Consider the following 71,912-nt stretch of genomic DNA (forward strand, 5'->3'; position numbering starts at 1 on the left):
GTTGCTTTGAAACCATGGACAGACAAACATTTCGGTTGTAGACCATGGACGTTTCAATAGGACTCGGCACCATCTCACAAAGCTCGAGTGAACCAAGAATGGTTAAAAAACAACGATCCAAACTTCACAATGTCCACACAATGGCTCTCAAATTCACCAGACGTGAGTCCGATGGATTATTCTCTTTATGCCATTTTGGAGAGCAAGGTCCGAACTAAACGATTCACCTGTCTCGAGACACTGAAAAAGCCATTGCCCGGGAGTGGGCTAAAATACCTGCAGGTCACATTCGGGCAGCTTGCGAATCATTTCTGGACCGTCTCAAGGCCATAGTCCAGGCAAGAGGTGGTCATATCGAGCAAAAGTAAATTGATTCTGAATTTTGTATTATTTTCACACATTTTTTACTTTGAATTGAATAAAGGTAATTTTCCAAACAAAATTAATGGCCTTTTTAATTGGTTAAACTTCGAGTGTCGAACCCTGTACATTTGCTGAAAAAACACTTAACGAGCTAGCAGACGTGGCTAGGAGTAAGCTTTCCGCAAGTCTATCAGACCGGAGGTTTTTGAAAAGTAATTGTAAAAACAGTCACACTCTGCATGTAATCAAAAAATGATTTGCAAGTTGCAACTGTCGGCTGTTTTTTATGTGATTGAGCACGTAAAATGATAATACAAAACAGAAATATTGTTCGAATACATTTTTTTTACTTTAGTGTGGCAGATAATTTCTTGGCATTTATTTCTTTATATTTTGAATCTGATATCCGTCATATGTCCGCCACTGCTACGAGTTACATGACGCATTCGATCAGTCCAATTTTTTACTATTTTTTTCAATAAATCTGGGCGTAGGTCGTCAATGGTTGCTTGGAATCAAATCAAATGTCATCGATGTTTAACTGACTAATTTGTGGAAACAAAAATTTAGTCTGCATGGCTCTTCACTCACTCTGCTTCCTCATTTCGAAAGAAATAAGGATCCATGATATCGCCAGTGCTCTATGAACTTCGCATAAAGATTTATTTATTGTTTTTTCAAAGTAAATTTCCACAATTCGGAAGCGTTACTCTGGCTTTAAGCGACTAACGATGACTTGGAAAACCTTACTAAACAGAAATATCAACACAGTTTGCCATTCTCAGCTGTCAAACAAAAGTTATCGCCATCGATCACAGCATTTCAACTTTGAACTTTTCAGGCCGACTGAGATTTTGAGCAAACATTTTGCATATATGCAAATGACTTATTACTTGAGCGAAAACCACTGTTGCATTACGGGTGCCATGAGTACAACCTCGGGCGATGCCCTAAATGCTATGCTTGATTTGCTCCTCTTGGGTCTTAAGATGCCACAGGAAGCAATATAAGCAATGTTTAGGCTCCATAAACCCGGTCTCTGCCACGAAGACGGAACTTCGGAACACTGGGAAGTCTTTAAGGTGCTATCTGAGGGGTATCCACTGGTTTTGGCACCTAAGGACGACTTTATACCCATAGGTTCATTTGGAAGGAAATTTGATGATAAATTTCCATTTCGTGAGCAATGGAGTAATCCAGAGCGCATTCAAAACGGTTTCACGGATATTTTCTTTACCGATGAGTCCAAGAACGAAAAATCTTCTGGAGTCGGGTGGTATTTAAACGAGAGTAATAGATATTATTACGCTATTGGAGGAATTGCAACTATTTTCCAAACGGAAATTTTTGCCATGAAATTAGCGGAATGGACAATTGAGAGGGGATGGAGCGGGAAACAGATTGGAGTCGTTAGTGACAGAACGTAAAGCAAACCTCAAACATTGTTTAAGTACGTAAGAAGCAGCGCAATTCTGTTGCAAGACAGAATAAGATTGTACTTATTTGGATTACAGGATATTGCGGTGTTCAATGGAATGAAATTGTCGATGAATTGACCAATTGTGGATCAGCGGCTTCCCACAGGGACCAGAGCCAATCATGAAGTGGAATCATGAAGTGGATCAGCGATTATGTATGCAATTTCAATAAAGAGCGATGGTTCGGTCTAGAACGTTGCAAAAACTGCAAAATGTTTTGTGATAAACCCGTATAGAAAACAGTCGAAGTTTTTTTCTAAGACTTGGAAGAAAAAACGTTCGGTTGATGGTCGGTATTATTAAATAACACAATCCATGGGGTCAACATATGACCACCATTGGAATCATTGAGGACCCGATTTGCCTGCCTAGCTTAGAGGAGGCGGATAGCACTGCGCATTTTCTCTGTGAGTCTCAGCACTTGCTAGAGCAACGAGTAAAATTCATGAGAACGAGTAAAATTCGTTCTCTTAAACTGGAGGATATTCTCAGGTTTACCAAAGAATCTGGAAAATTCCCACAGGTGTAACTACCTCTATTTCTCTATTCTATTCTATATTTTTCCTTCTGTTACTTCCCTCAATTCATCCTTGACTATCTACCATTGCACTTTCCAGAGCTTTTAATACATTGGGCTTTTTATGCTGAGTATTTTAGGAGTTCCCAAATCTCTCGGTGTTTCGACTTTTTTTCTCTGCTCGATTTTTCTAATTTCATTTAATTTTACTAACTGCCTCATTATCGCTTCTGAGCGTCTGCTTTTGAGCAGTTTATGAACGTTGGAGTTTACCGTGCATTTTCGTGATGTTAACAAATGGAATTGACACATCTGAGGATCAGCGAACGGACAATAGTCGAGAGCCTAATCGAGCATTTTTTAGAATTTTTGGAAATGTCATTTCGGTGAACGGTAAGCGCTATGGTTCTTTTGTGCGCTTCAATTGAAGAATTGAGCTTGGCTGAGAGATGAAGGTGTTTGAAATAATTTTCTGAATAAAATTAAAATTCATAATATTACAATTAAGTAAAAAACAGTGAGAGTAGCGTAATTATTTATTTTTTGGTTTTGTTTTTTACTTCAATCATATTAAGTTCGGATATTTCTATAATTACTTTTCTATTTGAGTGAATTTAAATACAATTCCGCACATAATTTCGCCAAAAGCTCTACTTAGGCGGCGGCTATTTATTCCGCTCATGCAGGGCCTTATGTTTCGTTTTTCTAAAATACGAAAGCGCATGTGGAAATTTTCCATATTTTTTCGTTATACTAAAAACAAATTTGCATAATTCACATTCAGTATTCGCCAGCGAGTGTAGGTGAGTGTAAAGCCGTGTGGTAGAGTTAAACAGGTTGGCGCAAAAAAATTCTTGGAGATTTACGTGTTCATGTTAAAAAGCGGCTAGGCAACTCTCCTGCATACATACAACCAAAAAGAGGAAGGCAACTACGAAGTGTCATTCGTAGTGTTTTAAATAATCTATCTGAATGCAAGGCAGTTTCTCTCCGATACTTTCTATACGATCTGCATAAGCATGTATGCGAAAGTAAGCACATAAGTATGCAAATGGAGGTGTGCATAAGTGTATGCCTTTGACGTGATGATTGCACACGTGCAAAGAGCAGCGTCGCGGCGTGTCAATAGCCGTCAGCCAATGCAAACTGAGCACATCCTCCAAAGACTAGTCCTTTAGCTGTCTTAGCGCACATGCTCTTATCTGCTTATCTACTTATGTACGTACATGTGTACATACATACATACGAGTGCATGCAACCCATACGCTTGCAAGTGAATGCCTTGAACTACTCATGTGTGTTAGCGCTTCGTCTGTTAGCGCTGGCGACTATCAGGTTAACTGTTAACTTTTTTAAGACTTGATGCCTTTGCAAATTTTCATAATCCTGCCAGACTTTTTATCATCTAACTTTCCTAAAGCAATTCCATTTACCTCAATTTCCATGTAAATAGGGAACACTGTTGTTGTAAAACTTTTACCTCAAAAATTCCGTAATTGAGTAGACTTTCCAAGTCTGATAAAGAAATAAAATAAAAAAATACATACGTAAAAGACATTGATATTGATGGCAGAGTGGAAAGCGCAATATATCGTAAATCCCATCAAATGACTTTGCGCACTCTCCACATGGTGTTGAACGACATTCTTATAAAGGGAGATCAGATTGGAGGTACTTTTTCCAATAGAGTTTTCTAGATATATCACGCGTGACTACTAACAAACTAAATATAATACATAACTATTTCAGTATTCATTGGCATTTTATCATGGAAAGACTTACACGCCTCAACAAGATTTATGTTGAATTTCGGCGATATGTGAAAAGTGTTTATCGCGCGTTCAAGCATCGATTCGGTGCCGATCTCAACAACTTGGCCTATCTTATGGCACTACTTGGACGATTTGATACAAATATCTTAGTTTGAAAGTGTATAAAATACAGTTAGTCCAAGATTTGAAGCCGGCCGATCTTCCGAAGCGTCATAATTTCAGTAGTTGGGCTCTTGAAAAACGCCTCCATGATCCGTGTTTTTGACCCGAATTTTGTTCAGCGATGAGGCTCATTTTTGACTTAGAGGCTACGTCAATAAACAAAATTGCCATATTTGAGTTGACTGCAGGTAAGCCACTCAAGAACAGCCATTATATTCATTGGAAACAACTGTTTGGTGCGACCTATGGATTGGAGGAATCATCAGCCCATATTTCTTCAAAGACGAGGCTAGCGCCAACGTAACAGCAATGAACGCTATCGCGCCATGATATACGACTTATAGATACCGGAAATTGAAGCCCATAATCTCAACAACATTTGGTTCCAACAAGACGGGACTATTTGCAATACAGCACGAGAAACTATGGATTTACTGAGTCATCGTTTCGGTGAGCAATTAGTCTCTCGTCTCGGGCCAGTGAATTGGCCACCAAGATCGTGTGATATTACACCTTTGGACTTTTATTTGTGGTGGTATGTTAAGTCTAAATAATTTGTAGATAAACCAGCTTCGTTCGATTGAGGTATTTTAAGCCAACATTAGTAAAGTTGTTCACGAGATATCGACCGAAGTCCTCCAGTGAATCATTCAAACTCGGTGTGGATGGCCGAATTATGGCGCAGTTGCGGCAAACATTTGAAAGAGATTGGCTACACAAAAATAATAAAGATTACCCAATCAATTTGAATATCCTTGTTTTATTTCAATTTAAAATCCGATATCTCTAAATTAATCACCCTTTACTAGACTCCGTAATGGATTGTGAAGTCCAGCGGGAAGATGGCAGGCGCTGTCTCACCATCCGTGACTTGATTTGTCTTAGTGTTTGCTTTTCTAAATCTTTCCTAAACGTGGTGTAAAAAAGGGCAAGATCGTTTCTTCACCAGAACTTCGTTTCGCTTCGTCTATTCAGAACCTTGGCTGGGGGTATACAATCACGGGATTTCTGCATTCCGGTGCTTTTTAACATTGCTGGCAAATAATACTCTGGAATGAAATGGAGACGGAAAAGTTCCACCTGTGATTCAAATATAAGTTTGAGAAAAAAGCAATCCTTTTTTTGCATAAAAATTCAAAGCTTTATGTAAAATGTTTCGGACTGTCCAATTGGGGTTAAATTTGTACTGTTTTACTGTATAATTTGTGGCCATTTCAAAAGATAGTTTCACAATACCTCTCTCATAGAAGTCTTGGCCCTTATTGGTGAAAAAGTCTAGTAATCGATTTTTACAATCTTTTCTTGATACCAATTTCATATCACTCAGAAGGTTTTGCAATGTGATATGGTGGATACATTAAAACTTTCCAATCTGGCGCCCGGAGTTTTTGGCGAGTCACTACAGACGTGTGTGGCCCTGCGTTGATGGAGCGCAACACGTCTTCTGTTGGCCAATTCTGACGTTTCTGCTCACTCGCTAGCTTCAAACGGTTCAGTTGTTGACAAGTCCCACCAATTATGGAGTAAAACCTTTCTGGCCGTTACTCCTGGTTTGGCCACCAATTGAGCTGCTTCATCACGCTTTGACCACGTTCGTTTTCACACAATATAGTCGTATGTGACACATTTCTCCTATAAATCATCATACGTTTAATAAGTGCGTCGATTGCATTGCGTTTGGCTAAGCTTAGCAGATGGAGTTCGATCCATCATGTTTTTTGGTGTTAATTGGTGTGGCACCCATTCATCGAGATTTATGAATAGCAACCCTCCCAGCAAAATATGCTAAATTCACAATAAGTTCGTGGTCGTTATGCTGCCCAACTATTTAAAAAATTTCATTAATCAGCACAAATTAACACATTAATTGATACAAATAAGGATTTTGACTTGATAACGTCTTATAATTCGATTTAACAGGCTGCACGCACGAAAAAATGTGTCGTTACCTTGCTCATTAGTGTTACCTTGCTCATTGCCGTTACCTTGAATGAACTGCAAGCGAAAGCGCGGAACGAACGACAAAGCAAACAAAGCAAACGAACGCAACGTTCGACATCTTGCTCTCTCATGTACATACATAAATTCACGTATTTGTATTTGCATATGCCTTCTTATTGATTTTTATTAATTTGATTTACTTGAAGAATTTAAAATAAAACCAAGTTTGTTAATAATACCTGTTGTTTTAATGTTATTATTATTTTTTAACGTGATAACGTCTTATAATTCTATGTAGCCGGCTGCACGCACCAAAAAATGCGTCGTTATCTTGCTCATGCGTCGTTACCTTGCTTGAACAGCATGTTATGTTATGTTATGTTATGTTATGTTATGTTATGTTATGTTACGTTATGTTATGTTATGTTATGTTATGTTCTGTTATGTTATGTTATGTTATGTTATGTTATGTTATGTTATGTTATGTTATGTTATGTTATGTTATGTTATGTTATGTTATGTTATGTTATGTTATGTTATGTTATGTTATGTTATGTTATGTTATGTTATGTTATGTTATGTTATGTTATGTTATGTTATGTTATGTTATGTTATGTTATGTTATGTTATGTTATGTTATGTTAAGTTATGCTATGTTATGTTATGTTATGTTATGTTATGTTATGTTATGTTATGTTATGTTATGTTATGTTATGTTATGTTATGCTATGTTATGTTATGCTATGTTATGTTATGTTATGTTATGTTATGTTATGTTATGTTATGTTATGCTATGTTATGTTATGTTATGTTATATTATGTTATGTTATGTTATGTTATGTTATGTTATGTTATGTTATGTTATGTTATGTTATATTATGTTATGTTATGTTATGTTATGTTATGTTATGTTATGCTATGTTGTTATGTTATGTTATGTTATGTTATGTTATGCTATGTTATGTTATGTTATGTTATGTTATGTTATGTTATGTTGTGTTATGTTATGTTATGTTATGTTATGTTATGTTATGTTATGTTATGTTATGTTATGTTATGTTATGTTATGTTATGTTATGTTATGTTATGTTATGTTATGTTATGTTATGTTATGTTATGTTATGTTATGTTATGTTATGTTATGTTATGTTATGTTATATTATGTTATGTCATGTTATGTTATGTTATGTTATGTTATGTTATGTTATGTTATGTTATGTTATGTTATGTTATATTATGTTATATTATGTTATGTTAATGTTAACTCATTCTCTATATCCATACAAAATATCTATCAAACAAATAAAATTAAAATTTTCTTTTGAAAAATGCAACCATTCAATCAGTATTTTCTTATGACGTTATCACGTTAAACTATCGTCAGTAAACCGACTTTACAGACAACCTCTTCTTTCCATGGAGTGGCTCGAGTGCCTTAAGATTAAAAGGTATATCTGAACTTAAAAGTGGGGATATCAAAGGACATTTAAAGATCTTGGAAGACTTCCTACATAGTCCCATTCTTCATAGGGATGATATACTATCACCCAAACCAATACTCTTCAGGAACTTCCAAGTTATAATTAATGAACGAGCAGACTGGAGAACTAACCCTATCACTTTCAAACCTGGCTCCCAGCTATGGTTTACTGATGGGTCCAAATTGGAAAATGGTAGAACAGGGGCAGGAATCAATGGGCTTAAATTCAAAAAATCGATTCCGATGGGATCCTACCCACCAATATTCCAGGCAGAAATACATGCCATTGAAATATGTGTGAGAGAATGCCTTAGCAGGGAAATGAGAGGTACTCACATCTACATACTTTCAGATAGCCAAGCGGCTCTTAAAGCCCTTCTATCAACAACTATCACCTCTAAATTGGTAAATGATTGCCTAAACCTTCTCAACACGTTAGGGAACCTCAACCTAGTAACACTTGGCTGGATTCCGGGACATGAAGGACGTGAGGGAAATGAAATGACTGATAACCTTGCAAAACAAGGAGCAAATATGCAACTTACCGATCCTGAGCCTTTCTGTGGACTCACAAAAGGCCACATTAATGAATTCCTTAAGAAATGGGAAGAAAGAAAATTTGCTGCGCACTGGCTAAACTGTGCCGGTCAGCGTCAAGCCAAAACTATTCCTAAGTCCCAACAAAGAAATATCTGACAAGCTTCTCTCACTAAGCAGAGTAGATCTGCGTCTTTTAACAGGATATCTTACAGGTCACTGCAGCCTGAGGTATCATCTAAATAATATTGGTCTATCTGAGACCAATGTCTGCCGCTTTTGCGAAATGGACATAGAAAGCACAGAACATGTGCTTTGTGAATGTCCTGCGTTGGGCAGACAGAGACTTCACCACCTTGGTGGTATCGTAGTATCTCCATGCAATATTTAGAACAGCAAACCCAAAATTGTAAAATTTTTAAAAAGCTTACACCTGTAGGGTTACAAAATAGGCCTTTCACAATAGATCAGCTCTGGTCGCAGTGCGTAATGGCCTTCTAATAATAATAATCCATGGACTGTCTTGGTTGTTGTAGTTTTGGTATTTGACTTAGGTTGCACACAGAGTGGAAGCGAAGCCGAAGTCGAAGATGAAAGCGAAGTCGAAAACGAGAAGACACACGAAGACACACACTTTTGTCACACACACTTTCTCATTCTCTCCTATATTCTCTTATATTCTCACATCTCTTCTTTACGTTTCTCAATTTGTTCCCTGACTGACTGATCTTTTCTTTAATGACATTCTAAATCGATCTATTTCTCTTTGTTATACAACAACAACAATTTACATTTTCACTTTCACTCTTAGTTTTCTTTTTGTTAACTTGGTTGTAAGAATTATGTAACCTTGGAATAATTAATGAAGCTGCTCTCGAAAATGAAAACGCTGCGCAAGCGGCCAGCTTGAAGCTGTGTGGTAGTGTTTTCAAAGACGAATCGCTTGCTGTTGTGAATTTTTTGCATTTCATTTAATTGTTTTCAACTGGCAACAACAACATGACTGTATTAACTGTACAAATGACAATTTAATTAATTATGATGAACTCCTTCTTCTTGATTGACGCGATACTCACTTACGCGATTTTGGCAAATTTGAATTAAAATGAACTATCTTGGTTTAAAAAATACTGTGAATGGGTTTCTGTCCCACATTCAAATAGATCCACAGGAGTCGCATAGGGGAAGGGTTGTTTTTCTTAAAGTTTGGATTGCGCTTTTATGTGCTTGAAGGTGCTACGTCTCTTCCCGCTCCACCAACTACCCAAAAGTAATTGACAAATATTATATATTAACAATTCCCATTTGGATATTTACCCTAAAGTTTTATCGAAATTTTTCCATTGTTTTCATCAAATGGCTTAGTTTTTGACAAAATGTAGTCAAACGTCCCATTAAGTGACATTCTTGAAAACTCGAATAATTTTTGTTCATCTCGCCGTAACTCTTAATGCAACTGGTGATATTTTCTAGACACATTTTTTTCGTGAATTCATCTTTTTTGTTTAGTTTTACCTTTAAAAGAAGCTTTTAGAAACAATTGCTCATCTGAAGACAACTCCATTTGTTTTTGTAGTTCGTTCGTCTTCCACTATGAGCACTCACCAGGTTGCCCGCAACGCAAGAAACTCGGCTTCGACTTCGTTTTTATATTCATCTTCGGCTTCGCTTCCACTCTGTCTGCAACCCTAAACCTGTTGGCCATAATTTGTTGAGCTGTTTAGACGAGTGGAACCAGAGATGGAGGGGTGTTAAACGAATGGGTTTAAGTAGGCATGTGAGAAGATCGTCATCATGAAGAGAAGTTCTTTGAAAAACCACATAAATGTTAAGTATAACAGAATTTACTCTGCGCAAGTTACATTTTTATAAAAAAAAAACAGAATTAAAAGTAAATGTATCGAAGTCGGTATAGCAACAGCAGAAGAGAACGATGACTTCTTACAAATGGCAGACATTTTTTCACCTGTAACATTGATCCAATTTCAGCAGTGGGAGAGATGCTGCTATTTAACAGAGCTGAGGGTAGTCAAATATGAGACATTGTGCATAAGAGAGACGTCAGTAATGGAAGATGCTGAGCAGCAAGCGAACGGCCTTCATTGTATTAGCTGAGCTAAAAACAACAACGCTTTTAAGAACACTAACTCCTTGAGCTAACACTTCTACATAATTTGCATTACATAATAAACACTTTTTATTTAAATTGACGCAATTTTGAAATAAGTATCTTAAGCGCATAATTTCACATTATGTTTTTTAATATTACCTTCACAATATTTGCGGAGATAACTACTTATGGCAGTATGAGAATACGGACACTATTGATATCTCGAACTGACACTAAAGACGCTTCTGATGTAACTTGACTAAATGAGGAGGTCTTGAAAAGTTCCTTGAGGTCTTGAGAGTTTGAAGTTGGCAATGAACTCTCAATGAATGTAGTTTGAGATCTATCTGTATTCTATCGGGTCTAGTGATTGTTTTATACCTGGTAATAACCTCAACTCCCTTGATGAATAAAACTAACACTTTTTAAGGTTCATATCATGCCCGTCCTAATGTAGGGCGCAAAAGCTTGGACGATAAAAACATCAGATGAGGCGGCCCTTGGAGTATTTGAGAGAAAGATTGTGTGGAAGATTTTTGGACTTTTGTACGTTGGCGAAGGTGAGTATCGAAGCGATGAGTCCTATGAGCTTTACGACGACATAGACACAGCGTAGCCATTAAAGATCCAGCGATTACGTTAGCTTGGTCATGTCGTCTGGATGAATTCAAAAATTGCGGCTCTGAAAGTATTCGATGTAGTATCAGCTGGTGGTAGTAGAGGAAGAAGAAGGTCTCCTCTGCGCTGGAACGATCAAGTGCAGAAGGACTTGGTTTCTTGACAAACTGTATTACTTCAAAATAATCAAATATGAATGTTATGTTAAATCGCCTAGCGATAAATATTGGGTAGTCGAAAAAGTCTTTTCGTATTTCTAATCAAACTTCAACTCATTTTTTTTATATTTAGAATGAACTATTGAACCAAATATGCACCATTTTGGTCGACCACCTTTTGCCATTTTTCTTCTAGAGACATTTTTCCATCAGTGTAAAAGTGTTTCTCGGCGAAAAACTGCGACGAGTAATTTTCACAGGCTTCTCTTGAAGCCAACTTTACTCCATTAAGGGAGTTCTGCATTGACCGAAACAAATGGTAGTCCGATGGTGCAAGGTCAGAGCTATATAGTGGATGCATCAAAACTTCCCAGCCAAGCTCTCCCAGTGACGCCCTTTCTGCTGATCAGTTCTGACCGTTTTTTTTCGATTGCTTGCTTCAATCTCATCAGTTGTTGACAGTAAAGTGTACAATCAATCGTTCGAGTAGGTTGGAGCAGCTCATAGTGGATGATTCCTTTCCAATCCCACCAAACACACAGCATAACCTTTCGAGGTGTCAATCCTGGCTTTGCGAACATTTGTTGAGCTTAACCACCCTTGCACCAATGTGCGAAAAACATTATTGTCGTATTTGATCCACTTTTCGTCTCCTGTCACCATTCGCTTCAGAAATGGTTCGATTTCATTTCGTTTCAGCAAAGAATCGCAGATGTTAATTCGGTCCATTAAGTTATTCACAGACAATTCATGTGGTACCCAAACATCGAGCTTCTTTTTGTAACCAGCCTTTTTTAAATGGTTCAAAACCGTTTGATGATGAATGTTTAGTGCCTTGGCGATGTCATGGCAGCTTATGTGACGGTCCTGGCTAATCTTTTCCATAATTTCATCGACTTTTTCAACGATAGGTCGACCGGAGCGAGGTGCATCTTTCACATCGAAATTTCCAGAACGGAAGCGTGCGAACCATTGTTGGGCTACACGAACTGATACAGCATCGTCACCGTAAACTTCACAAATTTCATTGGTGGCTTGCGTGGCATTCTTCCCTTTTTTATACAAATATTTCAAAATATAGCGAATTTCTTCATTATTTCCACTCATTTTTGAACAGCTATAACTTTTTTTCAACTTCTCCGAATTTAATTTTGTTTTTTTGGTTAAATGAAGCTTAAAATGTCACCTTTCTAACACCATACGATAAGACACAATGTGATTGGTAGCACTGGAGATAGATGACTCCAACGACATCTATAGACAAAATACGAAAAGTCTTTTTCGACTACCCAATATTTCGTTCCTCATAAAAATTGCTTTGCAGCTCTCCTTGCACCTCGTATGAATTAATCCCTTTCAAAATCCCCTTACATAAATATTCGCACACAACGGAATGGAGCATCTGCTTGTGACTCTTGGACGGCATATTCGACATTTCATGTTTAATTAGCCAAGTCGATGAGTGGCAATGAGTTAACAAATAATTGCAATTGCGGAAAGGAAGAGAAGTTGAAGGAAGATGGAGCTAACCAACATTGCCAGCTTACCAGTTTATTTCCATACGCCGGGCCAAGCATTAATCATTTAGATGAAACTGCGAACAGGCAAAACCAGACTAGTAAATCCTTGCCACTCCATTGCTATGTCATTACTAGCAGGGGAAATTACAACAAATTGTAATAGCAAAAAGAAAAAATCTGCATGGGTTATAAAAACAGCCCGCAGCTGCTTCGTATTAAAGTCCTTAAGATAGACAAATTGCCAGCGCCGCAAAGAGATGAGGCAAGAAGTACTGAAATGCGAAGAAGAAATGAAAACTTCTTGCCAAATAAACTCTCATACACACACACACGCGCGCATGCTTAGCATAGTGCAGATGACGATTGGCTTAGTGAAACGAAGGAAAAATAGATAACAACATTTTCTCTAAAACGATAAGAAGCATGAAAAAGAAGAAGGAATGCAAAAGAAGCTGAGTAATAAAAGCACCAAAAGCGCCAAAACCGCCAAAAAAGACTTTACAGCCTTGTTAAATTTAATCTGTTGCTGTTGCCACTGTTGCCGGTTCTAGGCAGCACCTCATCCGCTTTATTCCTTTGCCCAACAATGCGCGTAGGACATTCGCAACACGGGGTGGAATGCGGTATGTAAATGTATAGACGTGCATACATATGTACAGTTCTTACGAGAGCAACTACTAAAGCCAAGAAATGGCTGCAGATGAACTTCAAATATGAATGCAAAGCAGCAGCAGCAGAAGCAGCGGGAATAACTACGCCATAAGGGTTAGTTTGAATATGGCGCAGTGGTCGAAGGCGAAGGCAAGTGCTGTGATGGTGAAGCTGACGACGTTGATGATGATGATAGTGTTGACAAGAACAACACCGACAACAACAGCAACAGTAAGCCGCAAAGAACGCCGGCAACGACAGCTACACGTAAATATCCAACAGCATGGACTGAAAGCTCAAGCATGGCTAATTGACTTTCTGCTGGTGCACTCGGCCGTTGGCAGTAATGGCGGCAGTAGACGCGCTACATAGACTTGTATTTAGGATATACGTACGCATACATATACAGTATGTATGTACTCGAATAAACCGGATGACTTGAATGGCTTAGCTGAGTATAAAAAAAGCCTGAAACTTGGGGGAATTTGCAAACAGCAATACTAAAAGGTCGCAGACGAACGCAAGCTTAGCTGAAAAAATGCTTGGCATATCATTCACATTTTTTTGCATTTGAGCGAAGTCGCTGTACGAAGAGCTGCTGCTGAGACTACAGAAATAAAGCGACTGTATTGCACATAAACCGGAAGTGGCAGCATTAAAAAGGCATTAAACGTGCGCTGCTTGCGCTCCCAATATTGGAAGGCAGACAACGCAACCACGGCGGTTTTGCAAAAGACGATGATAAGCAAAAAATCAACGTTCGCATAGAATTTTCAAGTTTATTCAGCAAATAGGTAATACAAATATATATTTCGTGTATATGTGGGTGTATGTGTATGTACATATATACATACACACCTACATACAGGTAAAAAAAATTGTCATTATTCGGCGCGTAGCGATGATTCGATTCATCAACTTGTCGAAAGAAAAATCATGAAGTGAGTTTAATGCATTGCCGCTGAGTTGCCGCCTGGGTTTTATGTTTTCGTTGCACTGTGCAGCCGTAGTGGTAGAGAAAGCGCCAAAATTCGGTTTTTGTTTATGAGCAAACTGTAACTAAATTATTTACTTCTGCGGTGGTAAGTTTTGGTTTAACGTCAACAGCGATAACTTCAGTTGAAATATTCCAAATATTAAACAGGTGTCTAGAAATGTTGTTGTTGGAATAAATGGTCCACCTCTTCGCCGGTTTCGTGTGATGCCACTTGATTCTCTTTGGTGGTAAGTTTTGGTTTAACATCAACATCGATAACTTCAGTTGAAATATCCTAAATAATATTCCGTTATCTAGAAATGTTGTTGTTGGAATAAATGGTCTACCTCTTTGCCAGTTTCGTGTGATGCCACTTGATGCTCTTTTAAGAATTTGCCCCAGCCAGCTCCATTGCCGTTTCAGGGCTTCCGTTTGTATTGAAGTTTGGTTGGTGCTACTCCACAGGTTGCTGTTTGGTACGGAGTTGGGCTGGAAAATGCGAGGCATTATCCACAGGTAGCGATTTACAAAGACTTGCAGGCATTGCATTTTTCTCACTGCAAAGTTCCAAGTTTCGCAGCCATACAGCTGAACTGACGTGACGTTCGATTTTAATATTTTTATCTTGGTGCTTCGTGTGGTTAGACGTCTTTAAGGGAGCCGATAGTCTGCTTGGCCTTTTTTGTGCGGCTCGCTCGCAATATCCTCGTTTGAGCCACCATTTAGTTAACTTCTTCAAGCTCAGTGCCGTCAATTGCGAACATTCGTGTGAAGTTGGAATTTGTGCGTCTTACTTTGGTTTCACCGATGTTTATATGCCGGCCTACTTTCGCCGCTGTTTTTGGCAGAAGCACTAATTTTTTTAAATAAATAACTCTATTGTCACGAGGGGGCGAGCGGGTAGATATATCAGGATGTCCGATTACTACGTTTGTCCACAAAAACACATATAAATTCATATGAATATTTTTATTATTAAATTCAATGTATCATTTTACAAAAACGTTAAATTCGGCTATAGGTTAGCCTTTTTAAAAGATAATGAATATTTTTGCGACTTCACTACTGCTACTCTGCACTCGAACTCCTTCACTGCTAGTCGGCGTCGGTCTTACTTCGCCGTTTTTCGCAGCGACATAAAAGCAGGCAAATTCAAAAAGCGGCCCACTGACAGCGTATATGGCGAATAAGAAATGCAATTAAAAGGTGGTGACTTCGAAATTAACTCTGTGGTTAGAATGATTTAATCTCGGCATGTTTTCTTAAGTGTTGGTTTAAAGGTTACGTGACACTATAAAATTAAACATTTTACCTGCTACTAGAGCGACTCACTTTATAGAAAAGCAACAAAAACAAAAAAAAAATAAGAATTGGCAAGTTAAATAATTATTTTCTCCCATATTTAACTGTATGCGAAAAGGCCTCAATTACATTGGCCTACTAATCCTCAGATTAATGAAAATGTCACGTGTGCTCACTCCATAAATTCTCCTCAGAAAAATAACATTTCACGCCAGTTAAACTGTCTTATTCTTTCCTTGCCACACATTCGATGATTTGTGTGTTTACAATTACTGATGAGAAATAATGACTATGCAAAAATTGCCCCAACTCTAATAAAATCGCACACGCGCTAAACACGTCCCTTTTCAGGTGAAAGTGTGAGGGTGAAGGCGATAAAAGGATTTAGAAAATATAAAAGGTCAGCCTAAGTTAAGGGTTTAAATGTTGGCATGTGTGCTGATATTCTTTTCAACCATTCGTAAATATTTGTCTTATATTTCTAGTGACTCTTATCAGAAAATTAAAATTTTAGTTTTCATACGAGAGTTAGAAGGTAAGTTTATCAAAGCGAATCAGACGCATTATCAAAGTGGTTATAACCAAAAAATTAAATCCATTGCACGTTTCATCAAATTGCAATTACCGCAATCAATTATTTCTTACAAAACAAAAAAAAAGAAAATAACAAAAACAATTTTACTTTGCTCATCAACTTCTTTGGCATTTTCATCAGCAATGCCTCAGTGATTTGCGAATATCCTTGAGTGCAAAATGGCTGCTAGCAACTCAATAACACTTCAAAGGCATTTACTTGTTACTTTTTCCGAACTCGAAAGTTCACTTACTCAATTTTAGCAATTCTCATCCGTTCTGCGGCAATCCGTTGTTGTATGTGTATTTAATATACTCGTGCATATTTGAGCGAGCGCGTCTGCTGGGAATACAAGCACAAGTGCGCGTATTACGAGCAGATAGAAGAATTTTTTATGTTGCAATTGATGATTCGAACCGAATCGAATGAGTTGTGGTGTAGAATTTTAAATCAACCGCTGCTTCGCCGATACGTTTACGCAGTGCTGCAGAGTTTAAGACGCTCAATGCTGGGCGCTGGACGCTGGACGCTCAGCAGTAGACACTAAATGTGATAACTGGGCGCTTGACGCATAGCGACTCATGTTTTGTGTTTTGTGTTTTGAGTATTGGGAGTAAAGCAAGACCGAAGAAGAGCCGTAATGATGCGCTGAGTCAATGTAGCTAATCAATTCAGCAGAACGGAATGGTTTGAGAAGGAGAGGAAATAATATGAAATGATGAAAATAAGAGTAATTGACGATTATTAATCATGTCTGCGGCGATTTTATGATTACGGTAAAGTTTTCTTATTTAGAAATTTTAGACACTAAAAATTTAAAGCAAAAATTGCAGCACGATTGAAGTATAAAATATTGAGAAATGTGCTACCAGAAGCAAAAGATTTTAGTTTTGGAAAAAATAATTCATCTACGAGCGTATAAACTTGAAAGGTTAAATCGAAAGGTTCTCGAAAATTTTCGCATTTCAATAAATCTCCTGCCTGCAGACGTGCTCGACGTGGACATTTATTTGATGCCATTTTTCACATACGAGTATAGTTGATAAGAGACGTAGTTGGACTAAAAATAGAGAAACTTGAAAAGACTAAAAATGCAAAAAACAAATAGGCTCGGCTTTTGAAAGATCCTTTATAACATGCAAAGAAACGAGAAAAGTATTCTGTAAATGTGCTCATGCTGCTTATACAAGGTGGCGCAAAAGTAACCTTGCGATGTTTTTGGCTGTAATTTAAAAAAAAAAATAAAAAACTTTGATTCTTCTTGTGGATTATTTTTATTTGGTCTTTTAATTTTTTTTACATCAAGTCGAGAATATGATGTCATGTAAATGGCCGCCGCCACAGTTGATTGCCATTTGAGCCCTTTTTATGGCATTTGGCATTTTCCATCGCTTTGGCCAAAACTTCCGGCGATAGGTCCTCACATTCTTGACGGATATTGTCTTTAAGAGCTGCAAGAGTCTGAGGCTTGTTGACATATACCCGCAACTTCAAAAAGCCCTGCAAAAAGAAGTCTGGAGCGGTCAAATCAGGCGATCTTGCTGGCCAGTGCAAATCGCCAAAACGGGAGATTAGGCGCCCGGGAAATGCATCCTTCAGCATATCGGTTGTGGCACGTGCAGTGTGTGCCTTTGCATCGTCCTGTTGGTACCACATGTTTTCCAATCCCAATTCATCAAGGTGCGGCAAAAAGAACTCGTTGATCATTGCTCTGTAGCGCTCACCATTCACAGTAACCGTTTGGCCCGCGACGTCTTCGAAGAAAAAAGGTCCGATGACTCCTCCAGCGAAAACAGCACACCATACAGTGACTTTGAGCGGGTGTAATGGCTCTTCGTTGGTTACACGCGGATTTTCAGTACCCCAGAAGCGTAAATTTTGCTTATTTACGTACCCGCTAAGATGGAAATGGGCCTCATCACTCATGATTATTTTTGATGAAAAATCATCTTCCTCTTGGTGGTGATTAAGGATGGCTTGAGCGTATGTTAGACGCGATTGATGGTCAGCAGCTAACAGCTGATGCACCGTCTGGACTTTGTACGGAAACATCTTCAAATCTTGTACCAAAATTCGCTGTAAAGACCTTCGACTGATACCCATTTGCGTGGCACGTCGTCTGGTCGATGTCGACGGCGCTTCCATGACATCCTCGGCTACAGCAGCAATTTTCTCTGCAGAACGGCTACTCCGGGGTCTGCCACGCCTGGCAGCATCTCGTGTTGTGCCAGTCTATTCGAGGCGAACGGCTAAACGTCGCAGTGTTTCACCAGTAGGCGTTGGACGGCGAGGAAATCTACGACGAAATTCACGTTGTGCCAAAGTCACCGACCGATTATTGGTCAAATAAATAGTCAGCAATATTCCGCGTTCTTGAGCAGTGTAGCGTAACATTGTTTATTAACGTGTATTTCGCATGTGTTTACTACAAAAATGTCAAAACAGAACTGACATTAGGGGCCAATCGCAAAATTTATAGCATTTTCTGATAGGAGGATTACTTTAGCGCCACCTGTTAGATATTCAATATTGGGGAAAAGAATTGCAAGGTCAAATCGTCAAGACGTATCTTGCCTTGATTCCGAACGCATAATGAGTAGAGCTGCAGATATGCGGGTATTGAGCAGTGCAAGTAACTGGTCCATTGCTCGACTGCTCAAATGTGTTTTTGAAATTTTCCAGTTTTTGAACAATTTGAGCAGCTAGACAAAAGTTGTAAATTTTATTTCTTAGGTTATCTGTAGTTTACAAAAGTTATGAATAAATAATTTATAAATCACCTCAATAAATCTTTTCAAATGCGTTTACCAACAGCTGGCTCAATGCTTAGGCAAAGACAAGCGACGCGGCACTTGCTTCGTTTCGATTTCTTTTTGTGCATACGCGCATAAAGGCTGATCAAGTGGAGATACCCCGAAATGGGTTTTTTAACAGATCACGCGTGACTACTCTCTAATTAAATACATTTTTTTTTTCAAAATTCATTGGCATTTTATCATGGAAAGACTTACGTCTCAACAACTTTTATTTTTTTTTATTTATTTATTTAAAAGAAAAACAATTATAAATAATTATTCCACTTAAATACTAAAGCACTGTGTGCCAGGACCTTCGGCTTAAGTAAAAATTAATTTATATTTATTATAATTATATAGAGATCGTTTAATATGAGTTAAGATAATTTATAACTAAAGAAGAAAGTATTAACATTTCAGGCAAATAAAAATATTTAGAAACGGACATTATAACTGCTGGGCATATTAAGTCCAGGCTCTTAAATCTAATTAAGTTTTGTTAAGTATATATTTGTTATTTATTGTTAGAAACAAATTATGGAGTTATACTAGGTATATTAAGTTTACAAAGTGTAACAAATTTTGCAATCAGCTCTATATGACTGTCTACTGTTTGTGCAAGATAATCCGATGGTGTGTTGTTATCAAATATCGATGATCTGATTGGTTGTAAATTTGGGCAGTAATCGAGGAGGTGAGTCACGTTGAAATCAGGAGATCCACAGTGTACGCAGTTTGGTCGGGAGATGCCATTCAAGAGATGAACGTGAGTTGCGAGTGTATGACCAATCCTGAGACGCGCAAATACTGTTATCTTCCTACACGCTGAGCTTGTGGGGTAACTAGGTTTTCCGCCAGTGGGATTATGGCCTTTGTAGTAATGGCTAAAACTGCGCCATTCACTTGAAAACGTTTCTCTTAGATGCTTATTTATAAGTGTGCGTATATCTTTTTTGGTAAGGTAGTCAGCCATATGCAGAGGTTCTCTATTGGCTTCTTTTGCTCTTTTATCCGCCATTTCATTACCATGTATACCTACGTGGGCGGGCACCCACATTATCTTAATTTGATTGGTGTACTGAAATAGAAGGTTGCGAATTTTCATGATCATTGGAGTATCGTTTAATTGGTTGAAAACAGCTTCGATGGCGGATTTACTATCGGTACAAATTACAGTTTTCCTTCCATAGCGAGAGGCAAAAAGTACTGCTTCAAGTAAAGCAGCGGCTTCGGCTGTAAATACGGAGCAGTACGAGGAAGGAGTATACAGCAATGGTGGCACCAAACTTATTTGTCACGGCAAACGTAGGTCTGGTGCCGGATTTCGATCCGTCCATATATATGATCTCCCAATCACGTTTGAAAGGCTCAAGGGCTGCATTGTGTAACTGTTGGTATTCACTATTGCTGGTAGAGTCTTTGATTTGTTTTTGTGATACATTAATAAGTGTTGGTATTAGCGAGGAGCAAGTCGGAAATATTGCTGTTTCAACCAATGACGGAGTTGACAACATTTATTTTGTTGAATTACGAAAATCGACGCTCTGTGGAAAGTGTTTATCGCGCGTTCAGGCCAACTAACGGTATACATAACCGTCCTGCCAAACGCACTATTCGACAAAGCATCGGCAATATTCAGAATAGTTTTACATTTGTGGTGATATCCGGCCGACTAGACCACGTACAGCCCGTAGTAAAGAGAATAAATATAGCGGCTGTAAATGAGAATTTTACCGAAGACCCCGAATAATCGATTCGGCACCGATCTGGACAACTTGACCTTTCTTATGGCACTACTTGGGCGATTTTACGCAAGGACCTTGGTTTGAAAGTGTATAAAATACAGCTAGTCCAAGATTTAAAGCTGGCCGATCTTCCAAAGCGTCGTAATTACAGTCGTTGATCTGTTGGAAAACTCGCCGCAGATCCGCATTTTGGGACACGAATGGCGATGAGGCACATTTTTGGCTAAATGGCTACGTCAATAAACAAAATTGCCATATTTGGGCTTAAAAACAATCCAAAGCCATTCAAGAACAGCCATTAAATCCATTGAAAACAATCGTTTGATGCGGGTTATGGTCTGGAAGTGGCAAGGGCCATATTTCTTCAAAGACGAGGCGGATGCCAATGGAACAGTGAATGAGGAACGCAATCGCGCCATGATAAACGACTTTTTGATACCGAAAATTGAAGCAAGTGATCTCCACAAGATTTAGTTTCAACAAGACGGCGGACGTCGCTACTTGCTATACAGCCCGTGAAACCATGGTTTTACTGCGTTATCGTTTCGGTGCGCAATTCATCTCTCGTCCCGGACCAGTGGTTTGGCCACCAAGATCGTGTGATATCATACCTTTGAACTTTTATTTGTGGGGATGCGTAAAGTTTAAATGGGTTGTGGATAAACTAAACATTGGGAACCCACATTACTAAAGTTGTTTAAGCTTTACCGACCGAAGTCCTCCAGTGAGTCATTCAAAATTAGTGTTTACGGGTAAGCGAATTACGGGGCAGTTGCGGCCAATATTTGAAATGGATTATCTTAAAAAAAAAAATGTTAAGAATGGTTCTACAAAAAAATAAAATTTCCCAATCAAATTGAATTTTCGTTGTTTTACTTCAATTTAAAATCTTATGCCTCTAAATTGACCACCCTGTACAATGCTTCTCACCTCTGGAACTTGTAGCATTGATTTGACCTTCCTCTTCTTTTTCCTCTGACCGACCGCATTGCTATGCCCGCTTCCAAAAATTGAGTGATTCTGACTCTATCTTATTACTTACTCAATGGTTACAATTCGATAGGCTGGTCGTAAGCGGAAAAACAAATTACATTTGATTTAGAAGCAATGGAACGTTGGGTGAATCGAGTTGCGGTAGTCACAGGTGCCAGCTCCGGCATTGGTGCTGCCTGTGTCAAATATCTAGCGAATAACGGATTGGTTACCGTCGGCCTAGCACGACGCAAGGAGCGTGTCGAAGCACTGCGCGATGAAGTTAACTCTGAGGCACGTAAACGAATTCACGCCATTCAGTGTGATGTGCAAAACGAGGAGCAAGTAATAGCCGTTTTCAAGCAGATCGAGAAAACAATTGGGCCAGTTGCTGTGTTGGTCAACAACGCGGGCGTCCTACGTTCTACCAAATTACTGGAAGAATGCAACTCTCAAGATCGTCGATACAAATATTATGGGTGTGGTTTACTGTACACGAGAGGCCTTTCGCTCGATGAAAGCAAATGGTGGAGATGGGCATATTTTCCTAGTTAATAGCATTCTTGGTCATGTGGTTCCATTAGTACCGAACGCTACCTTAAATATTTATCCGCCTTCAAAATATGCAATCACCGCAATGACAGAAGTTTATCGGCAAGAGCTTTTAAATCAAAAAACAAATATAAAAATTACTGTAAGTTTAACGAGTTTATCTGTATTGTTTGTTTTTGTAGATATGTGTTATATGTTTGTTCTACATGTATGAACGTTTATTTTAGAGCATCAGTCCTGGTGCTGTGGACACTGATCTGCTTAACCATGGCGTACGTGCAGTGATGCCAGATTTGCCATGCCTTAAGTCGGACGACATTGTAGATGCATTGGTTTATTGCCTCCAAACGCCGCCACATGTGCAAATCCATGAACTGATCATCAAACCTGTTGGTGAAAAGGCATGAATAGCTCATACACGCATACGTGCGTTTGTACATTTACTTGAATCTAATATAACAGCACTCTGTTGGTGCTTAATAAAAATCATGAATAAATTTGACTACTTTGAAATTAAACCTCATTTCAATAACTTGAATGTGATGCTTCTTAGAAAAACATTTGTGAGATTATGGAAAGTAAAAAAAACATAGGAAGCTATGAAAAGCGAAATGTGAGAAAGAGGCTGTGAAAACTAGGTCTGATACACTTGGCATGATTGGAGTTTTGGGGATTGAAAGAGAAATGCGTGTCAGTAACAAAAAGAAGTGCAGAATAGTGTAGGTATCGATATAGATTGATTAGATGTATTACTCAAAACCTTGAAGCAACTATAGTGAGGTTTGTGGAAAAGAACCAGTTTGCATCTGCACACCAGCTTGCGTCGACACTTCCACCATTCACAAAAGGCCAATTTAAAAAAAAGCTTATAATCAAAAAGGCCAAGGAAAATTATTTTTCTGTCGAAACAAAATGTAGCTAAATGGAAATTTTTTGTACCGAGCATTTCAACTGGTCGGTGGAGATATTTCGCAATATATCCAGTATTCGGATGAACCTTGATTTAATATATTTTATACAGTTGTGATACAAAACATGTTCACAGATCAGTAAATGCAGGAGGAGCAAAGGAGCGCTCCTGCCTAAAATTAGCCAGTCCTCACTCATAAATGCCGCACCCATATGGGGAAAAGCCCGGATACAGAAATCCTACTCCAAGAAGATGGAAATAGTTTTGAGGGTTAGTGCCGTTCTAGTTGCCTAACCGTTTAGAACGGCCTCATATGAAGCAGTGAGTGTCATATCGAGCATTATGCCTGCGGACAGGGGCAGAATATATGACAAAACCAAAAGTCTAAATAGACGACTTACGACTGACAACTGACGAGCGCAAAGGAGAAAGAGAGGAGCATGGTTGAGCATGGTTGAGGTAGACACATAAACTTATCGGTGGCGTACAGACATGAGTCGGGCGAAGACATGGCGAAGCCGATTTCTGCCTGACATAATTCCTGACGGGACATGACGGCTTCAGAGAGTACCTTCATAGATTTGGTCATGATGATGCAATGGATTGCTCTTTCCACGGTAGTTGCAGTGAAAATGCGGAACATATTTTTTATTTTCCTACCCGAGATATGTACCCGAAAGGGCGACTATAGAAATGATAGTTTCAGGCAATACAGTAAAGCACATTTTGTAACCGAAGTTTGCGTGAGCCAAAATGAAAGACTGCTCCGCGAATGTACTACAAGAGCTGCGGAAGAAAGAATGGCAGTGTAGTACAGAAAGGAGACAATCAAACAATGGAGAGGCGACCAATGTGTGAAGAGACATAAGTGGTTCAGCTTGGTCCTGCAAAGCAATGCCTAACGGCGGTACCACAGAGCAAAATCAAAGCTTAAGAGGTCGGGGTTAAGGGTTTACTACTTAGATGTACTGTTTCGCTAGTCCAGCTTATTAGATAATACTGACTGTGCGTGGTCCCAAATGACGTGTACCTTTAGCGAGCAGTACGAATCGTGCTTGCCGCTCTATGTTGACGATATCTATGTGAGATTTGGATAAAAAAAATACAATTAAAATTGTTAAATATTCTGTTCTGTTCTGTTATTCTGCATTGAACAATTATGGTGGGTGAATGTTTTTCTTACCAAGGTATTTGTTCGATAAATCGACTTGAAAAGAGATATTTGGGCAAGAAATCGGTCCGAAACGCGCTTCGAAAGTGACCAAGAAATATTTCTCGGATACTTAAGTCAAGATAACATATTAAGCTGGTCTATTCATTTACCGTATTTAAATCGCGTCGAGAGCTTGTGCCAAGAGATTAAACTACAAGTAGCTTTGAGGGGTAGAAACGCAACAGAAAAATTGCTCTCTGGTTACTCATAAAAGGTGTGGGAAACTGTTCCCTAGAACTCATGTCAAAAACTGATTGACTCTATGGCTCGCCAATTATGGAAAAACAATTCGTGGACGATGATGACGCACCGTCGCACATTGCTATCATTACCCGTGAGTTTCTGCGCAAGAATGAAACGAATACCATCCAACAGCCATCGAGTTGAACTGCATGGCCCTCTGCAATTCTTTTCTATTTGACGGAGTCAAAAAACCAGTATGGGGACAGCGTTTTAACAGCCGAAATGAAGTCATAGCCGAAATGAAAATATGTAGAGTTCCGGAAATGTTTCGAGAGCTGCATAAAATGCTGTCATAAGTGCGTTACAGTTGCTGGAGAGTACTTTTGAGGCGATAATATCACTCTTGAGAAATAAACTTATACGAGCAGTTTTCAAAAAAGTTAGTTTGTTTGTGAGAGGCATAAATACGCAATTGTTTTGCGTATTCAGCGATTTCCTGCTATCGAAGAGAATGAATCGACGAAGTTGCATTAAATTTTGAGTAAAAAATGGAATTAAGCGCTCAAAAACACTTGGCAGTGGCATAGGGTAAGACTACTCTGAGTAGAAAAAATGTTTACAAGTGGTTCAAGCTTTTCGCAGAAGGTTGGGAAGATGAGAATAACGACGCTCGCTATGGGCACCCCAGCACATCAACAACTTATGAAAATGTTGAGAAAGTGAAGAAAATTGTTATGAAGAATCGTCGAATCACAATTAGAGAAGTTGCTGAGGGTGTCGGCATTTCGACTGGCTAATGCCAAGGAATCCTTTTGGAAATTTTGAGCATGAAGCGTGTGGCAGCGAATTTCGTTCCAAAATTGCTGAATTTATACCAAAAAAAAACGTCACATGAGCATCGATCACGCAGATTTGTTTAAAAAGGTCATAGCAAGTGACGAGTCATGGCCCAATCGCCCCAATGGAAGAGTCCAAGGGAGCCAACACCAAGAAAAGACGCCAAGTTCGATCAAATGTCAAGGGTTTGCTCACTGTTTGTTCGATTACCATGGCATAGTACATCAGGAGTTCTTTCCACAAGGTCGTACGGTAAATAAGGAGTAGTACCTTGAAGTTATGCACCGTTTGCGTGAAGAATTACGAAAAAAACGCCCGGAATTGTGGAAAAAAATGCATGGCTTTTGCATCATGATAATGCACCTGATTTGGCCAATACAACGCCGTTATCTTGCCTCAGCCACCGTATTCACTCCTGCAACTTTTTCCTGTTTTCAAGATTGACGAGACCCATGAAAGGACGGCATTTTGCGACGGTTGAAGAGCTAAAAACCAAATCGCTGAGAGAGTTGAAGGACATACCAAAAAGTGTATATCAGAAATGCTTCTAGTTTTGGAAAAAACGCTGGTGGCACTAAACCAGCAACAATATTTTGTAGGTTTGATTGCCAAAGAAATGTATAGGCAAAGTAGAAAACAAAGAATAAATTCGCCTTGTTTCATTCTGTGCTGACAGCCACATGGACACGGCGAAAGAAAAAAATAAATCAGCTGATTTACCAATACCATCCTTAATGCATTCGCTTTAAAATAAAACTTAATAAAATAAGAAACATATTAGAATTTACTGAGGAAGTTCCGCTCAGAGAAATACTTTGAATCCGTGAAGTGCGCACAATAGATCCTTCAAGACACATTATAATAATAATATAATATATATTACATAAGCCATTGTAATTTTGTTGAGTGTGTTGTTTTTGCATAGAACTTGAGTATTCTCTTTCGTTATTTTAGTTATATTTAGTCAATTTGAAAAAAAAAACGCTGCTCAGAAATAATTGTTGTAATATTGGCTTAATTTGTATTCGAATGAATGATCGCCATGCGTCCCTATTATTTTGCACATGACTGTACATCATCAGTACGTTTGAAAAAGCTCAACAAGAAATTTGCACATCATCATGACGGTACATCATCAGTACGTTTATAAAAGCTCAATAAGAAATAACAACAATTCTTGTTTTGGCCACCTGGTGGCTCTGTAACCTCGCTATCAGTTTTTGAGTAAAGTCGCATAAAACAAAAACTTTGTGCTTTTGTTCTTCACTCCCAAATCATTCGTAGCTTTCTCTTTTCATTCTGTAGGCTCTCTTTTCGAAACGAATCATGATGATATAAAATGCTTAACGAAAATCGCTCCATTCTTAGTTGCACTTGAACAAAGGTGCGGTTTGTAACGCTTGATAAGAAAGAAAGCAGACATGGAGCGTTGGCTGAATCGTGTTGCGGTAGTCACTGGTGCCAGTGCTGGTATTGGTGCTGCTTGCGTCAAATATCTCGCAAATAACGGAATGCTCACAGTTGGTCTGGCACGACGCAAGGAGCGCATCGAAGCACTGCGTGATGAAGTAAATGCTGAGGCACGCGATCGTATACACGCCATTCCATGTGATGTACGAAAAGAAGACGATGTTATTGCCGCATTCAAAGAGATTGAAACCAAGTATGGACCTGTGGCTGTACTGGTAAATAATGCGGGTATTGTACGCACGACCGACTTGCTGGACGAGAAAAATTCACAAGATATGCGTGACGTGATGGATACAAATGTTTTGGGTACTGTGTGGAGCACTCGTGAAGCCTTCCGTTCGATGAAGACCAACGATGGTGATGGGCATGTTTTCCTCATCAATAGCGTTGCAGGACATAAAGTGCCAATTGTACCCAATTTTTCATTAAACATTTACCCATCGTCAAAGCATGCGGTAACCGCTTTGAGGGAGGTTTACCGACAGGAGTTCCTCAACCAAAATACAAAAATTAAAGTGACAGTAAGTTTTGAGTAACTCGTTTTCGAGGCATAATTTGTTAAATGAATGAAATATCCTTGTATTGGCAGAGCATCAGCCCTGGCAGTGTGAAAACTGAAATTCTTGGCGAAGATAATTCCAGATTTGATGATTTCCCCAGTTTACAAGCCGAGGATGTCGCTGATGCCCTAATTTACTGCCTCCAGACACCGCCTCGAGTGCAGGTTTGTTACACTTTGTATGGCGAAGTATTGCATATTTGATTGTAATTATTCACATTTTCAGATTCTCGAATTGCTTATACAACCGCTCGGTGAAATTCTGTAAGACTTCCGTGCAGCTGAATAACAGAATATTTGTATGGTAGAAATCATGTGCGCAATAATAAATGTTTATTAATTTAAATTAAGTATTCGTAATTGATAAAGGCAAACATGCAAATGTATACTGGCTCAAATGTTTACTCACTGTTCAACTTTCAAATATAATTTCGGAACTGAAAGTAACTTTGCTGTATTACTACACCGGCATCTCCTTTGCGGATGTTTTGCGTTGTTCAAAACACGCTTAAACTTTCTAGGAGCACCATAGTTTGATGGATTGGAAGATATGTATATCAGCAGCAGGTTGAAAATGTCTCCTTAAATTTGCAATGAAAACAGGCACCATGCGTTGGAGTATTTAAAAAAACACATAACTAATGAACTTCAACTGGTATCGGTACGGACCGAACCGGTCTATGCGTGACTGCAAGTCAACCAGTTCAACCTAACTTATCCTTCTACAGCGGCCACTGCAGCCGAATGGGTTGGTAAGTGATTACCACTCCGTAGTGTCCGTGTTCAAAATCCCGAGCATGAAACAAACGATGATAGAAAACGTTTTTTAAATAGCAGGCCCCTCTCGGCAAGTAATGACAAACTTCTGAAAGTATTTCTGCCATGAAAAGAAAAGTATTTCTGCCTCACAAAAAAAAAAAAACAGCTGTCTTTTGATGGCGGCATAAAACTGTAGGTACCTCCATTTGTGCAAAATATCGAGACGCTCTTCACAAATAGGGATAGGAGATCGGCTAAACATCCAATAAAGGGCGTAAGCGCCTTTCGCGCCTGAATTTCGTGTGCACAGGAAGGTTTGGGGTTGTTTAATCGCAATATGGAGGAGTTTTTGCGCCGTTTTGTAACCGTGGACGAAACATGGATCCATCACCACACACCAGAGACCAAACAACAGTCGAAACAGTGGGTTTCTAAGGGTGAATCGGCTTAATAAGCACACGAAATTCAGTTTTTTCCATTTTCTCCTCAAATTACTGGGTAGTCTGATAAAGGTAGCTGTAAAACACAAACTAACTGACGCAGCACGTTCAAATTTTGACAGGAGTCAACTGACAGATGCCTGTTGACAGGAGCAGTATTTCTTTTTCAGTAAAGATATCAGAAATACAAAAAGTCACGGACTTATTGACCCGCTCTCGTATAGATGAACCGAGCAGTCCAATAAGGTGAGCTTTGAAGGTCTTCAGGCACACAGGGAAAGGAAAATGGAAAACGAAATATGCAGCTAGACAAAAAATATGGTTGCAACGACGGTAAACGTAATAAAGATTTTGCAGGTCTTTAGCCCCCATGTGTAGACATAAGGGCGGTCGATTTAAAAATCGCTCATTGCTCTGTGAAAATCATATTCTATGGATCAAAATAAGAAACTTTGCCGAAGGAACCATATCTTTAAACGAATTCTGATGTCCCCCAATTTGGGTCGAACGAAAAATTCCACTTTGACCTATTTAGAGTGCTCCAATCGAGTCCAAATGTATGAACGACCCCACTAACTTTGGACGGCCGATCCACCCATGCCAGTGGCACACCCCCTGGAACTCCCCTGAGGGGTTCCCCATACAATCATTTCAAAATATCACCATTTTTGGCCTTTACATGAGAAAAGAAACTAAAAAGTTCGACCCAAATTGGGGGACATCAGAATTCGTTTTAGAGGTATGGTTCCTTCTGCAAAGTTTCTTATTGATCCCTAGAATATGATTTTCACAGAGCAATGGGCGATTTTTTTGCCTCCCCACAAAAGACACTAAAAGTTCGACCCAAATTGGGGGACATCAGAATTCGTTTTAGAGGTATGGTTCTTTCGGCAAAGTTTCTTATTTTGATCCCTAGAATATGATTTTCACAGAGCAATGGGCGATTTTTTTGCTTCTCCACAAAAGACACTAAAAGTTCGACCCAAATTGGGGGACATCAGAATTCGTTTTAGAGGTATGGTTCCTTCGGCAAAGTTTCTTATTTTGATCCCTAGAATATGATTTTCACAGAGCAACGGGCGATTTTTTTGCCTCCCCACAAATCGACCCGGCCTAGTAGACATAATATCATTATAGGAGAAAGAGCACTGTGACTTTAAGATCCGTATTTGCTGCTTTCGATTTTTTCTTTTCTTTTATAATAATTTTATTTTCACTTGACCCTTTAATGTACTGAAGTATATTTTTCCTGGATGTAAGTATGTTGCCCTGGGTGTTTTACTTATAACATTTCACCCATAGGTTTGATGATCAGTTCATGGATTTGCACATGCGGCGGCGTCTGTAGGCAGTAAACCAAAGCATCGGCAATATCATTCGCTTTAAGCCTTTTAAGACTTGAAAAGTTCAGCATCTCTTTCTTGATTTCTTCGGTATAAATCGATGTGTCCACAATACCCGGACTGATGCTCTGAAATATAAATTACACCTCTACTCACAAACTCATCTAAATGATAACCATGGAGACTATTTCACTTACAGTAATTTTAATATTTGTTTTTTGGTTCAAAAATTCTTGGCGATACATTTCTGTTAATGCAGTGATGGCATGTTTTGTCGAAGGGTAAATATTAAGTGTGCTATTCGGTAATATTGGCACTCTGTGACCCACTATGCTATTAATCAAGAAAACATGCCCATCTTCACCATTTGCCTTCATCGAGCGAAAGGCCTCCCGGGTGCAGTAAATCGCACCCATAATATTTGTATCGACGACATCACGTATATCTTGAGAGCTGTCTTCAGCCAGTAATGTAGTCAATCTTGTGATGCCCGCATTGTTGACCAACACAGCAACTGGTCCATATGTTCGCTCGATCTCCTTGAAAGCGGCTATTATTTGCTCCTCGCTTCGTATATCACACTGAATGGCGTGAATGCGCTCACGTGCCTCAGCATTTAGTTCATCACGTAATGTTTCAATACCCGTCTTACAAAGGTCTAGGCCCACTGTAATCAATCCGTTATTTGCTAGATATTTAGCAACAGCGGCGCCGATTCCAGAACTGGCACCTGTGACCACAGCAACCCGATTCACCCAACGTTCCATTGCTTCTAAACCAAGTACAATTCACTTTTCTACTTTCAAGTGACCTACTCGTACTATAGTAGTGTTTTTCAGAGTAAGGCTGAATAGATGCAAGTGCACTTATTTATAGCAAACATTTGTAGATATGAAATAGCCAAAAATTGTTATCATTTTGCGAGCACGACGGAATCAAATTCAAATACAAATGCATATGGCTGTATATAATTAAGGCTGGACAACCAATTGAGACGTATACACCTTTTGCAAAATATAATATACTCTAATAAAATAAGTACAATTGTTTTCTTTTTGGCCAGTATGTATGTATGTATGTGTTTTGTTGGAAATAATGCATTAAATATTGTCGCAGTCTTTGTCCAAAAAATTACGATTAGATAACTTGTTTAACTAGTAAATATTAATTCTTTACTGTTACTGTTTTTTTTAAGAATCTATGGGTGGATATGCAGGGATATTTAAACTTTCTTTAGAGACAGAGTGTCATTTGTAAGCTTAAAAGCTGAGTGGTGTGCACTTTTCAAAAAGAAAACGAATTAGTTTAAAGAATTTCTATTAAACTAAACAAAGCTAAAGGTATCCGTACGCAAAGCCCGGTGTTCGAAATATAGTGGCTAGACATACACATACACATGCACATCAGTGGCCGGCAAAGCTTATTCTTGTGAGCAGTACACTCATCACACGAAATCGTATGCGCTTTGAACCAGTCGTTGTTCAAATTTTATCTATGCTTGACACAGCAACTAAGCAATGCATACAGTGGTTGGGCGGGCCATATTCTTGTGCCACAGTAGGCGTGATCTACTAAAATGACTGCAAAAAATAGTTTATGTTTTCAAAAGCGTTCGGTTAAATGCAATACGTGCTGTGCCACATCTATACTAATATTATAAAGAGGAAAAACTTTGTTTGTTTGTTTGTTTGGTTGTAATGAATAGGCTCAAAAACTACTGGACCGATTTTAAAAATTCTTTCACCATTCGAAAGCTACATCATCCACGAGTAACATGGATTATATTTTATTTTGGAAATAGGGCTCGAGATATAGTTCAAAACGTGGACCCGGGTAACCTTCGGATGTGTATGTACAATATGGGTATCAAATGGAAGCTGCTGGTGAATGTTTTAGTTCAGAGTATTTCCATCCGCTCCGTGACGAGGGTCTCGAGATAGAGACCAAAACGTGGACCCTAGAATGTGTTTGTACAATATGGATATCAAATTGAAGCTGTTGGTGAATGCTTTAGTACAGAGTATTTTTCATGCCGCTCCGTGACTGGGGTCTCGAGATATAGGTCAAAACGTGGACCCGGGTAACCTTTGGCTGTGTATGTACAATATGGGTATCAAATGAAAGCTGTTGATAAGTGCTTTAATACGGGGTAATTTTCATACCTATTGATGACTAGGGTCTCGAAATATATGCCAAAACGTGGACCCGCCGTGTCTTTGCACCGAATTAAACCAAACTTACGCACATTGTTAAGTAAGTATTGAAAATGGGTTTCGTAAAGTTTGGTTGTAATTCGGAGCACTGGCAACGGGTACAGCGTTCTTTTGAACCAGCCATAATGTCGCTTACTTTTTTAACGCTTGGGGCGGAACTGAACTGTCAAATTGACAGTGTGAGTTACAATGTGTCAATATTTCTTTCTGATTTGGATGCCATAAGGAAAAAACGTAAGTGCAACATGTAAAAATTGTTTGTGAATTTTTTTGGAGTGGATTTTGGAACAGTGAATAATTTCTTACGAAATTTGAGAATTTAATGTGAAATCCGAATGAAATTATGTGTTCGTGGAAAAAAAAAATTTTTTCGTTTTTTTTTTGAAAAATATAAATGGATAATGGTTAAAAAAGCTCCAATGCTTAATAAAACATATAAATTGAAACGAAAAATTCATGGATGATCAGGAGAAAAGAGGATTGTTTATTCATATGCGTTGATTTGAAATTTAAAAACAATCTTCTTTTTTCCTGATTTTCAATTTATATTTTATATTTACTCAAAAACAAATAGAAAAACAAAAAATATTGTTTATGCCAAAGCGCTTGAATAAAGAATAAAGAAATAAATAATATGAAAATCATATATTTTCTGTTCTAAACCATATCTATTCTATTTTAGTGTGCCCAGCGAAGGGGGCCGGGTTTGCTGGTATCCAATAAAATCAGGCAGAGATGTAAGAACAGATGGCATTCTAATTTATTTTATCAATGTTTTCTCAAATTTCAGAGTGAGGAAAGGAGAAAGTAATTTTTTGATTGAAATGAAAAATAGCTTTCTTCTTAATATATTTCCCTATATCTTAATATTGGAATGTGTCATAAAATCACTTTTTCTAACCTTCACAACCCCCTACATACCTTTTATCATATTAATTATACAATCTGATGTGATTAAAGATTTGATTCCAAACTAAATTTTATCACGAACGTAAATAAATCCGTTATCGGGCCAATACGGACTGTATGTCTCCGAAATACGATTGGGTGAAAAGATTCCGAACAACAATAGAAGAAGAGGGGTGGAAAAGAGGTATGAAAACTCGTCCCAATATGCGACGTCTCAAAAATGATGGGCGGCGTCGGTGTAGGGATTTATTGCGCAGAGCAGGACATCAGGTGGTCAATTAAGCTCCCTCACCATTGCAGTATTTTTGAACCAAAATTTTTTGCTGTCTTTGCAACTCCAACATAAATATATACGTTGACAGTCAAGTCAAATTCATATGAAATTTCATCTAAAAACGTTCTTAGCACCAGGGAGCCCATAGAGAGACTAGCCGCAGACAGACGGTTACATACAGGTATATTGGGTACCCAGACATAAGAGCATAGCAGGAAACGAAATGATATTGCCAAAAGCGCTGTTTACATACAATTCGAGCAAGAAAACGACATACTGGAATTTTTAAATACGGTATACAATGGCAGGTGCTCGCATGTCGTTAAAAATGCACCTACTTCACAGTCATTTTGATTTTTTTCCTTCGAATTTGGGGGCTGAAAGTGATGAACAAGGCGAGGGATTTCATCAAGATATTGCTACGATTGAAAAGCGTTATGAGGACTTTTGGGATCAAGGAATGATGAGCGACTACTGCTGGATACAATTTCATGAAGATTCCGTGCAACATAAAAGAAGAAGTGCGAGAGTAAAAGCGTATTTTCGACCTCAAACATAGCCAAGTCAAAAGCGGCAAAATCACACGTGTTGACTTTATGGGTCATAACTTCTACAATTTTTCGTCGATTCAGACAAACTTAGGCTTTAAATGTAGGTGAGAAAATTGTCTTTCAGAAAACCTATCTTATGTCGATATAAAAAAATTTTTTGTTCCAGAAAAAAGTTAATAAACTTTGATAATTTAGTAAAAAACGTCAAAAATGCCTTTTTTTTAACTTTCAACAGCTGTTTTGCGAAAACTACAACTTTCATTGACAAGAATTGTTTATTGCCATGTAGGTTATGTATGTGCCTTTTGAAATTTATGCACTTCAAAGAAATGGCGCGCACTGTTTTCGAGACTGCAGGTAATAGCTGCACTATTGCCCAAAAAACAGGTTTTTTGGGAATATCTCGGAAACCGTTCTTTGAAAAAAAAAAAAAAAAAAATTCATTTTTGGTTTCAGCGACCTCAAATTAGTTTAAAAAACGCCTTTTGATCGAGGACCATTTTTGGTGTAAACTATTGCAGATAACAAAAATATGCCAGGTTTGTACTAGCCCTGTCGAGAAAGGAAAGCAGAACTATTGAAAGTATACTGACAGGCCATAATTTGTTAGCGGCACACACATACAATATGGGAATTGCAAACAATGATAGCTGCAGATTTTGCAATGAACTAGAAGAGAGGGAAACTTCTGAGCACCTTCTATGTTCTTGCCCTGCATTAGCTAGAAAATGTTTAGGAGCTCTACAATATGACAGGTTAGAATGTCTCTCGGGGTTAGAGCTTCAGAGCTTACTTCGATTCGCAAAAGATGCAGGCTTATTACAAGAAGCCTACTATAATGAAACGTAAGGGTCAAGCTCCATGTGATACCACTTAGGACCAATGTGATGGCTTTTAGCTAGCTAGGTCAACTTATCCTAACCTAAATTAAGCCGTTTCCAATTCACTTGCTATGTCCGCGTTTGTAAGACGTCACTCATCGCACTTCACTGACTCATATACTCTTCAGATATTATTATAAGACTGCGTTTGTTCGGTCCAAATTAGATTATACTGCTTTTATTTAGAGACCTTGTCATGTAGTCCATATGAAACGAGTGGGTAGGGTTCAATAAATTATTGTGCGTTCCGCACTACATTCACTCAATTTCTCAGACCCGAAACCATCATACGAATCTCGCTGTCGATTCATTAGTCTTTTCGCATTAAATGTCAGAGGTACCCTTCAGGTAGTATCATTTATTTTTGATCTTGCTAATGGCGAAATTGACTGCTCGGTTCTTCTAGAAAGAATACAGTTTCATGTTCCTTGCAGACATTTTCGTCGTTTTAATATTTTTCGCATTGGCTTTAGTAAGACATTATATAGTGCCAATGCGTCACTCGTTAGCTCGTTGTCTGATTTTAATTATTTCTCAACCTTTTTGGATTTAGACCTTTCTGGGGCCAAAGAGGTATTTAAAATGCAGTAAGTAAATTAATTTCAGTGTAGGAAATTAAAGTAATACTTTGTAAATTTTTTTTTATTTTAGTGTCACAATTTAATGGTTTCTTATTTTGATAATCAAATTGTACTACACTTTTTAATCTTAAATATTTTAAAATTTGCATGTTAATTTTGATTTAATATCTTTCATATACCTATATGCTGAATTTTGTTAGAGATTTTTGAATACATAAAAATATTAATAAATAAATGAATAACATAAGAAAAGCATTATAATTCACAAACCGCCACAAATATGCCACACAGATCAGTGATGTGAAATAATGTACATTTTTTAAGTAAAATTTGAGTTTTTCTATTTACTTTAATGAGTTTAACGTTTGTCGAAACTATCGATTTTTAATTCTTGTATGAGGTTAATTTTAACTCCAGAGCCACTGTTCTTAGAAATTCAATGGAACCATATTTATTGAGGTTAGTTGCAGAAGCGAAGTATATTTTTTTATATTTTTTTTTATAAGCGTTAAATTTGGGCATACAATTTTGAAGAATATTGAGCTGCACAAGGTCTGCGAGCGGAAAACAAACACCTTCACTTATAAGATTTGCGAAAAAAAGGTTTGTTCTTTGGCGTACAAAACGTTTTCTTCTTTTTTTGTGGTTCTGATATGGAGCGTAAAATCCATTTGTCATTACTTCAATTTTCTTCTTGTCTTTTTGCCAACAACAATAAATATATGTTTTCCTTAATTTATCTCTTTCACTAAATGATAACAATTAATTATGTCCTTGGCAACATAAAAAGGTAAAATTTTAATTGTAAGAAAAAATCGTATTCGACACAGGAAGTTTAAGACACGTTTGCTCGCCTTAGTTCGATCTGTACACCACTATGCAGCGAAATTACTCCGCGCTCACCAAAACACTTTCAAGCTAATTTTGCAGATAACAAAACTGCTCAATCGTGAGAGCGTTTCGTCATCCAACAATTGAATAAAAAAGAAAGAGAACGGAGTAGATGATCGAATCGCGCATTAATAACAATAAAAATGGAAAACAATACAAAACTATGACAACAAGTAAACAAAATACAACTATACACTCGCGCTCCGCTGCATGTTCACCGTCTGTGGGCAAACAATTTTGATTTTCAGCGAGCGGGTCACGCAGATACGAGTATTCATAGCTTGTGATGCAGTGCGCGAACATTACATTGAAAGCAAAAACAACTATTTCATTTTGTGGTGATGCTTGAAGCGTGCACATCGGCGCACAAAAATTAGCTTAAGTTAGGGCAGTTAGTTGAGTGCACAGTAAAAATTTTAGTTTAATGTTAATACCAATTTGGTGTTTATATATAACAAATCCAGAAAGTATAAGATTAAAACCATTCCGGTTTCAGAAAAGAGAGAAAGAAGTTAATTAAAATATTCTCTTTAAAAAACCAAGAATGAGACTAAATTATATACTTTTAAGGGTTTAAAAATAAAGCTAAAATGGTTTTGACTTTATCTGAGAATTGAAATAAATTTAATAATAATTAGAATTAAAGTTAATCCAAAATTGAATTGAATGTAGAACTTTCTTGGGATTGAAAGTAAACCCTTGAATGATATTTTAATTCCAAAAAGGAATTGAATCCAAACCAAAATTGTAGTAGATTTAGTGCATTGTTGACGAATCCTCAAAACAAAAAACAAAATAAATTTTTTAAATAAAAATTTACGTTTTATTTAAAATGACATAAATTTATATACATAAGTGAAATAATAATACATATTTAAATTTTATTCTTTAATTTCACATGACATTAATAAAAACATTTTTTAATCTATAAAGTACACTTCAAATGGTCTTACATTATTACTAGTAATGTCTTAGACAAATAATGCTGGACACTTAAATCTAAATCTTCAAAACTTAAACTACGTAATTTATCAAAAAGAAATTCATTTTGAAATGACATGCCTTCCCATGTAATACTCATTTTTGTTTGATATCTATTAGCGAGAGATTTGCATATCTTGTAGTTATTGATTACTGAAGCATCCCTTATAAATTCGCGATGCTTGGCTTCGTATCTCATTGCCCATGTATGAATCAGAGGACCCATGTTTTTTTAGAACTGAGGGGTAGTGGGTTAAAAAGTGAAGTTTTGGAAGCAGGGTTTCCCCATAAACTTCAATTATACATTTCAAATGCAACTCTATATCATCTTTAAGAGATTGTATATGTTGTTGTTTTAAGACCGAGGATAATGCAACTTTTATTATTCGAATAAGCGAAGTAACCCCAATCCAAAAGCGGGGTAGAATGTCATAGAAGTTAAAAAAGATGAAAGGCAAGTGCAATATAAGACATACATTTTGAGAGGCTGACAACCCAATGGAAGTTCGGCATTTTTTATCAAGAGTGATTTTCGGTGGGATGCAGGTGTTTTGCAAATAGCCGATACAAAATTTTCAGTTTTTAAATGAAATACAACATATACAACTGTTTCAGATTCTCTCCCACATAAAAAGCAAAACTTTGCCATCGCTAATTAATATTGAACTTATTTAGATAGTTCCTTAAACTTATTCTCAAACTTAGATTGCACTTCTAATAATCTCGAACTTCGCTTTCTTTTATCGTCTATTTTGTAAATAAATTTGGCAATAAATCCCAAAAAGTTAGCCAAAGTTACATCAAACTGTATATTAAATACGTAAAATGCTTTAAAATACAAGTCAAAACCTTGCCTAAATTTATAATGCTCGGGAACTGCTATCTTCTTACCATCAATTGTTATGAAATATTGGCAAATTGTGGCTTTGTCTTGTCCAACTGCAACGATTGTGGCCTGACCAGACGTTATTTTATATTCTTCTAATGGTGTGTTAAGCTGTAAAAACAAATTTTTTTATTTATGCCAATTAAGAACAAACAATTTATAGTAAATTACGTTTTCAAAAGAAATAAAACTGTCGACAGATTTTTGGAATTTTGCTTTTTTTTGTTCGCGTCCACTGGCAGTGGATGGCAGCAACTTTAAGAAAATCAAATAAGGTATTACTTCAAACGACCATTCTGTACAGTTTCCCTCAACAATTGTTTCGATTACTTACTTGATGCAATTGTTGTAGCCACCGGGAACTCCTCACTTTCAGGATAGATTATTTTAAGGAAATGCACTTCCGCGTGGTATTTCACTTTTAAAAACATGCTTCTAGAATAGTGGAAAAAATGACACTGAGAGTGAGTGAGTGACAGAGAGTGAGAGAATTTTTTAATACTTTCTTGGTTTTACTTTAAATCAAATAATACTAAAGTTCAGAGTACATTGAAATTAATTGAGAGTGAAAAACTTTTTTAATACTTTTTTGGTTTTACTTTTAAACCAATAAATTTTAAATTGAATATAATTGAAACTTAAACTGAAACCAAAATAGCTTGAAACATTAAAGAGAGCATTTTAATGTTTTTTCGGTCTTACGTTAAATCTAATAGGTATTTAATTTCAAAAACGCAACGCTCAGCACCTATTAAAGTTTTGTTTTAAACCCATTTTGGATTTAAAATAATTGCAAGAATATTTCATCGTCTTAAAATAAAACTTTTTAGAATTAAAAATCAAATTTAATTCCAAAATCGTATAAATTCAATAGCAACTGGTATTAAATATAAACCATCATTTTTTACTGTGTGCCTAAAAAATGGGCTAGCATTGATTTATTAAATGGCAAATAAAAAGTGATAAATATAATATAACAAAAACGAAAAAACCAGAGCATGAGGTATCACTAAAAGGTTTGAGTGCAGAAATATTTGCTGAATATGTTTTTACTATTACTAAGCAAAGGAACTGGGATGAAATATTTGTCAAGAATTTCAAGTCTTTGTGGCTTCGTCCTGAGGCAAACAATCTTATCGTAGCGGATAATGCGCGTCGCGCATTAATGTACTTTTTTAACAGTTGCAGGCGTTACTAATTCGAGAATGTAGTTATATGTAAGTCTGCACGTCCATACGCAAACAATATTTTTAGAACTTTTTTAGAATCTGACAATTCACGCCTTGCATGGTATCTTTCTTCTCCTTCTAATGGGTGATTTTTTAGCTATTATCTTTTGGTTCATTAACAGTTGGTTTAAACAGCTGACGCACGTCTCGTGTTTTGTTTCACTGTCAAACATCTTCAGTTTGGTCTATAATTTAACCATGAATCGTCTTACAAACGAGGAACGCTTGCAAATCATTGAATTTTATTATAAAAATGCGTGTTCTATTAAGAAAGTTTAAGCTCCACTTTTTATCGAAAAATTGTGTTCAGCGACGAAGCTCATTTTTGGATCAATGGGTACGTAAATAAGCAGAATTATCGATTTTGGAGTGAAGATCAGCCAGAAGAATTGCAAGAGCTACCAATGAATTCAGAAAAGGTCACAGTTTGGAGCGGCTTATGGGCTGGAGGTATCATTGGACCGTATTTCTTCAAAGATGCTGCGAATCGTAACGTAACTGTGAATGGTGAGCGCTACCGTGAAATGATATCCAACTTTTTTTTGCCCAAAATGCAAGAGCTTGACTTGCATGACATGTGGTTTCAGCAAGACGCTGCCACATGCCACACAGCACGCGTAACAATGGACTTGTGGAGAGGCGAGTTCGGTGATCATTTTATTTCACGTTCGGGACCTGTCAATTGGCCACCCAGATCGTGCGATACAACGCCTTTAGATTATGTTTTGTGGGGCTATGTTAAAGCTCATGTCTATTCAGACAAGTCTGCTTCGCATTAACGCATTGTAAGACAACATTAAAGCATTTATAAGTGAGATACCGGCCGAAACATTAGAAAGAGTATGCCAAAATTGGACTAAGCGGATGGACCACTTGAAGCGCAGTCGCGGTCAACATTTGCGTGAAATAATCTTCAACCATTAAATTATATGGACTGTACTATCGATTTAAATAAAAAGTTCATGGATTTTTTTGAATTTTACATGTGTTTTTTGAAAAACTTTCCTATAGCGCTTAAAAAATCACCCTTTATTTGTCTACTCCCTTCTTACCTATGTAGTACAAATGATATTGTTTTTGTTGCTTATTCTGTGAACTTGTTTCTCTTAACAAATACTTGTTTCAACAGTGCGTGCAAAAAAATTTTCTCTAGAACACAATAAAAATATAACTAAAATTATTGTACGCTTATAATTATGCAACGTGATGTATTTCTTTCTAATTTTTTATTCACTTATAGAAACTCATGCATTTAAGCATCTCTCAAGCGTTTTTCACGGATGTTCAACTTATAACCGTTCACCCATAGGTTTGATTATCAGTTCATGGATTTGCACATGTGGCGGCGTTTGGAGGCAGTAAACCAAAGCGTCGGCAATATCTTCCGATTTAAGACACACCAAGTTCGGTATCATTTTGTGTATACTTTCCGTAATCATCTCAGTTTCCGTAGCACCAGGACTAATGCTCTAAAAGAAAAACATTATTTTTGAAAAACCTTACAACTGCAAACAAACACACAAATATGTTAAACCTACAGTAATTTTAATATTTGTTTTTTGGTTCAAAAGCTCTTGCCGATAAATTTCTGTTATTGCGGTGATTGCGTGTTTTGTCGAAGGATAAATGTTATAAGTAGTGTTCGGACATATCGGCACATAGTGCCCAACTATGCTATTAATCAAGAAAATATGCCCGTCTCCACCATTTGCCTTCATCGAGCGAAAGGCCTCTCGTGTACAGTAAACCACGCCCATAATATTTGTATCGACGACATCTCGTACATCTTGAGAATTGCCTTCTTCCAGTAATGTGGTGGTGGATCGTAGGGCGCCCGCGTTGTTGACCAACACAGCAACTGGCCCAATTGTTTTCTCGATCTGCTTGAAAACGGCTATTACTTGCTCCTCACTTTGCACATCACACTGAATGGCGTGAATTCGTTTACGTGCCTCAGCGTTAACTTCATCCCGCAGTGCTTCGACACGCTCCTTGCGTCGTGCTAGGCCGACGGTAACCAATCCGTTATTTGCAAGATATTTGACAACAGCAGCGCCAATGCCAGAACTGGCACCTGTGACTACAGCAACTCGATTCACCCAACGTTCCATTGCTTCTAAAACAAATGCAATTCACTCTTCTGCTTCCAACTGGCTGATTAATTGAATACGCAATGCATTTGAATAGATGCGAGTGCACTTATTTATAGCAGAAATTTATAGATAATGACAAAATGTTAGCGATTGTCAGAGGCTTGTTTATCAACTGGAATACTAATATGTAGATACATTCTGTGCGAAAAGTATCGGTAATTTATAATTTAATTAGTGCGTTGCAAGGGATTTTCTAAATGCGAAAAAACAAGATGAAATGGTGATTCAATAATATTTACACACTGCGAGTTATGTGGCTTTGGATGAGCAAATTCGGTGAAAAATAGCAGAAAACTGTAGAATATATATGTATATAATTGGCGCGTACACCCTTTTTGGGTGTTTGACCGAGCTCCTCCTCCAAATGGAAGGGCCTACAGTTTCAAGCTGACCCCGAACGGCAGATATTTTTATGAGGAGCTTTTTCATGGCAGAAATACACTCGGAGGTTTGCCATTGCCTGCCGAGGGGTGACAGCTATTAGAAAACACTTTTTCTTAATTTTTTGATGTGTAGAATGTTTGATTAAAAACTAAACAAATATAAGCGGATAACTTCTCTTATGTAAGAACTGATATAACTCCTGTTTACTGTAGTTCCTTTCGGTCGAAGACATACACGAGAACTCGTAGATTGAACTCTACAGTAAGTGTACTGCAAGAATCATGGGTCAACCATTTCTCATCCCTGTTGACAATTACTGAACTAGCTGAAACCACAACTTAAGATAACAAAAATGAAATGACGGACCCCAACTTTTAGGCGTATGTCTAGCAATTACTCAATTAAAGAATAGAAAATCGCCCAGTATTGACAATATGAATAACGAATTCATCAAATATGGAGTACCAACACTATGCAATAAAATATGCAGACCATTCCGCAAGATTTGCGAGTCAACAACCATACCAGAAGTTTGGAGGCAGACTATTATCATCACAGTATTCAAAAAAGGCGAGATAAAAGTAACGAAATAATTACAGAGGCATCTCCTTACTCTGAATGTCAAAACTCTTCACAAAAAAAAAATGCAACGAAAATATCAAAACACGGTATGTGCGACGAGCAACAAGGCCTCCGGAAAAACAGATCGACTATAGATGCCAAATTCATAATGAGATAAATCGCAGAAAAATCGTTGGAATTTGTACAAAGCCACCTGCTTTGTAGGCTTCACTAAAGCCTTCGACAGGGTTAGACTAAAGAACGTGATAGAGCTTGTCAGCAAAAAACAAGGCTGCGAAAAATGTTTTGAAAGTAATCTGCGAGTTCACCAATAACAACGGCGCAGCCATAAAAGTAAACTCAAAGCTTAAGGTATTAGACATACCAACAACATCAGGAATTAGAAAAGGCCTGAGTTCAACATTATAATGGACGAAATAATGGATCAATTCAAAAAATCGATTCCGATGGGATCCTACCCAACAATATTCCAGGCAGAAATATATGCCATTGAAATATGTGTGAGAGAATGCCTTAGAAGGAAAATGAGAGGTACTCACATCTACATACTTTCAGATAGCCAAGCGGCTCTAAAAGCCCTTCTATCAACAACCATCACCTCTAAATTGGTAAACGATTGCCTAAACCTCCTAAACACGTTAGGAAACCTCAACACAGTAACACTATGTTGGATTCCGGGACATGAAGGACATGAGGGAAATGAAATGGCTGACGACCTTGCAAAACAAGGAGCAAATATGCAACTTACTGGTCCTGAGCCTTTCTGTGGACTGACAAAAGGCCACATTAATGAATTCCTTAGGAAATGGGAGGAAAGAAAACTTGCCGCACACTGGCTAAACTGTGCCGGTCAGCGTCAAGCCAAACTATTCCTAAGTCCCAACAAAGGAATATCTGACAAATTTCTCTCACTAAACAGAGTAGATCTGCGTCTTTTAACCGGATACCTTACAGGTCACTGCAGCCTGAGGTACCATCTAAACAATATTGGTCTATCCGAGACCAATGTCTGCCGCTTTTGCGAAATGGACATAGAAAGCTCAGAACATGTGCTTTGTGAATGTCCTGCGTTGGGCAGACAAAGACGTCACCACCTTGGTGGTATCGTAGTATCTCCATGCAATCTTTGGAACAACAAACCCAAAACTGTGCTAAAATTTCTAAAAAGCCTAAAACTCTAGGGTTACAAAATAGGCCTTTCACAATAGATCAGCTCTGGTCGCAGTGCGTAATGGCCTTCTAATAATAATAATAATAATGGATCAAGTCAAAAAAGATGCACCTCGATTCCGAATGACAACCGGCGAGTTAAAGATAATTAGTTCAGCAGAAGACGCAGTTCTTATTGCTGAGAATAAAGACAACCTACAGAGACTTCTCTTCAAATTTGAGCAAGTTACCGAAGTGTACGGCATGCAAATAACTGCTGAAAACCCCAAATGCTTGGTTGTATCCAAAGAACCCATAAGAGGCAAATTGGCAATCAACAACTAGCCGATAGTGCAGGTTCTTGAATCCACCTACCTCGGATCAAGAATCACCGGCAATAAAGATCTAAAAATAGAAGTAAAGCAAGCAGCAAATAAAGCAGCACCGCTATCTCGTTGGCTGAGAGCTGCTGTGTGGAGAAACCAGCATATGAGGACCGAAAGCCAAGTAAGAATCTCTGAGACGTGTTCTCATGCATGCTGCGGAGACAAGGGCGGACACAGCTGTAACGCAAAAAGGCATGACAACGGTTGAAATGAAAACACTACGAACGATAGCTGAATACACAGTGTACGACTGAAAGACGAACGAAGAAATAAGACAAATTTGCAATATTGCAGAAATAATGAGGTGGGTCCGAACTCGAAGAAAGGCATGGAGAGATCACGTCCGAAGAATGCCGAATGGACGCCTGGTGAAGATGGTATTAGACGGCAAAGTTAATCGACGCAGACCACCCTGAAGACCGCCAAAACGCGGTCATGAGTGTTGAACGTCGGGATTTGCTGATACGCAAAACTAAGCATGCAATATAATATAAAATAGCCTATAACTCTTCTTGTAAACAGAATCAAATTCGGGAGCTGCAAGAGGAAGCTGGAACAGAAAATTTTAAAGATCCTATAGCCTAGACAGACGGCGACGTTAATCGGGACTACCGGCGCAGTTAATTCTGCTCAAACATGTAGTGTGACAGACGGTTGTTACGCGGAATAGTGAACAGCTGATTTGCTTAAAAGATGGACCGCAGACAACAAATACGAGTATTAGCTGCCCTGATACTCCGAGTATCAGTCCTGAGTCGTAAAGTCCTCTCTCGACGAACAAAACAAACACTCTACAAGGCTCTCATCATGCCCGTCTTAACGAATGGCGCAGAAGCTTGAACGATGACAATATCCGTTGAGGCGTCACATGGAGTATTTGAGAGAAAGATTTTGTGGAAGATTTTCGGACCATTGCACGTTGATGACGGCGAGTATCGCAGACAATGGGACAATGGGATGGATTAGCTTTACGACGACATAGACACAGCGCAGGTGCAGCGGCTTAGATGGGCCACGGGTCACCGAATGAATGCAAACGCTACGGCTCTGAAACTATTCGACGCAGTGCCAACTGGTGGTAGCAGAGAAAGAGGAATATCTCCTCTGCGTTAGCAACACCAGGTGGAGGAGGATTTGACTTCACTTGGTGTCTCCAACTGGCGCCGGTTATTACGAGAAAGAAACGACTTTGTTGGCAATAGGAGAATGAATTTGTATGAATAAAGAAGATTTTAAATTTTACTGATTAGTTCTTGGTACTTATTTGACAGTGTGTATTTTTGAAAAAGTATTCGTGTGCATACAGATCAATCGATGAGTGCCCTGCTGTGAAAGACAAAAGTAGTAAAAAAATATAAAAGTATCAGATTACAATGAGAATATCCGGACTGAAAATTAACTATTCCCAAAAATACTAGATTTGTACCGATTATAAAATGATTCATTCATGCTTATTTTACGTGGCTTTAACCTTTTAATGCTCTCTTATTTGGGTAAGTTGTAAACCATTAAAGCAAGCACCTATTCAATTACACCTATGCCATTTTAAGTGAGCGGGAAAGATAACAAAATATTTTTTACTACACTTGAAATCTTTTACTTTTGATAACAAGCATTTTGAAGTACTTTTATTTAATCTTCGGCGTGATACGAATTTCGAAATATTTATGTATTTATTTTTCCTTATTATCAATACTTAGCAAACGTAGAATAACTGACGCAAATCTGAGTCTGCTAAATAAAAAAAATTGTCTAGTATTTTAAATTATGTTATATTATATTATCTTATGTAAAAATTAATATTTGTCTGTTTGTATGTATTTTACTAATCATCGGATTGCAATAGAGAGATTGTTAGAGGGCCTGGATTGAACTGGTGTAGATTCAATGTTGGAACAGCAGCCTATTAAACTGTCGCATAGTGATGGGCGAATAGAGGTCAAGTACAATCTCGAGAAAGGCAAACAGAGGAACCCCACAGGGAGGAGTGCTTTCCATTCTTCTACGGAAGCTAGTGATAAATCAGATTTTCATCAAACTTAAGAATAGCAGATCGAAACTGACGGCATATGCTGACGACTTAACTGTTATCATCTCAGGTAAGTGAAATACTCACCAGGACGCATAGAGAGGTTTACACGTGAACGGAAATGGTCGGGTTGGAAGTAAATCCAGAAAAAAACGGATGTAATGCTCTTTACGAGGCAGTATAAGATTCCTAAGTGGTCACCACCGATGCTAGGAGGAGTTGAGTTCACACCAAAAACATCGACTAAATGCCTATGTTCCCACGACAGTCGGTTCTACGTTACCGGAACGACCCGGATTTATATCCGGCCAAGGACTGTCACTTCAGCAACATTTCTCATTTATTTAGGGGAATATTTATGCTGCTACAACAACAACAACAACTAAATGCCTAGGCATTGTTGTGGATAGCAAACTGTCATGGAGATTTAATGTGGAAGAAGAAGCCTCGATGCCTTATACGCATGCAGAATAATGCTCGGAAAGACTTGGGGCTTGGTGGACGGGGTGCGATAAAGTGACTTACTTTGAAAGAGTGAAAAGCGTGCAAAGATTACAGGGATATGTGTAACCGGCGCAGCGAGCACAACTTTAACAGTGGCTGTAGAAATACTTCTCGTCTGGCATCCATTCAAACTAGTAATAAGAAACTCAGCCGAAAGATCTGCTCTAAGGCTGAAGATGTCATGACTATTCGAGCAGAGACTTTTTGGTCACATCAACATTCTGAATTTAAACGGAAGGTCAGCTTACGGTATTTCTTGATTTAAATTTGGCAAAACGCCTAGCGTCATTTAGAGCAAAATGGAAGGCTGAGGGGTCTAGATACCACAAGCCTTTCATACAATTTCTTTACAGATGCGTCCGAAATGGGGGAAGGAGTAGGAGCCACTATTGGTGGTCATTTTCTTATTCCAAGGGCCCTTCTTCTTTTATCCAACTGTTTGGTTTTACCCCTTTTCTTTCCTCCTCTGTGGTATCACAACGGACGAATTTTGAATATTTGTCCAAGTGGGCCCTCAGTGGTAAAATCTCAATAAGTCATTGAATTTCTACAAACGTATTTATGTTAAGTTATAACTAAACAAAATAACTCTGTCAACAAAATTAGTTTTTCTGCGGCAGCGACGCGCCGGGTAATAACTAGTACTTAAAACAAGGGTTAGTTAAGTATGCGATTCGTACTAGTTGTGAAGTAGCTCACCTCTAATACATTTGGTAACAGAGTAGGCCATATTCACCCACATGCCTTCATCCCTTTACTTCATGTGGTATATAGATACATATCAGAGTCATGGGCACATAGTACATACTAGGGCGGGTCGATTTAAAAATCGCTCATTGCGCTGTGAAAATCGTATTCTAGGGATTAAAATAAAAAACTTTGTCGAAGGAACCATATCTTTAAACGAATTCTGATGTCCCCCAATTTGGGTCGAACGAAAAATCCCACTTTGACCCATTTAGAGTGCTCCAATCGAGTCCAAATGTATGACCGACCCCCACTAACTTTGGACGGCCGATCCACCCATGCCAGTGGCACACCCCTTGGAACTCCCCTGGGGGTTCCCCATACAATCATTTCAAAATATCACCATTTTTGGCCTTTACATGAGAAAAGAAACTAAAAAGTTCGACCCAAATTGGGGGACATCAGAATTCGTTTTAGAGGTATGGTTCCTTCGGCAAAGTTTCTTATTTTGATCCCTAGAATATGATTTTCACAGAGCAATGGGCGATTTTTTTGCCTCCCCACAAATCGACCCGGCCTAATACATACACATACTTATAATTTATGAATTCACGAATGAAGTCTCTTATTAGGTATTATAGGTAATTATATCGACTTCAGACATTAAATTATAGGAAAAGTGTTCAAAATAGCATTGCCCGCTCTAAAAAACGATGCATGCGCCAAATTATGTATTTAAATAAGTACTGTATAAATTATTAAGTATACAAATTTTATGTAAATTAAATAATTTTATTGAAGCATCCAAGCATACATGACTAGATTAAGCTATCGTCTTACTTAGCTTATTTAAGGCTTTTGTTAGAAGGGAAGAACTCTGTGTCAACTTAATAACTTAAGCATATTTTGATGTACGTCAAAAACCTATAAACGCCAAATATCTTTCGTTAAAACGCTCCATCACTTAATTCCCGGCTCTATTAAGCCGTCTATTTTTATATATTTTGCTTGCGTGATAATACCCTATTAAAGTGTATAATAAGCCCATATTTGTATAGCACAGCTGCTTCGCGTTGTTTATGTAAATAAATAACATTTTTGTATGCATAAAGCATAGCCTAGACGTTGCGACGTGTGTACTCAACCAGCAGCGCACCTAATTACTCATGTTAACTAAAAATTCAATTCTAATTCAAAATGCATGGGTCATTATTATAACTAGAGCTGTGATAGTCATGCAAAATAAAAGGCCAAAATATGCATGCAAAAATGCATGAAAAACTCTGGAATATGCACGAAAAAATGCAAAAAAAGACAAAATATGCACGAAAAAATGTATGAAAACATGCAAAAAAGCACAAAATAATATTAGAAAATCTCTCAAAAAATACCGAAAATGCAAAAAAGGAAGTGTTTTCTCCTGGGTTAGTAAACATATTTATTTTAGTTAGCCAGATACTTATAGTAATTCATTGTTGCAAGTCAAAACAAGATAGTGTTTCAGACTATCGAACGAAAAACTCCGCCATTTTTCAGTTAAAATTGTCTTGTAGGTTGAGAAGGAACGTTCTACATCCACCGATGTAGCAACAGCAAATTTAAAAAATGTTATTTCACATGGTGTCAATGCTGTTATATATTCATTCGAAGCACTAGCTCGTGAATCTCCGTCAAAATATAATTAATTTCAAGCAAAGAACTATATCCAATATTCCGAGATAACACTTCTTCGAACTTCTTCAAAAAACGGCCGTCGGTCATTGTGCCTAAGATAGAATGGATTTCTTCATACTGCTCTATACACTTTTTCAATTCAAGTCCTTTCGATTCTAATGTTTTGATCTTGTCTGTGATGAACGTGAAGTTAGCTTTTATAAATGCCAAATCTTGTCGAATATTGGACGCTCGAAACGCTTTTTTTTCCATCTTGATTACATTCCGAATCTGCACCATTCAAATAATCAACAACCGATTTTATAGCGTCAAATTTGTCAGCGTAGTAATCACATGCTTGTAGCCAAGTTCCCCATCTAGTGACAATTGGTTCGAGTGGCAGTGGAATGTCCGGATTTGATTGCTTAAACAGCTGTCGTCGAGCTGTTGACTGTGAAGGAGTAATGGTTTTTTCAATATAATAATTTGAACTATAGATACAAATAGCAAAATGTACCTTGACGAAGGCAGCTTTTACTTTTGATATCAGCAAATTTCCTTCATGGAACTCTGAACGAATAAATTCTACCAATCGATGCAATCCATGGGCAAAACATGTAACGTGTAGCATTTTTGGGAATAAAACTTGAAGAGACTTCATTGCCGAAATCATATATGCAGCAGCAGCGGTAGTAACGGGCATAAAATTTTCATATTAAATTCCTTCAATACAAAAGAAACGCGAAGAAAAAATGCAAAATTGAGTCGTTTTTCGAGTGTTTAGGTAAAAACTTACCTTTAGGCCATAAAAGAAACAATGATTCAGTAAAATATGTTGCGATGTAGCGTTACATTTGTCTAATTCTTTAACGATCAACAAATAACGCGCAATATCCGTTGTTTCATCCAGAGTAACCCAAATATGTTTTCCATTAGCTTTTAAAAGCAATTTTTCAATCGGTTTTTCATACAAATGTGGCACATAATTACGACGAAGTGTACTTTGATCTGGAACTGATTGTGAAGTGTATTTTTCTATGAATTGTACTACACTCGGATGATTCACTTTATTTAATGGAATGTTGGCTTCGAAGTTTTACATAAATCCATATTGAATTCCGAAAGATTTGGCCCATGTTTCTGTTGATAATTTGATATTATTAATATCATTTCACGTTCAAAGTTCTGTTTTTTTTTTCTTGAGCATCCTTGTGTTTCACTGAATCAATGTGCTGTTTGACTTGAAATATTTTTTTCGCAGAAACCAAACAATTGGAATGTGAACAAAATAAAACTGAACTCGGTCGGACAACGAAAAACATTGGGAAGTTAGTTTCTCATACGCACAATAAATGCACCCGGCGTTTCTTTTCTATCTTTTGGCATCTTAACCCAATTTTCAATCAACCGATTACTTCAAATACCATGCAATAACTGAGAAGAATATGATAGAGCTTACTGCTTTTACTATGCATTTCATACAAATGACGCATACTTGCACTTCACTTGTCGTTGTGCTCTCTTCACAAATCATAGTAACCAATAATTGCGCCAAACTCATTTCGTGGAAATTTTCGAGTAACATTTTTATAAACAAATTTGTCGCCTCATTGGAGAAAACAAATAAATAAAATTTGAAACAGATGGGCGCATACAATGTTATAGATTTGTTCTTTAAACGAAAGTTTAGCTGCGCATTGTTTTTCTTTATGTTTTGGTTAGATGAATGATTTAAATTTCTTAAAATTTCTCAAAAAATATGCAAACATGCATTTTAAATCGAAATATGCTTTTATGGACGAAACATGCATAATATGCATGCAACATGCATTTGCATGACTATCACAGCTCTAATTATAACACATGGTTTGAAAAGTTCCGGGTCTAATAGTTAGATCGCACTTGTTTTATTGCATTCACCTCTTTTTCAGTTAGCTGTAAACATAAAAAGTACAGCTGTTCAAATTTCATGATATTCTATTTATTAGTTCGTGAGTTATTGGGCTTAGAGTGCCACTACTTTTGTTAAGCAATGGATCAAAAAGAATTTCGTGTTTTAATTTTAAACTGCTTCTTGATGGGAATAAATACCGTTCAAGCGAAGCATTGGCTGAAAAGAGTTATGGGGACTCCGCTTCATCAGAAACAACAATAAAACGATGGTTTGATGACTTCGCACGTCTCTACGATACCGATGATGCACAACCCAGTGCACGTCCAAAGTCGTTTTGAATGACCGAGAAGTGAAGTTGCGTAAGTTAGGTGGTATCGTAAAGATACCAAAAGAACGAGCGGGCTTTATATTGCAGAAGCATTTGACGATGAGAAAGCGGGTGCCGCGTTAGCTTACTGTTGACCAAAAAGAAGAACATGTTGATGATTCTGAGTAATGAAAAAACTAGATGAACTGAACTTCGAATTGCTCCCACGCCCACCATAATCGCGCAGATTTGTCTCCCAGTGACTACTGACTGTCCGCAGACCTAAAAAAATGCTCGCCTGCAAGAAATTTCGATCGAATGAAGAGGTTATCGCTGAAACTGAGGCATTTTTTTTGAGGCAAAAGATGAAGCATTCTACAAAAGTGCTATTGAAATGTTAGAGCGGCGCTGGAATTATTGCATTGATCTTGATGGAAATTACGTTGATGAATAAAGTTAATTTTCAACCAACAAATACGTGTTTTCTTTGCTAGGCGCGGGACTTATCAGCCCCTGTGTTAGATATGCATGATTACTTGAAGGAAAGATAATTTTACAAAGAGAGAATAAAACTATAATGATGAGTTTAAGCGGTAGGACACCTGATTTATTATTTCTCTGGAACGATTTTTTATAGCAGACCTCCAGTGCACCAAATCTCCGGCTGTATTTCTGCCATGAAAAAGCTCCGCATAAAAAACCATCTGCCATTCGGAGTCGGTTCAAAACTACACGTCCCTCCATTTGTGGACGCACGATAAAAATAGGAGGAGGAACTCGACCAAACACCCAATTAAGGTTGTAAGTGTACGAGTATACCAGTTGCTTCATCTATTCGCCTATTGCTTCTGAATTTTTCTAGGGATTATATGACCTTTCAAAATCTGAAGTTTCAAATGTTAATTAAATTTTTTGGAATTTTTTGAAATTTTCTGCAAAGTTTGAAACTTTTGTTTGTTTTGTCTGATTTGTTTTTTGTTGCAGTACATATGACTATTTTGTTATAAAAAAAAAAAAACTAATTAATTGAATATACGTCGTACCTGTGATGTGTAATCTAAAAATAATAGTTTGTTTTTTTTCTTTTATACTCTATTGCCGACTATCAGCAAGCAATCTGCAGCAAATATCCGAATGGATGTACAAATAACATTTGTGTCGTGAAAAGGGAGTCCGTTGGCTGTCTGAAAAAAAAACAAGATCCATAACGCAAATAAATAGAAGGACAAGATCGGCTGAAAGCAACCTTTCAATATCATCACTATTTTTATTGCATTCCGATTCGTATGTTGTTGTAAAATTGATAAAACTGGTTTTCAATTTAAAGCTGCAACTGCATCTTTAGGCACCGCGCGACCCGAGGCATGAGCTTGAATCATAAAAGCTCGAAGTGGAAAAAGCGTTTGTACATTGGTGACAACTGCATCCATTTAGTAACTGAATATTTCTTTATTGAATTGCATTAAATTTTCGTTTTGCTCTAAATAATATTAAAACAAAGTATTCTTATTTCATTTTATGGGAACTTCGTTATTTTCTTTACTTTCAAGCGGGAACTAGAAAGACAAAATGGAAAAGAGAAATGGGTTTAATTGAAACATATTTATGTATGTACGCGTTGCTGAGAGAGCAACAGAGCGCTGTGCATGCATTCACACACACATATACATATATAAGTAAATGCCCAGAATTGTGACAACTAAAGGCGCAGTTAGTGAAGATTTAACTTAACTTCACTTAACTTAAGTAATTGGAAATTAAGAAACCATTACTCAAACGTCAATGTGTCAATCTTCTAATGCGTAGTCCTCACCCCCATACCGCACCCTCCGGATTCATACATTCTAAGTAATTTGTTGTTAGTTGTCTAATTTAGCGAAAAGTGAGTGTTGCCAGATACTTGAAAATAACAAAGTACGTATGCTGGTTGAATTTTGCACAGAAGGATGTTGCATGGAAAACCACCACCCATAGCAGATGAAGAGCTCCAGCTACCCCGAGAGACCCGAGTAACCTTGGCACAATTACGCAATGGATACTGCAGTAGTGTAAACTCGTACCTATCCAGAATTAACCCCGACATACCCAATGTCTAGCATATTAAGGTACTCCGCATGATATTAACCACCTTTTCACATGCCCCATCAAACCCACTCATTGAAAACGGAAAAACTAGTCATATATAGTGACAGTCGCTCTTGTTTGGAAGCTATCCAAAATCGGAGCAATCCTAATCCCTTAACTGCATCCATTTATCAGCACCTGCATCTTTTTATTTAAGTTGGCTTTGTTAAGCTATAAAATAGTAAGTGACAGAAAAACATTTCTAAATCTATCTGAAAGTCATACTGACATTCTCCAATGCAAACATCGCCAACTGGTGTGACTGTTGATGAATATGACTGAGACTGCCTTGCAGTCATTTCCATGTTTGGTGTGACGTTATTTACGCTATCATCTTGATTGTGGTAGATTGTCACACCGCCAGCTCTAACATTTAGTCGCTTATATTTGATGACGCAATTGAAATTTGGTATACTAATATCCTCGTTATCGTTTAACCAAGTTTCGGACAAAAGTACTATACTCGATTTGCGGATGACAGAGTCTGTTAAATCTGCGGAATGTGCTTGTAGGCTCTGACAATTAAGAGTATATACAGATAGCCCTCTTCTTTATTTATCCACAGTTTCCAGTCTATTTAACGATAGTCTCCGCAATTCATCTTGTAAATGAGACATACTGACTGATGCTCGTCCACCATGGTAGAATCTAAAATCATTTCCGTTCGTTATAATCCACAAGCCTTCAATACAAGTGACTCGTGATAAAGCAACGTTAACTAATGATTGCGAATGTTTTTTATCATATTCGTAAACAACTTCAGAATACGTGCTCCCTGAGACTTGTGAATGGTCGTCGCACAAGCACAAACTAATGGTAAATCTGATCGTTTAGCGTTAATCGTTTTGTTGTTGTTAAGCGGGATTGTTGATGTGCGTCGTCCGATTAGTACCGCTGTTTTACTGATATTATGCGCTGCAACATGACCAGCAACTTTTTTTCTGATTTTTTGACCTGTAGAAGAGCAATCCGGAAATTCAAGCCATGAAACGGTGACTTCTCCATTGTCATCAAATTCTAGATGCACTAACTTGCCCACTGCGCCATTTGCCAAGCCGTCTGCCACATCTATATTCGTTGTTATCATGTACAGTACGCCAATCACAAACACAGTTTCATATGGTAGTCAGGAGACGCGGATAGCCTAAATTGATGTATATGATGTATAGCTCTCCTTCTCTTTCTCTCTATGTTATATATCTGTATACTCTGTCTTACAACGAAGCCTATACCTTAGGTATGGAAAATGTATAGCGCTCTTTCTCCTTCTCTCTACGTTGTATCTTTTTTTCTCTCTCGCGTAACGTAATCTCTTAACGTTCCATTTTTTCCAATTCACTCTCCATTCTCGCTCAAATATCAGACCGCCGCTAAAGAAGTTTCACTTCAAAAAAACCCACTCATCTAACACCCCTCTCCCTCTGGACCCAACCTGTCGAAACAGCAAGTTTCCTGGGCCTACCGTTAAATGAGCAAGACCGGTGATCTGCATAACACTGACAGGGTTAAGTATACTGCTACACCAACAACAACAACGGAAATTTTTAAAATGGAGACCTTGGAGATATTAAAAAAAATCTAACTACTAGAATATTGTTTTATAGATTTGATTTCAATCTTTCACTAGATATAATTTGTTTGTGTTTCTGTTTAAAATTTATGGATTTTAATTTTTTGATGATCCTTATCAGCCTAACTCCGATTAGGCCATCCGCAAAATTTTTGCGCAGATCTTATTTCCTTATAGGCTGCCTTTAACGCTCATAAAGTTAAACGTTGTATGTATGTGTGTATAGCGTACAGGTAGCGTTTCTATTAACGGTGTCAAAAGCTTGTTCCAAATCAACGAAAAGAATGTATAGATGGGACTGCCATTCTACTTAACGATGATTATAAGGGTAATCGAGACAATATCTTCGAGGTTTGCACCCATTTTGCTCTGTTTTCAGTATGATCGAGGGAAGTGAAAGCTTTAACTTTCTGAATGGTTTTCACCAGCGTAATGCCTCTCCGGTGCTTGCAGAGGATAATGCCATTTTACTTAGGTATCGTGGCTATGAGGCCCTTCTTCCAATTTTTAGGAATTGTTTCAGTCTACCAAACTTGCTTTAGTAAACCCTGCAAAATTGGAGCCAGTTATTCTGAGCCGCATTTTGAAAGTTCTGTGGGTATGCAGTCATTTCTACCAGCTTTGTTGTTTTTATATTTTCGCATTGCAACTTAACGTCTGCTAGTAAAGGGGGTTAATGGAGATATTCCTGCTTGGTAGCACCCTTTTAACTGTGCCGTGATTATATTAAACAATGATTGTCTCCAGCACTTTGACATAATAGCATCTATGTACGGAGCTATTTTTTCATTTGATGTGTATAAATTTGATTATGGGTCCTTCAGTGGTGGAGTAATGGGTTTCACATTAACAATGGATCTGAATTTTTTTTTATTTCCATTATAAATTACAATCTGTTAATATTAACAATAAGTAATTAGTGTTAGGGTGTGGAATTAAAATGTTCCTTCCCTTTGGAAGAGAATATTATTGTCTTTGGTAGCATTTAGTTACAATTTTACTAGCACAACATAGTTTTCTATAATTTTATTCATATTACAGTACGAGCAAGATCTCTGGGTGTTTTGCGCTTTAGTCTTCTTAGTTGAAGTTCCATTTCATAGTTTTTGTGCTCTAATTATGGATCTGAATTACAGAAAAACACTTCTAAGGTCGTTCCGATAATTTTATTTTTTTCACCAAATTTTTAATCTCCATTTGGGTAGTATTGCATTCAGTTGTCAGATTTCTTTTGAATTGTGACTTTTTTCTTTGGGGCCACGTGAAAGAGAAGGTCTACGCCAACAGCCCAGAGTCGATTCAAGACCAAGACAAAGATGGAATTCGAGAGGCTATCGAGGACATAGAGCAGCCACTTTGCAATTCGGTTATGGGAAATTTCTTGAAAAGGATATCGTCCTGTAAGCGTGGTCGTGGTGGTCATTTGCCTGATGTTATTTTCCACTATTAACGGCATACCTTCCCCTTTATAATGAAATAAACATCTGATCTTTTATAATAAAAAATAGCTTTTTTTTAATATCAAAATAACATCTCTTATTTAAAAACCCTATATAAATAAAAAGAAGTTTTTGAAGTATGTACTTTTGTGTGACTTCCACAGGTGTAAAGTTATAACAACACGGCAACAGTATGCTACTTTGTTGAAGCTAATAAAGGAGAAATCAATCATGGCATTGATACTGTAGTAGCCCTTCCGGTTGTAGTGGAGGCATATTTCTTTAGTGGGGGAAATAATTTGTATGTGCGTCCCATCCACTCACAAAATTATGCCAGGAAATCTATATATTTGATAGAATTGATTAAATGTCGACTGCCCCATTGGCACGCCGAAATCTTTTGCCAACTCCGTGCTGATAGCCTCGCTCCGCAAGAAACCGTAAAACAGAGGATAGTCGGAGAACTGGAGTTATGGACGACGACCTCTCTGAGCTTGCACTGTCTTCAATAAAACTCAAAACGTATGTAAATGCAGCTTTTTTTAACCGGTAATTTTTGCTAAACCTGATTTAAGCCGCATTTAAGTAAACTTTTCCTTTAACAAAAAGGCAAGCATTTACACTGGTTCGTCCATATCGAGAGGGTTGTTTACATCTGCCAATATTTTTTCGCTCAATTCTGAGACTCCGTTTGCTTCTCTACTTTCCTCCTCCATTAACACAATCGCACATGTCAATGAATAAATTTTAATTTGAAAATTCAGCTAACTTGAAAATAAACTTAAATATTAATTGCTTAATTGTCTTGTGTACCTTGAAGTGAGCTGTTGTCGAAATATTTAACATTTGTTGTTTGGCAGCATTCTTTTCGTGTTCACATGGAACCCACGATTACAATTTTTTCGTATTCGTAGTAGACAGTCGTTGTAAAGGTTTTGTACGACGGATTCTATGATAGGGCTGGTTTATTTATTTATGATACTTATGTATTCATTTAATAATCTATAAATGCAGTATTTTTTATGGACTATGAAAAACTGATTAATATTAAACAATTCAAGTTAAAAGAAATTAAACTTATAATTTACTTACTTCATTTTATTGACAATTTAAAATTTCTTAAAGTTTACAAAGAAATAATTTTAGAAGGTGCGAAAATGGTATTAAGCATCCAGATACAAAATGTCACACATTTCCGTGCTTGTGGTGACGCGCTGATGTTTTCTTTCAAATGGAGAACCCTTAAGTTTTATGCCGCCGTTGAGCGGCATATGATTTTTATGAGAAGCTTTTCATTAGAGAAATGCACTCATGGCTTAACTATTGCATGCGCCAAACTTTTTCAATTGGATGTTTTGTGTTCGCAGTGGGGAAGGACAAACTTTTAATATCATTCTTTCGATTTGATTAATATTTTTGGCATAAAGAAAGAAATACTTAACCTCTGCGAGAAATTAAGGGGTTACATGGGTTTCGTCGGGTAAAAAAGGCTTATTTTCAATATTTTTTTTCTATGTAAAAAATTATTTATTTAATTCAAACTTTTTTCTGTCTTATAGATACATATTTAAAGAATAATTTCTGAAATTTACAAAAACAAAAAATTAAAACTCCTCCATTGTGACGTCATTTCCGGTGACCACTCGAAAAAAAGGTGCGTACGCGTTGTCAGCATAACTCCTGACAGGCTCATCAAAAATGAAAAATCAAAAATAAGTGCTTTAGTTAAGACCATAAACTCGTGCTTGAACGAAGGAAAGAAAAAAAGTAAAAATTGGAATTTTGGCAGACATTTTTGCAAAAAAATGAAAATTTCGGTCAAATTTGCTTGACATTTTGCTTTTTTTTTTAAATGTAATTGAAAAAAAAACAAAATTTTTCGTTCAAGCACGAGTGAATTGTATTTCGAACACCTGTGTAAAATTTCATCAAAATCGGTGAGTAGTTTTCGAGAACATTTGACAACCGACTTTGAAAACACAGTTCCGAGAAAAACGCGTTTAAAGTTTTGAGTGACAATAAAAGTGGCTTGGATCGCACACATTCCGAAGGCTGTATCTCCGAATTTATTATTCGGATCGTCTTTAAAATTTAGGATAATATTCCTGAGAAGTAGAAATTAATAAACAAAAAAAAATAAATAAATCCATTTTTTGAACCAACGAAATTCATGTAACCCCTTAAAGAGAGGCAGTAAGGAATGCTACGAGTGCAATGAAATATCTCAAAAATACATATTTGTGCTCGAATCACCCTTTTGTGGGGTCAGGTTTTGAGTGCACTCAACAGACTCATTCGACGCTCCATTGTTGCAAACAATTCTATTACCCGACTCCCCATGCATGCATTTGTATTTGTATGTAAGTGTCACGTTCTGCTCAGTTAGAGCTTTTCTTCACAACTTAGTTCTAGTATGCACAAATATGCACACACATACATAAAAACATGCATGAACAACTAAATACCGGGTATAAATAAGCTGGAGAAACTGCAATGATTTTTTAGTTAATAGAAGCCTTTGAAATCGACAGCAAGTAAAAATAAGCAGGACATACAGTGGCAAATATGGAACGTTGGAATAAACGCGTTGCTGTAGTTACTGGCGCTAGTTCAGGCATTGGTGCTGCCATCGTCCGTCATCTCGCCAACAAGGGGCTAATTGTTGTTGGTCTGGCTCGGCGTGCGGAACGCATTCAAGCGCTGAGAAATGAAGTGGAGCCCAGTGCTCGCAATCGCGTGCATGCGCTGCGTTGCGATATGCGCAATGAGGCAGAAATCGTTGCTGCTTTCAAGGAAATCGAAGCTAAACACGGACCAGTGGCGGTTTTGGTAAATAACGCCGGTATTGGCCGTGCTAGCTCTTTGTTGGACGAAGGCAATTCGCAGGATGCGCGAGATATAGTTGAAACCAATATATTGGGCATTGTTTATGCCACACGTGAGGCCTTCCGTTCGATGAAGGCGAATGGTGGTACAGGCCATGTTTTCTTAATCAACAGCGTGGCTGGACATAGAGTGCCAAGCGTCCTAAATATGCCGATGAATCTTTATTCACCATCCAAATATGCGGTAACGGCGATGGCCGAAGTTTATCGTCAAGAATTTACGAATATGCAAACCCAAGTGAAAATTACGGTACGTTGAAAGCTAAGCTTTGCTTCCGGGACGTATTGTACGTAAACTGTATTTATAAATTGTTGTTTTAGAGTATAAGCCCTGGCTTTGTGGACACTGAAATCATCACTCCAGCAATGGCTGAAAAAATAGCGGACATGCCACGTTTGCAGGCCGATGATATAGCCGATGCCTTGATTTACTGTCTGCAGACACCACCACATGTGCAGGTTTGCATTTATATCTTGTTTTTTCTCAGATGAAGTATTTAATGATTTTTTAATTACGGCCCCGTAATTTGTTTTCAGATTCATGAGCTCACCATAAAGCCTGTTGGAGAAAAGATATAATGCGCCCAGTTAAATATTCCACAGTGGGAAGCGGATTGAGGCAAAAATACGCCTATTAGTTGAAATTAAAATGTAATGATTTTAAATTTGCTTTGCTGGCCAATTATAGCGATAAGTAATTTTATATTCAGATAAAAAAAAATAATTAATAAATTTGATTTATAATTTATGCACATAAATCGCAGTGGTTATTTGTAATTGCCGAATTAGTACTAATTTTCAAATTTATTACACCTCTTGGAATATAAAGTACACGAAGGGTTGATAAGCTCGCGGTCTAAGGTGAATAATGAAATTTGAAAAGTCGAGCTAAGAGGCTCCGAGAGATTTGGTAACTCCTAAAACACTAAGGCTGAAAATCCCATTGTATTTAAAGCTCTGTAAAGTTACTACTACTACTATTATTGGCGCGTTCACTCTTTTTGGGTGTTTGGCCGAGCTCATCCTCCTATTTGTTGTGTGCGTCTTGATGTTGTTTCATAAATGGAGGGACCTACAGTTTCAAGCCGACTCCGAACGGCAGATATTTTATGAGGAGCTTTTTCATGGCAGAAATACACACAATGTTTTTCTTAATTTTGGTGTTTCACCGAGATTCGAACCGACGTTGTCTCTGTGAATTGGAAGGTAGTCACGCACCAACCTATCCGGCTACGGCGGCCGCCGTAAAGTTAAGGAGTAGATAATCAAGGAGGGAAGTAACAAAAGGCAAAATATAGGATAGAGGTGGCTAGACCTGTAGGAATTTTCCAGTTTCTTTGGTAAATCTGAAAATATCCCTCAGTTTGAAGAACAAAATTTTAACGTTCTCATGACATCGGAACCCTAAACTCGCAGCCTTGCTCTAGCCAAGAGAAAATGCGAGGTGCTATACGTCTCCTCTAAGCAAGACAGGCAAATTGGGTCCTCAATGATTACAATGCTGGTCATATGTTGACCCCACGGACGGTGTCCTGTGTTCCAAGTTTTAGAAGAAAGTTCGACAGTTTTCTGTTTGGGCTTGTCTCAAAACACGTTGCAGTTCTGCAGCGTTCTAGACCGGACCATCGCTCTTTATGTAAATTTCATACATAATCGTTGAACCACTTCTTTATTCCTGCAGAACTGATTCCGATTATTGGCTCTGGTCCCTTTGAGGTAATCGGCGATCCACAGTTGGCCAATTCATTGGCAATTTTATTTCCTTGAACAGTGCAGTGTCCTGGAACCCATATACATAAGTACGAGCTTATTCTGTCTTTTAACATGATTAAGCTTCTTAACATTCTTAAACATCCTTTGAGGTTTGCCTTGTGTTCTCCAGAGCCTTTAGTGCAACCTGACTGTCACTTAGGCCTCCAGTCTGTTTCCCGCTCCATCTCCTCTCCCTCTTCCACTATTGTTACCGAGGGCGATTTTTCGTACTCTTTCGAACTCTTTTTCGCCTTTGATGCTACTGAAGAAGTACTCTTTAGATTTCTCTTCAAAATGGGTTTCTATGGCCACCTTCACCCTTTCGTCCAAAAATTATTATTTCCGTAACTCCTTTTTTAAAATGAAAAAAAAAAAAAAATGGATGAAATTACACAAACAACACAGAAATTGCACATATGCGACGTCATACTCACAGCGATTCTGTCTCATTCGCTGAGATTAAAGTAGTAACACGATTGACTTCACCTTATTATTCTCTCCATTGTGACTTTTGGCGTATCCCTCGCAACCCGAGCGGTGTGAACGGGCTTGCAGAAATACCATTCCACGCACTACAGATGGTCTGACTGAATCGGTAAACTAGCGCGCACAGTACTGGCTGCTCATGATAGTCCCTTCAGGGAAATAACACTGGTTTACAAATAATTAGCCAAGAATCAAACCATCCAATCTCCATCTATTGCAGAGAGGCACGGAATTTATATCGTCTATTCCCGATCCAAAAATTACCATTTAAGGGAGAGCCTGCTTCAGAGGCTTCAAAAAATCGATTTTTTCGTGGATTATTTTGAGAAGGAAAGAAATATTCGATTGAAACGAAACTTTCTCGTTTTATTGCTATATATTTCAAGAGTGTTCCCAAATTTTTTCATTAAAATATATATCATATTATGCCTGGTACCAGCATTTTGCCGAGGCGTCTCGGGTGTGCATGTGTCGTGCGGCGGGAAAGATCCAGGTCGTAATTTTGATCTGAAACCAAAACCCCAAAAAATTCTAGTTAAACCAAGAAAATTAAACAAGAAGTGAGAAATTCAACAATTTTTCGCTAAATAAAAAAAATTATAATTTTTTTGGAAAAATAAATTCACTTTAGATTGTTTAAAAAGTGGGTTAATCATAACTTTCTTCAGGTTTTCTAGGTTCAACTAGAAGATAATTTAATTCCGAATACAATCAATGTTATCTCGTTTCGACAGGACGTTTAACTTTTTCCCTATCTTTCCCGCCAATTAGGGAAAATCATAAAAATAAAAAACCAAGAAATCGCGCGTCAAAGTTTTTGTATATATTTATTTATTTATTAGAAATATAATTATAAATGACTATATTACATTAAGAAAGCCACTAGTAGCTAGGACTATTGGCCTAAAATAATACTAATAGATTTTTTACTTATTTATAAAAAAAATATTAGAATAAAAATTATTATGTGTAGGGAATTAATAAACAAAATTATAAAAGATAAACTATTCCAATTTGATATATAAAATCATAAATATTCGACATATTTTCTAGAGAAATCTCTTTCAGTAAATCGGAAGGTTTCGTGCCGTTAAAGATATTGTTTCTGCCATTGTTATACTTGGTGCAGTAGTCTATTATATGAATAATGGACAGTGGGCACTTACATGCTGAGCAAATCGGGGCAGGCATTCCTTTTAGAAGGCGTTGGTGAGTAATATTTGTGTGTCCCAGCCGGAGTCGGGTAAAGATTTTGGTCTGCTGCAGTGTCGCTCCTGTTGGAATAATTGCTTTTAGTCGTTCTGGATTTATGGACTTGTAGCTGTGTTGGTATGTAAACCATTTCTCCTTTACGGTTGATTGATAGATACTATCGATTATTCTGAGAATGTCGGATTTAACGAAGGTTTCGAAACAGAATGTAGGGATATTGCTGACATTTTTCGCTGCTTTATGAGCGTTTTCGTTGCCAAGAATTCCGCTGTGTCCAGGGATCCACATAACTTTTATTTTTGCCTTTTGCTGGGACAATTTATTTCGAATATTGTCAATTAAAGGTTGTCTGCTGTTTGCGCTCGACAGAGCTGCGATGGCAGATTTACTGTCTGTACAGATTATATATTTTCCTTTAGTTGAGGAGCCGTAGTCAATGGCGAAGTTTATAGCAATCGCCTCGGTAGTAAATATCGAGTTGTGTGGGAATAGAAGACCAGTCCTAAGTATGCTTCCCTTACCAGATACCACAGAAAATGCAGTTGAGTCGGTTTCTTTAGAGCCGTCAGTGTAAATAAATTTCCAGCCTTTGGCTCCCAATAGTTCTTGATTTGTCTATAAATAATCCGCTCGTATACCTGCTCGACGCTTGCTCACAATTTCTGCTGTAACTCCGAAAATATTTTGAATTTGCTTCTGAAATTTTGAGAACACATTCTTGGATAGTTTGGAAAGACATTTATGCAAAAAAAAATCGATTTTTTGAAGCCTCTAAAGCAGGCTCCCCCCTTAAGTTTGGCGTAGGCCGACCAGCGGCGGAGAAAATCTTCTGTACTATTCTAAAACTGTTATATAATTTTCGAAATATCGCTTAACAACCGGTTTTGGATTAAAGAAAAACAGGTAGATCATAAAAATTTCTAATATCTGACAAAACCCGTCTACCGATCAAAACAGGTGATACATAAAACTAAAGGTAATTTGCTATCATTCGATGCATAATTTTTCAATAAAATAAAATATTTTCAAGATATTTACAAAGTTAAAAAATAGTTTTTTTTTTTTGAAATATGAAAGTTTTCGCTTACTATGTAAAATATATGTAAGAAGAAGATATTCGAATATTTATTTAACATTAGCATGCCTAGAAAAAAATTAGAATATACATAAATGAAGGAAAAAATTCCAATAGATGCACTTAGCGAAATAATGATAAGGGAAATCATGAAATACTACTACTACCATAAATACTACGCCTATATGCAGCAAAAAACTTGGTTTTGTTAAACTTAATTACAGTTGCTTCCATATAACGACAACCGAGCGAGGCTTAAATTTGCAGAAAAATACCAGTTTTGGGACGAGAAGTGGCAAAGGGTAATATTTCCTAAGGAGAAGAAGTTTCACCTTGATGGCATCCACGTTTACAAAAAATATTGGATCGACAAGCGGAAAGCTAAAGAAACGCGAATGACTCTAAACTTCGGAGGCGGTTCGCTAAAAATTTGGGCTGCTAAGGCGTTTTTCAATAGGTGCGCTTCAACTTTTTTCCGATAGGGAGGGCGAACGACGCAATATTTTGTATTTTTCGCTTGTCATTTGTAAACTTAGTATACATTTCATCATGGAACGCTACATACGCTTATTATGAAAACGCCGGCGGCGTAATTGGCCCATATTTTTTCGTTGACGAGAACGATCGCCACGTTACTGTGAATGGAAATCGATACCGGGATATAATAAACGATTATTTTTGGCCGCAATTGAATGATAGGGACTTAGACGACATGTGGTTCCAACAGGACGGGGCCACAAGCCACACAGCACACGCTACAATTGATTTGTTGAAGAGTAAGTTCGATGAGCGCATTATTTCCAGAAATGGACCGGTCGAATGGCCGCCGCGCTCGTGTGATTTGACGCCTCTAGACTATTTTCTTTGGGGTTATGTGAAGTCATTGGTCTACAGTAACAAGCCGGCGACGATTTGTAAGCTCAGAGCCAATATTGAACGCGAAATTGCTGGAATTTCGGCCGATTTATGCAAAAGAGTGGTCGAAAATTGGGTTCAACGATTGGACTTCGTAAAACGTGCACGCGGCGGTCATGTAAAAAAAATCATATGTATATGTTCAAACTCGATAATAAAAAAAAAATTAGTTAAAAAAGTCAAACCGTTTGTGTTTTATTCAAAAAAAAAGTTGAAGCGCTCTTACTGAAAAACGCTTTATTTTAAATATTATATATACCTGCTTCGTTAAGGTTTACCAAAGCTTTCCACATAATCATCTTTAAAAATCGGGTAATTTGCTCGAGGATTAGATATTTATTAATTACAACATATATGATTAATTCTATGCAACCGATCGCGCAAACACATTATTTTTAGTAACCGATTTCCACGGGCGATAAATTTTCGAACACCTTCGAACTTTTTATTGCGTTCCATCGATCCAATACGCTGAATAATTTTAGAAATTTGCATCATCACCTCATCAAGGTGTTGCTCTCTTATGTCCCTTTGTACCTGGCTAAATGGTCGATTGTGGTTTTTCTCTAGCTCTTGTTGGCTCAGTTATGTTCATGGCGAGTTTGATGGTGTGGTCTTTGTCTCTACGCATTATGTGTCCCTAACATCTTAGCCTGCTCGCTTTCATTTTCTCTGAGACTGGTGCAATTTAACTTTGTCAGAGCTTATGAACTAAAAAATAAATAGGAAACAGTTTTAAATGATTAATTTAATTGTTAGGTTTAATATCACATTGAAATTAAAACAAAAATATTCCGAATAAAAAATGGCATTTTTATTATTATATATAGGGTTTGGGTCTAGGTGCTGTCTGGGGTAAGTTTAAAGGTGGGTGTCTTCGTTTCGGGGAAGAATGTTTTTACCGTCCTAAAAATATGATGCCCTTCTAGGGTTAAATTAAACAAAAAAATAAAATTGTAATGGCATTAGAATAAAGCCTCAAAATGCATGTTTTTCCTCTTCTTTGGATTTGTTTTGCTTCTGCGCAGATTTTACGGAATGGGTTAGCACAATTTTGTGTTGTATCATTCTTGGGAATGCGCTGTCCCGCCGTTAAAGCAAAATATTGTATATAGGTATGTAAAAGTAAAGAGCAACAGGCACGAGAATGAATCAGCAGATACTCGTATAGAAAACAGAGAAAATGTATACATTTGCCATATTTGCTTTGGCTGCATTTTTTAGTGGAATTTGGCGCAGAGCGAATAAACATTCACACATATAGCTATTTTTTTTAAATATTTCTATAATTGATAAATTTTATTAACGCAGAGTCGTACTAAATATTTCCAATTTGTTCGTAAAAAGAAACTCTCCAATCAGTTGAGATATTTTTAATTTGTTGCATTTTGAAAATTAATTTCATAATTTTTTAAAACATTTTGGCTTACAGGCACCGCTCTTTCGTAAGTTTATGAGACTTAGGTATATCCAAATAAATTAATAGAATATAATATAATAGAATAGAATAGAATAGAATAGAATAGAATAGAATAGAATAGAATAGAATAGAATAGAATAGAATAGAATAGAATAGAATAGAATAGAATAGAATAGAATAGAATAGAATAGAATAGAATAGAATAGAATAGAATAGAATAGAATAGAATAGAATAGAGTAGAATAGAATAGAATAGAATAGAATAGAATAGAATAGAATAGAATAGAATAGAATAGAATAGAATAGAATAGAATAGAATAGAATAGAATAGAATAGAATAGAATAGAATAGAATAGAATAGAATAGAATAGAATAGAATAGAATAGAATAGAATAGAATAGAATAGAATAGAATAGAATAGAATAGAATAGAATAGAATAGAATAGAATAGAATAGAATAGAATAGAATAGAATAGAATAGAATAGAATAGAATAGAATAGAATAGAGTAGAATAGAATAGAATAGAGTAGAATAGAATAGAATAGAATAGAATAGAATAGAATAGAATAGAATAGAATAGAATAGAATAGAATAGAATAGAATAGAATAGAATAGAATAGAATAGAATAGAATAGAATAGAATAGAATAGAATAGAATAGAATAGAATAGAATAGAATAGAATAGAATAGAATAGAATAGAATAGAATAGAATAGAATAGAATAGAATAGAATAGAATAGAATAGAATAGAATAGAATAGAATAGAATAGAATAGAATAGAATAGAATAGAATAGAATAGAATAGAATAGAATAGAATAGAATAGAATAGAATAGAATAGAATAGAATAGAATAGAATAGAATAGAATAGAATATAATAGAATATAACAGAATTACATTTGCAGTTCAGAAGATTTGCAGACGAAAAAATAATGTTATAACAAATAAATAAGGAATGTATGGCAGTAGCCTTAAAGGAATATGCGAATCAGGTAAATTCATTTACAATTAATTCTCTTTACTTCAAATCACCAGAAAACTAGCTTTTTCCAAGGCTCAACATTTTTTTCATTCCACACATGCCCTACACCATAATTGCTCACTTCATCATAATTGGTCAAAGTTGTTTTCTGGAAATTTGCAACACGGAATTGTACGTTTATATTTTAGGTCTTTACTTTTCAAGTTGTAAAGATTCCTCTAATGGCCTTGCAATTAAAAAATGTGATACAGCTTTAGTAAAAATAATGCAATAAACCGAAAGGTCCAAATTCCGGAGCTCATTGAAAAACCCGCTGCTCTTATTATCACACATTGAAAAAATACTTGCATGGGCTAAGGCAAAATCGGAACTGAATGTATTAATCACGGATGAATCTTCCTTTTGAGCGAATAGTTGCATAAGTAGGTCCTGGTGTACTGCTGATAATCGATAACTTCAACGAAATGTTGAGCATCCAGTTAAGGTTCATAATTGGGGCTGCTTCTGCCAGTTTATTTCTGATTACCGCCAATTCGAATGCAGTTTTCACCAATACAATTTAACAAAAAACATTATTAACGTCAGCTGCGCAGAGGTTTGGAGGAACTAACCAACCTTGTATTTTATAAGAAAACAACCAACCCAAGTATCGAGGCCGCAGATGTGTAGAATTCAAACTCCAAATTTTGATTGAAATATTGGATTGGCCTTTGCAGGCGCCTAATGCCAACCATATTGAAAAAGTTAGGGCAGTAGCTAAGCAAAACTTAAAAGAATAGAAAATTATGGACGATCAAAGAGTTATAAAGGCGAATTCGGCTGATTTGGAGCCGACTGATTTGCCGTAACTTGCACAGCAATTAACACAAAATATGACTCGAAGATGTGGAACCATTATTACAAAAGATGCAGACTAAATATTTTACTGAATATATTGGGCATAATAAATATTATATTATAAGCCCATGTATGCAGTTTGTTAAACTCGAATTGGTCACATAATTTCTAAGGCGGTCAGGCTTCTATTAGACAGATTGCAAATAAACTTTTTAATTTTATGTTCAAATGTTCGTTCTGATCGTTCTACAAATATTTAAATGTATTGTACCGGAGGTCCAGTTTCTTTTTTAACAATTTTGATACCTCTCGCAAATTGAGGGTGGAAAATCTATTTACGAATAAATTTACTAAAATTAGTTAACTTCATTTGTTTAGGATTTAGCATTAACACCGATAACAATGTCAGCCTTGAAATCCTATGGAGAATCTCTATTGCCAAGAAGTGCTATTTTGGACTAAGTAGGCAATTGACGAACAAAACTAACACTTTGGTGGAAGTCATGCCCGCCCAAACATATGACGCAGAAGCTTGGACGATGACAACATCCCTGGGAGAAATAAAGATTCTGCGGAAAATTTTTGGACCTTTGCTCGTTGGCAACGGCGAATATCGCAGATGATGGAACGATGAGCTGTATGAGCTTTATGACGACATAGACATAACGCAGCGAATAAAGAACCAGCGGTTACGTTGGGTGGGTCAGGTTGTTCGAATGGATACAAACAATCCGGCTCTGAAAGTATTCGATGTTCTACCAACTAGTGCTAGCAGAGGAAGAGGAGGGCCTCCTCTGCGTTGGAAAGACGAAGTAGAGAAGGACTTTGCTTCACTTGGTGTGCCCAATTGGCGCTGGTTAGTACGAGAAAGAAACGACCGGCGCGTCAATCAAGTAGAAGAAGTTATGTTTCGCAGGGGAACTGCGAAAAGTAATTCAATTTCGCCAAAAAAAAAAAATACCAATCAACCTGTTTCCTTGGTTTTTGCAAGAATAGTTTCACGATACACTGCTGCAATTTGGCCCTCTAGATGGGGCGAGTGAACGAATTTGGATTATTTTTTCCCGCTGCTTCTCAAGGTAGAGTTTATGTGAATAAGCGAGATATAATTGAAGCTTTGAAAGGTAACAAAAGGTGTGAAATGCCGAGATACGTAGGTCTTCAATTATACTTAAAGATCGTCGTAAAATTCTACAAAAGAATCAACAGCATGCACCCGCGGTATATTTACCATTCATAAATTTAATATCTGCTTCATAAAATATGACTTTAACAAAAAATGAGAAAAAAACCTCGAAATTGAAAGACCCTGTATATCGCACGTTTACTATTGAATGCCACTTAATAAAGCATTTTGTTTTTACGCTTGGCTGGTTGGTGAGTACAGGTAAGTTAGTCATTCACTGAATGACACAGCAAAGCTCTGCAGGTAGCTGGGTTTGTATGTGCGTGTGTATGTATGTATAAACATGAAATTAGAAGAGAGTAAATGTTGTTGTTAGTTTTATGTATTTAATTGGTTAATGATTAATTGGGAATGACTTGGCAAATTTAAATTTAAAACGGCTTGTAACTTAGTGGGAAAATGAGAGGGAAGAGAATTTGAGTGAATGAGCACCAAACAGTTCATGGAAATGCACTGCGCTGCGGAAAAGTTGATACGAGCGAAACTAATTAGAATTTCAAGTGCAATGGTAAATTTACACCACTTACAGATATGTACATATTTATGTATACGGGTACTTCACTAAATATGGGGTGTTTTTTAAGAGCTTTAGAACTTCAAATAATAATACAAAACAGAAATATTGAAGCAATACATTGTTCAGAAAATTAGTATACCTTTGAAGTTAACTAAAGAGTGATTTTTTAAGAGCTATAGGATAGTTTTTCAAAACAACACACGTCAAATTCAGAAAAATGCATGAAATTTTTATTTAAATCGATAGTACAGTCCATATAATTTAATGTTTGGGTGGCCAATTGACAGGTCCCGAACGTGAAATAAAATATTCACCGAACTCGCCTCTCAACAAGTCCATTGTTACGCGTGCTGTGTGGTATGTGGCACCGTCTTGCTGAAACCACATGTCATGCAAGTCAAGCCCTTGCATTTTGGGCAAAAAAAAGTTGGATATCATTTCACGGTAGCGCTCACCATTCACAGTTACGTTACGATTCGCAGCATCTTTGAAGAAGTACAGTCCAATGATACCTCCAGCCCATGAACCGCACCAAACTGTGACCTTTTCTGGATACATTGGTACTCTTGCAATTCTTCTAGAATTCTAACTGTTGCGATTATCGATTCATTTAATAATCTTTCACATTCACGCTTGTTACGAAATTCATTCATTTAAAAATTTTACATTCACGCTTGTTGCGAAAAGTGCGATGGCAACCCATCGCACTCATCTGTTTGCCATTTTCTCATTCCCTCATACAAATGTCAAACTCATTCTTTTTGATTTCTACATTGTTCGAGCACAGGCGCCGCAAGCGAACAAAATGTAAGTTTTTATATTGAACATTTTTATAATTAAACTTGAAATAATTGTAAAAATAAAGATTTCAGCCTACAACTACAAGGACTTGAATATTGTTTAATTTGCGGGCCGCCAAGTGCCGGGACAACATTCTGAAATATTTTGTTTCGGAAACAAATATTTTTCTTTGGATTCTGAAGTTCCCTTGGCCATCGAAGTTCGGAAATGGAAGACTCCGAACATATTAGCGTACTTATGGAAGGCAGTGAAATACCACCGGCGGCGACCATTGGTGAGGCTGACAAGCCTAGCAACGACACAGCAACTCGAATTGGATCGACATTCACAGCTGGTAGTGCACCGTATTGTCACGCATCAACGCCCACTACTCACCCTTCCACATTTACAGTACCGGGCGTGAACAACGCATCCATGATAACATCAGTTCATGGAACTCAACCGCACTACATGGTATATAGCACCAGTGCACCGCTGTTTCAAACCGCGGCGGTCAATGCATTTACAAGCACGTGTGGGCCCGGCATTGCTAATGGTGCCATACCTAACCTCACTTCGGCTGTCATGCCTTGTAGCGCGCTAACCTATCCAACGTTCGGCAATACATTTCGGCCATTTTGTTCACAGACGAATATGCATAGCCGCGTGGCACCACCACCGAATACTTCTGTTTTCATGCAGCCGAACATTATGTCATCGTGTAACCAAACGCGTGACCCCTCTTATAATGTTTTCAGCCAATATAGCACATCCGACGTCAATTTAACACCAACGCAGATTTCCAGCAGACAAGTGATAACCAAGGATTTACCGACCTTTTCCGGCAGGCCTGAGGACTGGCCCCTATTCATCACGAATTACGAGCAGTCTACCGAGCGATGTGGCTTCACTGATCAAGAAAATCTGATCAGACTACAAAAGTGTTTAAAGGGACCAGCTCTCGAAGCGGTGCGTGGTAGGTTAATGATGCCAGCAACAGTAGGTCTGGCAATCAACACATTGAGAATGCTTTATGGTAGGCCTGACATTATTCATCAAACAATGCAGATGAAATTGAGACAAGAGCCAGCAGTTAGGGCCGATAAATGGGAAACGCTCATAGCATTTTCACTTGCAGTGCAAAACTATCGCGCTACAATCCAGGCGGTAGGCCTGGCCGATTATTTAAACGATCCTGTGTTGCTTAATGACTTGATAGCCAAATTGCCAAGCGATCTAAGGCTCAATTGGGGCGGCTATCGTATGTCGCTCAGTCGCGTCGACATTGCTGTGTTTGACGATTGGCTTTTTGGACTTGCTGCATGCGCGAGTCAAGTAACAAGATGTGAGCCATCCACAACCACAGCTGCCTTTGAAAATATTGAAGTGAAGAAAGGCCGCAATTCCCACAAGGCAAGAATTTTAGTTCATGAAGTTATCGGAAAAAATGCAGAGGTAAACGCGAAGGTGACTATATGCCCAAAGTGTGGTGCCAATCATAAGCTGTCAGACTGTGCAGAATTTACTGCGCTCTCGCGAAGTGATCGATGGCTGTTTGTACGAGAGAAAAAACTTTGCTTACGCTGTTTCAATTCTCACTATGTTCGCCGATGCAATCTGAAGAATAGGTGTGGGGTTGACGGCTGCCAGATGGCACACAACGCTCTTCTG

General features: G+C 37.5%; 6 protein-coding genes and 1 pseudogene across 6 annotated transcripts in view; 4 read left to right on the forward strand and 3 right to left on the reverse strand.

Moving 5' to 3' along the window:
- Positions 1–21,806: 21,806 nt before the first annotated feature.
- Positions 21,807–22,630, forward strand: LOC128867134 (farnesol dehydrogenase-like; annotated as a pseudogene).
- A 4,091-nt stretch (positions 22,631–26,721) lies between these two features.
- Positions 26,722–27,832, forward strand: LOC128866431 (farnesol dehydrogenase-like). Its single transcript, XM_054107149.1, has 3 exons — positions 26,722–27,357; positions 27,426–27,560; positions 27,622–27,832. The coding sequence occupies exons 1-3, from the start codon at positions 26,788–26,790 to the stop codon at positions 27,661–27,663; spliced, it is 747 nt and encodes a 248-aa protein (XP_053963124.1). The 5' UTR covers positions 26,722–26,787; the 3' UTR covers positions 27,664–27,832.
- Positions 27,833–29,374: 1,542 nt separating this feature from the next.
- Positions 29,375–30,762, reverse strand: LOC128867311 (farnesol dehydrogenase-like). Its single transcript, XM_054108426.1, has 2 exons — positions 30,135–30,762; positions 29,375–30,065 (listed from the first exon to the last, which is right to left on the reverse strand). Exons 1-2 carry the CDS (start codon positions 30,702–30,704, stop codon positions 29,877–29,879), a joined length of 759 nt encoding a protein of 252 aa, XP_053964401.1. The 5' UTR covers positions 30,705–30,762; the 3' UTR covers positions 29,375–29,876.
- Positions 30,763–40,527: 9,765 nt separating this feature from the next.
- LOC128866210 (farnesol dehydrogenase-like) lies at positions 40,528–41,520 on the reverse strand. The gene is made up of 2 exons (XM_054106759.1): positions 40,872–41,520; positions 40,528–40,802 (listed from the first exon to the last, which is right to left on the reverse strand). Exons 1-2 carry the CDS (start codon positions 41,442–41,444, stop codon positions 40,623–40,625), a joined length of 753 nt encoding a protein of 250 aa, XP_053962734.1. The 5' UTR covers positions 41,445–41,520; the 3' UTR covers positions 40,528–40,622.
- A 6,525-nt stretch (positions 41,521–48,045) lies between these two features.
- On the reverse strand, positions 48,046–49,566 carry LOC128867942 (uncharacterized). The gene is made up of 2 exons (XM_054109581.1): positions 49,378–49,566; positions 48,046–49,311 (listed from the first exon to the last, which is right to left on the reverse strand). The coding sequence occupies exons 1-2, from the start codon at positions 49,561–49,563 to the stop codon at positions 49,072–49,074; spliced, it is 426 nt and encodes a 141-aa protein (XP_053965556.1). The 5' UTR covers positions 49,564–49,566; the 3' UTR covers positions 48,046–49,071.
- A 9,116-nt stretch (positions 49,567–58,682) lies between these two features.
- LOC128866394 (farnesol dehydrogenase-like) lies at positions 58,683–59,814 on the forward strand. Its single transcript, XM_054107092.1, has 3 exons — positions 58,683–59,329; positions 59,401–59,538; positions 59,617–59,814. The coding sequence occupies exons 1-3, from the start codon at positions 58,760–58,762 to the stop codon at positions 59,656–59,658; spliced, it is 750 nt and encodes a 249-aa protein (XP_053963067.1). The 5' UTR covers positions 58,683–58,759; the 3' UTR covers positions 59,659–59,814.
- A 10,655-nt stretch (positions 59,815–70,469) lies between these two features.
- The window catches only part of LOC128867135 (uncharacterized), a 6,007-nt gene continuing 4,564 nt past the window's right edge, over positions 70,470–71,912 (forward strand). The window contains exon 1 of the mRNA XM_054108234.1: positions 70,470–71,912. This exon is cut by the window's right edge and continues 4,241 nt beyond it. Within this exon, the coding sequence (XP_053964209.1) occupies positions 70,470–71,912 (1,443 nt within the window).

Source organism: Anastrepha ludens, chromosome 6 (assembly GCF_028408465.1).
Source record: "Anastrepha ludens isolate Willacy chromosome 6, idAnaLude1.1, whole genome shotgun sequence".
NCBI classification, from domain to species: domain Eukaryota; kingdom Metazoa; phylum Arthropoda; class Insecta; order Diptera; family Tephritidae; genus Anastrepha; species Anastrepha ludens.

Excerpts from the sequence above, each read along its gene's own strand:
- LOC128866431 (XM_054107149.1), top strand. The coding sequence starts at position 26,788 with ATGGAGCGTTGGCTGAATCGTGTTGCGGTAGTCACTGGTGCCAGTGCT. Across the intron at positions 27,358-27,425 it reads ATACAAAAATTAAAGTGACA|AGCATCAGCCCTGGCAGTGT; the intron begins GTAAGTTTTGAG and ends TTGTATTGGCAG. Across the intron at positions 27,561-27,621 it reads AGACACCGCCTCGAGTGCAG|ATTCTCGAATTGCTTATACA; the intron begins GTTTGTTACACT and ends TCACATTTTCAG.
- LOC128867311 (XM_054108426.1), bottom strand. The coding sequence starts at position 30,704 with ATGGAACGTTGGGTGAATCGGGTTGCTGTGGTCACAGGTGCCAGTTCT. Across the intron at positions 30,066-30,134 it reads AAACAAATATTAAAATTACT|AGCATCAGTCCGGGTATTGT; the intron begins GTAAGTGAAATA and ends TTTATATTTCAG.
- LOC128866210 (XM_054106759.1), bottom strand. The coding sequence starts at position 41,444 with ATGGAACGTTGGGTGAATCGAGTTGCTGTAGTCACAGGTGCCAGTTCT. Across the intron at positions 40,803-40,871 it reads AAACAAATATTAAAATTACT|AGCATTAGTCCTGGTGCTAC; the intron begins GTAGGTTTAACA and ends TTTTTCTTTTAG.
- LOC128867942 (XM_054109581.1), bottom strand. The coding sequence starts at position 49,563 with ATGCCCGTTACTACCGCTGCTGCTGCATATATGATTTCGGCAATGAAG. Across the intron at positions 49,312-49,377 it reads TAAAAGCTGCCTTCGTCAAG|TCAACAGCTCGACGACAGCT; the intron begins GTACATTTTGCT and ends ACTCCTTCACAG.
- LOC128866394 (XM_054107092.1), top strand. The coding sequence starts at position 58,760 with ATGGAACGTTGGAATAAACGCGTTGCTGTAGTTACTGGCGCTAGTTCA. Across the intron at positions 59,330-59,400 it reads AAACCCAAGTGAAAATTACG|AGTATAAGCCCTGGCTTTGT; the intron begins GTACGTTGAAAG and ends TTGTTGTTTTAG. Across the intron at positions 59,539-59,616 it reads AGACACCACCACATGTGCAG|ATTCATGAGCTCACCATAAA; the intron begins GTTTGCATTTAT and ends ATTTGTTTTCAG.